Source organism: Sus scrofa, chromosome 2 (genome assembly GCF_000003025.6).
Source record: "Sus scrofa isolate TJ Tabasco breed Duroc chromosome 2, Sscrofa11.1, whole genome shotgun sequence".
NCBI classification, from domain to species: domain Eukaryota; kingdom Metazoa; phylum Chordata; class Mammalia; order Artiodactyla; family Suidae; genus Sus; species Sus scrofa.
In genome coordinates, this window is record NC_010444.4 from 55,942,525 (window position 1) to 56,014,613 (window position 72,089).

General features: G+C 32.9%; 3 protein-coding genes and 1 pseudogene across 3 annotated transcripts; 1 reads left to right on the top strand and 3 right to left on the bottom strand.

The window, feature by feature from the left end:
* LOC100519471 overlaps positions 1-946 on the bottom strand; it is a 1,143-nt pseudogene extending 197 nt beyond the window's left edge.
* On the top strand, positions 13,702-14,664 carry LOC110259603 (olfactory receptor 6M1-like). The gene has a single exon (XM_021085079.1). It carries the CDS (start codon positions 13,702-13,704, stop codon positions 14,662-14,664), a length of 963 nt encoding a protein of 320 aa, XP_020940738.1.
* LOC100518773 (olfactory receptor 6J1-like) lies at positions 38,492-39,247 on the bottom strand. The gene has a single exon (XM_005661172.1). The coding sequence runs from the start codon at positions 39,245-39,247 to the stop codon at positions 38,492-38,494; it is 756 nt and encodes a 251-aa protein (XP_005661229.1).
* LOC100518957 (olfactory receptor 6M1-like) lies at positions 63,567-64,406 on the bottom strand. The gene has a single exon (XM_003123574.2). It carries the CDS (start codon positions 64,404-64,406, stop codon positions 63,567-63,569), a length of 840 nt encoding a protein of 279 aa, XP_003123622.2.

The following is a 72,089-nucleotide window of genomic DNA, read 5'->3' on the forward strand; positions in this document are numbered from 1 at the left end:
AACTCTCTTCACCAAGCTGTATTTCTTTGAGGAAGAATTTCTGAACAGCTTCAGCATCTTTAAGGTCAGGTAATTAATTAACTTACACATGACACGTAACATTTTAAATCAAGTAGATAAATCTATGTCATTAAAAATAATCATGAACACAGAATCTTGGAACATCCAGCTCTCCCCTTAGCAAGCTTTTGTTTCTTTCTTTGTTCTTGCACGCTTTCTTGAAGTTGGGATTACTCCATCTCTTGCAGGTCGAAATAAATGCAGTACCTGATAAAAAGAGTCCCACATAGGCCAGTGGCGATGACACTGTTCAGGCCCACTATCTTCTCTCCACTGAGGAGCAGTGGTGGTGGGGGAACTGCCACACGTTAAATTTTGATATTAACCTGGGAAAGTACTATGTGGTACAATACTCTGTCATAATGCTGGGCTGTGGCAACAAGCCATAGCTCCCAATTAATCATGTTAATGAGGATACCCAAGCTATATACTTATAATCTTTCTGTACCCATGCAACCATTGTCTTTCACCAGTACAGTATTCAATACTTTGAATAAAATGTCCAACACATTATAAGACAGGCTTTATGTTAGAAGATTTTTCCCAATTGTAGGCTAATATAAATGTTCTGGGCACATTGGTAGGTTGGGTTAAGATGTGATTCCTAAGACAGTAGGCCAAAACACTCCTGACAACAGATTGTACTGAATATCTCATTTCAACCAAAGTAACCTGCTGGATTCTGAGTCCAGTTTACACATTCTTTGGGTTTTACCTAGCCATCTTCATGTGTTTCATTGACTTGGACCATGTTATTCAGGCCCTACAAGACCACATTTGTGTTCTGTTGGATGTGCTGTGTACATTAAATCTAATGATAGCCTCAGATTCAGACCCAAGTAAACATTAGTGGGCCCAACCATAGGGCATATAGTTTACTCTCCATGCTCCATTTCATCCACAAGCCACATGAATGATAAAGCATTTTACTGAAAAATTAAAAGACACACTTAAGTGGTTCATGGGAGGAGAAGAGACTACACATCTTAGCCATGCAGACTGTGGTCAAAATGCAAACTATCCTGAAAGGGAATTTCTTATTTGTGCTATATATTTGATCATGCTATGCATCTGCTTCTTTAATAATGCATCCTTTTTTGAGTTCCTATGTCCCTCATCAGGTTAGAGATCTAGCTTGTCACTGCAGTAGCTAACCCTTTCAACCATACCTGAGTTTATGTTTATGATGTGACTTTTTGAAAGTCTGATTGCCAAGGAACCCAACCAGATGATATAAGGTTTGAAATTTCACCCTTTGACCACTGGGTAGAGGAGGGATGCTGGGTGTTGAATTAGTCACTAGAGGCCAGTGATTTAATCAATCACTTCTATACAGAAAAAAAATCTCTAAAATGTAAGGTTCAGAGAGCTGCTGGGTATGTAAATAGGTAGAGATGTTGGGAGGGTAGCATTCTTAAAGAGGGCATGGGGATAGTTTGCCCCTTCACACTTAATATGTCTCTTTCATCTGACTATTCTTGTGTGTATATATATATATATATATATATATATATATATATAAGAGAGAGAGAGAGAGAGAGAGAGAGAGAGAGAGTGTGCAGCGTGCTAAACCAATATATGTAAACACCTTGTGAAATGATTAGCACAATCAAGATAACACATGGTTACAATTGTATTGTATTGATTTTTTGTGTGTGTGTGAGAGTGCTTGAGATCTATTTTCCCAGAAAATCCCAATTATGCAAGTATTATTAATTATATTAATGGTGATATACATTAGACCTTTGTAATTTATTCATAATTGTGCTTTTGACCAACATCTCTCCATCACCCCCACCCCCAGCCCTTGAATTCTATTACACTATTTCAATAACCACTATTCTATTTGCAGTTTCTATGAAATTTATTTTTTGTTTTTGTTTCTTTTTTTTTTAGTTTCCACTTGTTGAGCAATAATATGCATTATTTATCTTTCTTCCTTTGGCTTGTTTTATGTAGTATGATGTCCTCCAAATTCATCTATGTTGTCCAAATGCCATCATTTTCTATTTTTAAAGCTAAATAATATTCCTTTGCATATATGCTATGTTTTATTTATCTATTCTTGTGCTGACAAATAGGTCGTTGTCTTTATTCTGAATAATACCACAATGGATAAGTGAGTAAAGATATTTCATATGTGTATGTCAATCCCCAAACTCCCAATTTATCCCTTTCCTTCATGTTTCTTCCTTGGCAAACATAAGTTTTATTTTGAAATGTGTCTTTTTCTGTTCTGTAAATAATTTCATTTATATCATTTTTTAAGTAAGATTCTACATATAAGTGATATAACATTTATCTCCCTCTCTCAGATTTACTTCACATACGATGACATTTTCTAGGTCCATTCATGGCACTGTCAGTAGTATTATTTCCTTCTTTTTCTATGGTGAATAATATTTTATTGTATATATGTACCATATCTTCTTTATCCATTCTTTGTTGATGGCTATCTAGATTGCCCAATGCCTTGGCCATTGTAAACAGTGCTGCATTGAGGTGTGTGTATCTTTTTGAATTGTAGTTTTCTCCAGATGTATGCCCAGGAGTGGTATAGCTAGATCAGAGGTTAGTTCTATACTTAGTTTTTAAAGTAAGTTTCATACTGTTCCCCACAGTGGTTGTACCAATTTACATTCCCACCAACAGTGTAGGAGGGTTCCCTTTTCTCTTTGTCCTCTCTAGCATTTATTGTTTGTAGACATTTTGATAATGGCCATTCTGACTGTGTGAGGTGATAACCTCATTTTAGTTTTGATTTGCATTTCTCTAATAATTAGTGATGTTGAACATCTTTTCATGTGCTTTATTTTGGCCATCTGTCTATCTTCTTTGGATAATGTCTATATAGATCTTCAGCATATTTTTGACCAATTTTCTTTTTTGATATTGGAGTGAACAAGCTGTTTTCTATATTTTTGAGATTAAAATTTTATTGGTCACTTCATTTGCAAATATTTTCTCCTGTTCTGTGGGTTTTCATGTCCTTTACTATGGTTTCATTTGTTATGCAAAAGATTTTAACTTTAATTAGGTCCCATTTGTTTATTTTTGTTTTAATTTTTATTACTGTAGGAAGTAAATCCAAAAAAAGTCATTGTGTTTTATGTCAACGTATGCTCTTCCTATGTTATTCACTAAGAGCTTTATAGTATCAGGCCTTATGTTTAGGTATTCAAGCCATTTTAAGTTTACTTTTGTGTATGTTGTTAGATAATTTTCTCATTTCTTTTTTTTTATATGCAGCTGAAGATTTTGCCCAGAACCACTTATTGAAGAGACTGTCCTTTCTCCATGGTATATTCTTGTTTCCTTTGTCATAGATTAGTTTACCATAGGTGTGTTGGTTTATTGCTGGACTGTCTATTCTTTTATATTGAGTTATATTTCTGGTTTTGTGTCAGAAACATACTCTTTTGATGACTGTTGCTTTGTAGTATAGTCTGAAGTAAGGGACTATGATTCCCCCAACTCCATTTTTCTTTCTCAAGATCACTTTGGCTATTTGGAGTCTTTTGTATTTCTAAACAAATTTAAAAAATTGTTCTAGTTCTGTGAAAAATGCCATTGGTAAGTTACTAGGGATTGTACTCAGTCTGTTGTTCACCTTGGGTAGTATAATCATTTTGATTCTTCCAATCCAAGAACACAGTATATTTTGCCATTTGTTCATATCATCTTCAATTTCCTTCATCAGCAATTGCAGTTTCCAGTATACAGATTTTTGCCTCTTTTGGTAGGTTTATTCTTAGGTATTTTATTCCCTTTGATTCAGTGTTGAATGGGATTTTTTCCTTAATTTTTCCTCCTAAACTTTCATTGTTAATGTGTAGAAATGCAAGAAATTTCTATGCATGGATTTTTATCCTATGATTTTGATGAATTCTCTGATAAGCTCTGGTAATTTTCTGGTAGCATCTTTAGGATTTTCTATGTATAGTATTAGGTCGTCTGCAAACATGACACTTTTACTCTCCATTTTACAATTTTGATTCCTTTTATTTCATTTTCTTCTCTGATTGTCATGGCTAGAACTTCCAAAACTATGTTGAATAAAAATGGTGAGAGTGGACATACTTGTCTTGTTTTTGATCCTAGAGGAAATCTTTCAGTTTTTCACTAAAGTTTCCTTTCTTATTTTTGCAAAAAAAAGGTGTCATTGAGATTTTGATTGCTCTGAATCTGTAGATATCTTTGAGTAATATGGAACTTTATACAGTAGAAATTCTCCCAATTAAAGAGTATGGAATCATTTATATGTGGAACCTAAAATATGTCACAGATGAACTTATTTATAGATCAGAAAGAGACTCACAGATATGCACAGCAGACTTGTGGTTGCCAAGGGGCTGGGAGGAAGGAGTGGGATAGACTGGAGTTCAGGGTTAATAGATGCAAACTGTTACATTTAGAATGGATAGACAATGAGGTCCTGCTGTATAGCACAGGAACTATTTCAATCACTTGTCATGGAACATGAAATATGAGAAAAAGAATGTATATATATATGTATGACTGGGTCACTTTGCTGTACAGCAGAAACTGACAGAACATAAATCAACTATAATAAAAAAATAAAAAAATAAAAAATAAGGAGTATGGAATATCTTTTCCAGTTATTTCTTTCATGTTTTTTTTTTTTTTTTTTTTTTTGTTAGTATCTAACAGTTTTCAATGTAGAAGCCTTTCACTTCCTTGGTTAAATTTAGTCCTAAGTATTTTATTTTTGATGCTATACAAAAGGGATTGCTTTCTTAATTACATTATCTAAGAGTTCTATGTTATTTCTTTCCATAATTTGGATGAGTTTTATATTTCTTGTTTGGTTGCTCTGACTTGGATGGCCAATAATATGTTGAATAGGAGTGGTGGGAGTAGCCACCATTCCATTGTTTCAAATTTTTCCTGAAAAAAAAATTAGATTCTCATTGTTGAGTATACTGTTAGCTGTAGACATCTCATATACATTGAGGTATATTCCTTCAAAATCTAATATATTGTAAGTTTAAATCATGAAAATGTTGCTAAATTTTGTCAAATGTATTTTCTTCATCTATTGACATGAATATATGATATGTATCTTTCATTCTGTTTATGTGTTGTATCACCCTGTAAATACTGAACAATTCTTGCTTCACAGGAATAAATCACAATTGATCCTGGTGTGTAATTCTTTTAATATGCTGTAGAATCTCATTTACTAGAAATTGGGTACATTGCACCTAATTTCATCACAAATATTTATTTTCTTATAATGTCTTTACTGGCTTTGACATGGTCAAATAAGGTTCTAAATCTTCTTTCTGTGTTAATATTTTGGAAGAGTTGAAAAATAATTTCTGTTGAATATTATTTAAATATTTCATAGTATTTGTAAGTGAATCCATCTGTTCTTTGACATTTTGTTGAGACATTTTGATTATAGATTCCATCTTTTTTACCAGTCATCTCAGTTTGTCTGTTTCTTGTGATTCAACCTTGATAGTTATATGTTATTTGGGGTTTATCCTTTTCTTTTACGTTATCCAAGCTGTTGATATACGTAACTGTTCATGACAGTCTTTCATGATGTATTATATTTTTGATCCTCTTTCCTCTTTGATTTTATTTTCATCTTACTTCCCTTTTATTTTAGTCTAGGATTTTGTCAATATTGATTATTTTTTCTATTATTTTACTCAGTCTCTGGTTTACTTTTTTCCCTTATATTTGTTATTTTGTCCCTTGTGCTAACTTTGAGCTTAGATTACTCATTTTCTAGTTCTTTGAGTTGTAAAGTTAAGTCACGTATTTGAGATCTTTTCTTTTTCTTATTTAGGTGTTTATCACTATAAACTTCCCATCACTTAGAACTGCTTTGTTGCATGCCATAAGTTTTGGATTGACATATTTCCATTTTCATTTACCTCAATATTTTCAAAATTTCCATCCTGATTTATTTTTTAATCAATGTTTACTCAGAACTGTGTTGTTCAATCTCTACATATTTGTGGAATTTCCAGTTTCCCTCTATTATCAATTCGTGATTTCATACCATTATATAAGAAAAGATATTTGGCATGATTTCACATTTCTTAACCTTGCTACAACTTTTTGTTATATAATACCTTTTTGTTATATAATGTATCTTGGAGAACCATTCATACAAAAGAAAAAGGTTTTGGTTCATTTGCTGTTGGATGGACTATTATATATATGTTTTTTAAGTCTATTTCATCCAAAAGATCAAATCCAAGATTCCTTGTTGATTTTCTGCCTGAATGATCTATCTGTTGTGGAAAATGAAGTATTAAAGTCCTTTAATATTATTGTAGTTCTGTCTTGTTCTCACGTCAGAATTGTTAGTATGTATTTTTAAATTTTTTGGGGGGATCTTTTTTTTTGACTTTTCTGGGCCCACACCCACGGCAATGGAGGTTCCCAGGCTAGGGGTCTAATTGGATCTGTAGCCACCAGCCCATGCCACAGCCACACCAATGAAGGATCAGAGTCGTGTCTGTGAACTACACCACAGCTTATGGCAACACTAGATCCTTAACCCACTGAGCAAGGCCAGGGATCAAATCCACAACCTCATGGTTCCTAGTCAGATTCGTTAATCACTGAGCCATAACAGAAACTCCAAATTGGTTATTTATTTTCTTAATATATTTAGGTTCCGATATTAGGTGCATACACACTTAAAATTGTTATATCATCTTAATGGATTAACTCCTTTATTATTTACCATTGTATAATGATCTTTATTATCTTGTTACAGTTTTTTAAAGTCTTTTATCTGATATAAGTGGTGCTACCTTCACTTTCTTTCTTTTTGTTTTCACTTACACTGAATATGTTTTTCCATCCCTACAATTTGAGTCTATTTTTGTCCTGAAAGCTGAAATGAGTCTCTTGTAGGCAACATATAGTTGAGTCTTGTTTATAAATCCAGTCAGACACTCTATAATTTCTGTTGGATAATTTAATCAGTTTGCATATAAGTAATTACTGATAGGTAAGCACTTATTGTCATCTTGTTAACTGCTGTCTGGCTCTTTCGTAATTCCTTTTTTCATCTCCTCCTTTCTTGCTGGCTTCCTCTGTGACCTGATAATTTTTCATAAAGATATGCATTGATAACTTTTAACTTTCATGTATCAATTACATACTTTTTTGTTTCTTTTTGTTTTTTGTTTGTTTTTTTACAGCTGCACCTGCAGCATATGGAAGTTCCTGGGCCAGGGGTCAAATCAGAGCTACAGTTGAGGCTTGTGCCACAGCATCAGCAACATCAGATCTTAGCTGCATCTGCAGCCTATGCCACAGTTTGCACCAATGCCATATCATTAGCCCACTGAGCAAGGCCAGGGAGTGAACCCATATCCTCATATTGACACTGTTGGATTCTTAACCTACTGAGACACTACAGGAACTCCTATTACTGTTTCGTTTTTGTTTTTTTAGTTTAGTTCTTATTTTGGAGTTGTCATGAAGTATATATAAAATACTATTATTCTATTTTTGATAGTCTAAAGTTATTTATTTCCATATTTTCATATATTAAAAAGCCTTTATTTTTGCTCTTAAATTGTCATGACGTTATAATATCTCAAAATCATTCTCCCAAAGAACTTTTTTTTATTCCTTTCTACGTCTGCCAGCCAATTGTCCTTTTATAAGCACCTATTTTATACTTAACGTTATTTTTTTCCTTGCATGGTAACATAAGATTCATCTCTATGCCATTATTGTAAGGTAATAGAAACATGAATAAATTTTAAAATATAGAATAGACACATAGACTATAAATTCATAATGTCAGGTCATGAGGAAAAGCAAATGATAAAATACATAATTAGCCCTGCTAAAATTTAGGTGCAATCATTTAGAAATTAATTTGATTACAACTACAATAAAATAAATGTATTTGCCTTTTCAAGTTTTGGATAAATTTTCTTTCTTTAAAATTTTATTTCATGCATCTTCATTGCTTCAACAAATTAAGTATTTAAAGAAATTCATTACTTTCTAATTGTGTGAGATTTGTGTGACAACTGAGTGAGAACTGATAATAGCAATCATTATGGAAGGTGTTAATCACCCAGTTGTGTACTAGAGTAGCAGATATTAGGTAGGAGCCCTTCCCTTAGATGCAAAATATTTTTTGGACAAATAAAAGTATTACATATGAAAACTGAAACCTGTGTGGCAGCCCAAATTAATTGTCATATGATGGGGTTCTGGAATAAGAATAGCAGTGAACTCTCTTTCAAGAGGATTATATGAAGTTACATCTTGAAGAAGGCATAGAAAGAAGCCAGGAAGTCATGCTTGTTCCAGTGGAGAACTACCAGAGGACTATAGAGGTAATGAAAGGTAACTAGCCTTGTAGTCAATAAGAACTTAAAAATGGTGGAAATCAACATTAGACCTTGAAAAGTTATTTTCATTTTATCTAAAGGAGAAAGAGACAGCCATTTGAGGGAGAAGAAATTATATTTACAAATGCAATATTATTTTTAAGCCACAGAAAATAATTCCTGCCAGAACAGAATGCAATATATATTTGGAAAAATTGGAAATTAAATTTGAAAAATGTATAAATAAAACCATGCAATGACCTATATGCACATTAACATGGCTACAGAGAGTGTAAAGTAATATAAGACAAATGAAAAAGTGGTTCCAGAGTTCCCATGATGACACAGTTGAAAGAATCCAACTAGTATCCATGAGGATGTGGGTTCAATCCCTGGCCTCACTCAGTGGGTTAGGGATCTGGTTAGGGAGCTGTGGTGTAGGTCACAGCCGAAGCTCAGATCTTGCATTGCTGTGGTTGTGGCATAGGTGGCAGCTCCAGCTCCAATTTGACCCCTAGCCTGGGAAATTCCATATGCCAATGGTGTGGCCCTAAAAAAAAAAAAAGTGATTCCTCCAAGGAAAAACTGAAAGTAAAATGGATTTGGAATTTTAGGACCTCGTCTCTACACACACACACAAACATTTTGAGAGTTCAGTAGATCTTATGCCTATCCAGGGCTCTTTGTGCTGTGAACAATCTGCTCATCATGACTGCTGGCTCTGCTTGTGTAGGTAGCTTCAAGTCAAGTACTTTGATTCTGTTTTGTGAATAAATCTCTCATAATTATTAGATAAAAAATTATGGTGAAATCACTTTTGCATTTAAACCAGAGTAATCCACTGGAAATAAATAAAAGCAAAATAATGGAGTGCATGTTTATGGCATCATAGGACAGTTAGCTTATTTATAAACAAATTTTTTACCTAAAAAGTTTTAGTTAAGTTTATATACAGAAAAATAATTAATTATGTTATTTGAAATCCATCATCCTTTTAGTCTTAAAACTTCTCCTGGGAAAGCAAAATTTACTGTTTATATTGGAATCTCAGAGGAACAGACTCATTAAAAAGCATCCTAAACACTTTCAGAGAGTGAAAACTTGGACTTTCCCCAAGCCCTAGTCAAGCTCCCTGTGGGCAAGTAGCCTGAAGAGCTTTAAAGATTTGTTTTGCTCTGAAAGCTGTTCTTCCTAGAATACTGTGTGCTATTGAATTGCCCTGTGATAATTTGTATGTCATCACAAGATATCTGGACTAAAGAATTCCTATGGCAACCCCATCTTCTGGGGCCCAAAGCTCAGTTTTAAACAGAAAAGATGGTGCAAGAATGGAAATTTCTTCTGCCTTTTCTTTATCTAAAACATTTTCACAGGACAGGAATTACTTCTTATAAGACATTACTACGGGTAACAGAGGAAGAATTTTTCTGTGCCTGGAAAGAAGATGAGATTTACTATAGGTATGTATGTAATAGCATGTAAGAAAAATTAATGTGCATCAGTTAACTTTATCTAGTTAATTAACCCATCTTCTGATAAGAAAATATGCACTTATTGTTAATACTTTACATTTATTTGAAAGTAATATGCTAAGGCAGTTAGACAAATAATATATGGCTTGATCTTTATTTAAAATTTTACTCTAAGCAAGTCAGAATTGATTATTTTTAATGAGAAATAAATTTGCGAATTCACATGTTTTCTTGGGATTTCAAACATTGTTTTGTTTATGCAATGCCCATTTTTTCCTATTACTTTCCTTAACTCTAACCTAAACACTCAATATCTACGTTTAATTCAAAGCACATTTATTGAAGAGTTGTTCAAAGTTCTATAGCAATTATATTTTTCATCTGTTCTGAAATAGATTATCTTCCTTTGTCTCTCTCCATCTGTCTCTCCCCACCCCCAACTTCTAGTCTCTCATCCAGATATTGAGGCGTGTTAGCATTAGAATTAGATCATCAAGAATACTGTCTCACTTGCTCCTATCATAAAAAATATTAAACATATATTTGAATGCTGGGACTTCTCTCTAGTTAATATTCCTTGCAATGCTTCTGTGATTTATATCTCCCGACAATGAGATCTTAAAGAAAATTTATGGACTATAAACCATGTCCCATTTTAATATCTTTTAATGGCAGTTAAATTTCTTATCTTATAGCTACTTCAAAGGATTAAATATTTACATATGCTTTTATAAAATTTGGAATAGTTATTTTAAATTGTTTTAGTCTGTCTAATAAGTTATATAGCTAATAGTGTGGAAATCATATTTATTGCTTTGCTTTAAAAAGGACTTTTAAAATTAGAATATTCAATTAAGTTTAAAAGATTTTGACAATTTCTTTTTTTTTTTTTTTTAGGGCCACACCCACAGCATATGGAGGTTCCCAGGCTAGGGGTCAAATCAGAGCTACAGCTGTTGGCCTATACCACAGCCACAGCAACATGGGATCTGAGCTGCATCTCTGACCTACACCACAGCTCACAACAATGCCAGCTCCCAACCTGCTAAGGAAGGCCAGGGATTGAATCCACATCCTCATGGATTTAGTGAGACTATTTCCACTGTGCGACAACTGGGACCTCCTTGATCATTTCTGAAATAAAAAAATAATTTTGTGTTTTGGTTTGAATAATATCCTATCAACAATTTTGCAGTGTTTGGCCTGTTATTCAGTTCATAATATTGTATCTATTACCTATTATTTATTTTTTATATTTTATTTTAATTGTGTTCACGTTATTATTTATTTTATTTTTTCTGAAACATAAATTACAGAAATATTTTGTCAAATTATCTTATAATCAAGTTATTTTCATCTCTGTATTTCTAAAAGTTGGCTGTGATGTATTGAATATGATCTTTCATGTAATATGGGAGTTTTAAGACAATTTGACATACTACTTCTTGTCTAATTTTGAGTTCTTTGCATTGTTCTTTCCTGAATTATTTATACCAGTGTGTAAATTTCTTAGGTTTTGAGTGAGATATCATATTTTGTGTGTATTTCCAACAAATTGCCTTGAGTTTTGTACTGCAAACTAGGACAAATATTAGTAAAAATAATATATTTATGTTTACTGATACAATTCGTGTAGTTGTATATTTATGATTAGATTTAATTAAAAATATTTATTTCACAGATATTATGTTTATTTCCTTATCCCTGTTTTCTTTTGCAGGGAAAATTACATTTGATACTTTATATTACTGCCAAAATCTCATAACCTCTTCATAGTTTACATTATTTATTTTTACATTGTTATTCTTCAAAATTAAGGATTTGTTGTGTCCTCCTTTTGCCGAATCATTGTAAATTTATACAAGATAAAGGCAATATTTTAACTGATGTTCATGAGGCAAAACCTTCTCTCAGAACTTTCTTACTTATGACTAATTCAGATATAAACGTATTCCCTTGTCCCCATCAAAGAAAACATTTTCAAGATATGATTGAAAAATTATCAACACTTTTGATAATATTACTTTATGTAATCTTTTTTATATTGGCTGCAAAATTTTCAAAAACAGCTCAACTTCATTAGAATTCAACATAATGTAGGTGGAAACAAAAGCTAGAAAGAAGAATATGTATAAATCTGTAGAGATAATTCTATTAAATATATGAAGGAGTATATGCTAATTGAGTTATTTTAGTTACAGTGTTAATGTTCTATTAAAACAGAAAATAAAGATACCAAACTCAGATATTGAGTGTAAAACATATAAAATATTCCATCAGTTAACATTAAAACAAGATTCCGAAGTAAATTCTTTGGGTATAATGGTGCATGTCTAAATTTAATTCTGTCAATACAGGATGAGGCACTTGCACACTTGAACTCCAAGCCCTCCACCCAGGATGGGCCCTGTGTCCTGCCACACCAGTATACTTATGCCCCACAATACACATCTGCTCCAACACACTAGACTTTATTTCAAATATTGAAGGAATTGATCTTTGGCTGATTCCTTTGTAAGGATAAATAAAAGTTAATGGTAGTCTCCATTTTATAATAAAAGTCCCCTTTATGCCCTTAATGAACGTTGTTGATGATCATCATATTTAGATAAGAGGTGGAGTCAGGTAAGTGCATCATGCACAGCAAAATCTTTATATGGTTCTACCAAACTTCCTGGACTCTGTGGCTGCTTCCCTCCATGCTGATCTTTTAAAAAACATATTTTATTGGTGTACAGTTGACTTAGTAAGTTGTGTTAGTTTCAGATGTAAAGCAAAGTAACTCAGTTATACATATACATATACTTTTTCCTTTTCAGATTCTTATCTCATATAGGTTATTACACAGTGTTAAGAATATTACCCTGTGCAATACAGTAGGTCTGTGTTACCTACATATTTTATATATATAGTAGTGTGTATATGTCCAACACAACCCCCTAATTTATACCCCCACATTTTCCTTTGGTAACTGTACACTTATTTTCAAAATCTTTGAGTCTGTTTCTGTTTTGTAAATTCTTTCATATGATTTTTATTAGAGTCCACATTTTTGATATAATATGACATTTGTCATTCTCCATCTGATGCACTTCACTTACTATGATAATCTCTAGGTCCGTTCATGTTGCTGCAAATGGCATGATTTCATTCTTTTTATGACTGAGTAATATTCCATTGTATGTATGTACCACATTCTTTATCCAGTCCTCTGTTGATGGACATTTAGCTTACTTCCATATCTTGTGAGCTAAGTAATTTTTATTCTTCCATCTTTACCGGCAGCTGGGTTGAAGGATCCTGTGTAGGAAAACCTGGCTGTAATGTGTGACTGTTACATACTGTGGCTCTTGAAGACACAGATACATCATTGACTTGGAACTAGGGAATGTCAAATGTGTGTCCTTTCAACCTCTAGACAGTCTTGTCCCTCCAAAGTAAGCACTGGAAGGAAACTACTATTATATTTACAAGTGCTAACTAAATCTTTTGTTGGTGATTTATCAAACCATTTGACAAATTTCCCATTGAGAAAACATGTAGGTGGTATTTATATATTTAACACATTTCCCCCAACTCCAAGATATAGAAAATATGAAATGAAATTATAGACTCACACATATTAATGTTTATATATCTTCATCTGTCTGTATTTTGGTAGGAAATATTGCACTCAACCTTAAAATCAATTGTGTTGCTTAATTTTGCTAGAAATAAAAGAATAACTAAAATAATTTATTGTCAAAATTTTCCTTAATATAATGTAATGAGTGATTAATTTAACTATTTCCTCTGCTCTATCTTACAGTAAAAAGACATAAAATATGGAAAGAGGAAATTGGACATTGGTGACTGAGTTTATTCTTGTGGGGATACCAACGACCAGAGCCCTTGGAGTCCTCCTGTTCTTGATTTTCTCATTGGTCTATCTGGTGACTGTCCTTGGAAATACCCTAATCATTACTCTAATTTTTGTGGATTGCAGGCTTCACTCACCCATGTATTTCTTCCTCAGCAATCTCTCTTTCAGTGAAATATTAACCACGACCTGTGCTGTTCCCAAGATGTTGTCAGGCTTCCTTTCAGAGAGAAAGATCATCTCAGTTGGAGAATGCTCTGCCCAGTCCTATTTCTACTTCCTTTCTGGATGCACTGAGTTTATCCTTTTTGCTGTCATGTCCTATGACCGCTATGTGGCCATTTGCAACCCCCTTCAGTACCCTATGATTATGACTAGCTCACTCTGTGTTCATCTTGTCATCCTCTCCTGGGTGGGTGGCTTTCTCCTGATCCTCCCATCCACTGTCCTTAAGGCAGGACTACCATACTGTGGCCCCAATGTGATTGATCACTTTTTCTGTGACAGTGCCCCTCTCCTCCACTTGGCTTGTGCTGACATACATTTCATAGAGCTGTTGGACTTCCTCAGCTCCCTGGTCCTGCTCATCAGCTCCCTCTCCCTCACAGTGGTCTCCTATGTTTACATCATCTCCACCATTCTGAAGATACCCTCAGGCCAAGGTCAACGCAAAGCCTTTGCTACCTGTGCCTCTCACTTCACTGTGGTCTCTATGGGCTATGGAATCTCCATCTTTGTCTATGTCCGCCCCTCACAGAAGAGCAGCCTGCACCTCAACAAGATCCTCTTCATCCTCTCCAGTGTCGTCACACCACTCCTGAATCCCTTCATCTTCAGTTTACGAAATGAAACCATGAAAGACGCTCTGAAGGACAACTTGGCCAAGTGTCAGAAATTTCTCAAGGGAATGAGATTCAAATTACTTTGAAAATAATTTGAATCTTAGGGATCCTCATTATCACCACCTATTTCAGAAATACCCATGGTACTTGTAAATCAACAGGTAGTGTAAGTTATGAAAGTATCTCAAATTTTGCTAACAAAATATACTGGTTTTATGTATGTTAGGCTTTGAAAATGGTGTTACAATAATTAAATTTATCATTTGTTTTTGGTATTATGAAATATTGATGTGTAAGAGTTACAGAAAAATAGTATAACTTTTAGTAAAAATTTCAATTTCATATATCACTTGGTCAAAAAATATATAATATATATATATTCTCTATGGAGCACAGAAATATTTCAGAGCATTCTTCTGCTCAACATACACACTTACTCACACACACACAAAGAGATTCCTGCTTAGAATAGAATTTGGGATTTCATAATATGCGTTAAATAATATCTTACTTTGGAATCACATATAGGTCATAATTTTACTTTACTTTTCATTTCAGCTCAATTTTACTTTTGACATTGCTATTTTAGATGAAAAGTTTCTAAGAACATTCAAGGATATTTCTGTACATTGATTTTAGTTCTATACTCCACAATTTCTTTATATACAAGTGTTTTATAATATAGCATAGGAATAGAATTGGGATTATTCAACAAAATTGAATACCAATATGTATAATGAAGGGGGTAGTGAAGCCATAGATTATAATTATAAAGCAAATAAAAAAGGAAAAAAAAATTGAGAATGTGGATTAATCAAGGAACAAGAAGGAACCATTTTTGTAAAAGCCAAACAAGCAACAGTGATATAAGCTCCAGAAAGCTTAATGTACATATAAACTCCTGATTATAAATAGCAAATAAATGTAAAACTGATCATGAAAACAGATTAATATAAATGAAGGAAAGTAAAAGCAATTTAAAAAGCATACCATAATAGGAAGATCTGTTGCAATATAAAATACTTAAATTTATTTGTATTTATTGTCCCAGAGTGAAAAAGGGTGAAATATGAAAGAAGAAATATGAAGGAATAAAGATTGAATACTTCTGTATTTAGATTTTTAAAATGACAGATTTTCAGAAAAAAAGAGGAGTTAGGAAACAAAAAAATTAAAGTTAAAATCTATGCTTATTATAGCCAAATACTGTGTTTAAAAAATAAACTAAAAATACAGTTTGCAATTAACCTTAGTGGGGAAAGGGCACACTCAGTGATGTAAGAAAAAAATAAAAATCATCACTGAGTTTTCATTAAAAGCAGTGGTTGACAAATGCAAAGAAAGATGTGTTCTATAGCAGAAACAAAAGAAACCCCAAACTGTGGAACACAAATACATATCTATGTCCTTCAAAATTGTGATGTAATAAGAACTTTTTTATTAAATTAAAACAAGAAAGAAGAAATAATTTTTCACCAATGCATGTACATGACAGAAAATATTAGAGCATGTCTTCAGGCTGATGGTAAATAATTCCCAGTGAAAACTTGGATTAATTAAATTGAACAAAATGGAACAGAAATGTTTGATAAGTTACAAATATGAAATGTTTTGCTTTCTTTTTATCATGTCATTAAAAATGTTTAAGTAAAACTTTGATAATATAAAAATTATCTACTGTGGAATTATAAAAGTAGTGTATATGACAAAATTTGACTACTGATTATTATATTTGTGAAATAGGTACTAGAAATAGGAAGCAGGAAATAGGAGACAAGAAATCTTCCTTTATTCCTTTCATTTTTAAAAATTCTTATTTCCCCAATACTTTTTTTTCTACTGATGACCCAGTTAAACATACATGCATACATTCTTTTTTCTCACATTATCATGCTCCATCATAAGTGACAAAACATTGTTTCCAGTGCTACACAGCAGGATCTCATTGCTAATCCATTCCAAAGGCAATCATTTGCGTCTATTAACCCCAAGCTCCCAGTCCATCCCACTCCCTCCCCCTCCCCCTTGGCAACCACAAGTCTGTTCTCCAAGTCCATGATTTTCTTTTCTGTGGAAAGGTTCATTTGTGTCATATATTAGATTCCAGATATAAGTGATATCATATGGTATTTGTCTTTCTCTTTCTGACTTACTTCACTTAGTGTGAGAGTCTCTAGGTTCATCCTTGTTGCAGCAAATGACATTATTTTGTTCTTTTTTATGGCTGAGTAGTCTTCGGTTGCATATATATATATATATATATATTACATTATTATACATATATACATATATTACATTATTTTTTATATATACACACACATACCACATCATCTTAATCCCATCCTCTGTTGATGGACATTTGGGTTGTTTCCATGTCTTGGTTATTGTGAATAGTGCTGCAATGAACATGCAGGTACATGTGTCATTTTTAAGGAAAGTTTTGTCTGGATACATGCCCAAGAGTGGGATTGTTGGGTCGTATGGTAGCTCTATGTATAGATTTCTAAGGAACCTCCATACTGTTCTCCATAGTGGTTGTACCAGCTTACGTTCCCACCAACAGTGCAGGAGGGTTCCCTTTTCTCCACACTCTATCCAGCATTTGATATTAGTGGACTTATTAATGATGGCCATTCTGACTGGTGTGAGGTGGTATATCATGGTAGTTTTGATTTGCATTTCTCTAATAATCAGGGGTGTTTAGCATTGTTTCATGTGCTTGTTGGCCATATGTATGTCTTCCTTGGAGAAATGTCTATTCAGGCCTTTTGCCCATTTTTCCATTGGGTTGTTGGCTTTTTTTTGCTGTTGAATTGTGTAAGTTGCTTGTATATTTTAGAGGAAAAAAAGCAAAAATTTAATTTAATTTTTGACTTAAGAAAAAAAGCATTTAAGAAAGGTTAATGCCTCCAACATAAACCATAGCAATATCTTCTCAGATCCACCTCCTAGAGTAATGACATTAAAAACAAAAATAATCAAATGGAGCTTAAGTAAACATAAAAGTTTCTGCACAGCAATGGAAACTCTAAACCAAACAAAAAGATGCCCCACAGAATGGGAGAAAATATTTTCAAATGAAGTGACTGACAAGGGATTAATCTCCAAAATTAATAAACAGCTCATGCAGCTCAATACCAAAAAAACAAACAACCCCCTCAAAAAATGGGCATAAGATGTGAACAGACAATTCTCCAAAGAAGACATACTTAGATGGCCAAAAAAAAAACAGAAAAGATATTCAAAATCACTAATTACTAGAGAAATGCAAATCAAAACCACTATGTGGTACCTACCACATTACACCAGCCAGAATGGTCAACATTAAAAAGTCTAGAAACAGGAATGCTCATCATGTCTCAGAGGTTAGTGAATTCAACTGGCATCCATGAGGATGTGGACTCAATCCCTGGCCTTGCTGCATGGGTTAAGGATCTGGCATTTCCCTGAGCTGTGTGTAGGTTACAGACACAGCTCAGATCCTGCTTTGCTATGGTATAGGCCGGTGGCTACAGTTCTGATAGGACCCCTAGCCTGGGAACCTCCATGTGCCATGGGTGTGGCCCTAAAAAAGGCAAAAAGTCCCTGAAAAATGTTTATAAGCAATAAATACTGTAGAGGGTGTGGAGAAAATGGAACCCTACTACACTGTTGGTGGGAATGTAAATTGCTGCAACCACTGTGGAAAACAGTATGGAGATACCTCACAAAACTAAAAAGAGAATTACCATTTGATCCAGCAGTCCCTCTCCTGGGCATCTATCCAGAGAAAACCATGACTTGAAAATATACGTGTATTCCAATGATCATTGCAGCACTGCATACAATAGCTAAGACATGGAAGCAACCTAAATGTCCATCGACAGAGGAGTGGATAAAGAAGAAGTGGTACATATACACAATGGAATTTTATTCAGCAATTAAAAGGAAAGAAATAATGATGACATTTGCAGCAACATGGATGGACATAAACATTATCATGCTAAGTGAAGTTAGTCAGACAGTGAGACAGCAAAATCATATACTATCACTGACATGTGGAATCTAAAAAAAATTACATAATGAACGTCTCTGGAGAATGTAGACTGACTCATGGACTTTGGAAAATTTATGGTTTCCAAAGAAGACAGTTTGGGTGTGGGGGTATGGAATGCTATAAAATTGGGTTGTGATGATCATTGTACAATTATAAATTAATAAAATTCATTGAGTAATAAAAAATAAGTTAATAGAGTTCATGTGGGGAAAAAAAAAGAAAAGCAAATGCAAGATGGGCATTCAAACCCTCTCGTTTATTCTTGAAAGCAGAAGACAAAACTCTCATGTGATGGGTGCCCTCTGGTGCCACGAGGAAGGAAGAAATTCTCATCAACAGAGAAAAAGAACTGTGGCTTCACAATTTACTGTCTTTAGCTCAAACCTCTTTGATTAATTTATTCTTAAAAACTGATTTATTTTTTTGACTAAAAGACATAATATTTTTCTGCTCTGATAATACCTTTGGGTCTTCAATCACTTGTGACATCTCCTATGTACACAAAAAAATATAAAAACTTCTACTATTTTCCTTATAATCTCTCTCTTTTTCTTTTTTGGGCCAGACTAGGGATGGAATCCTAGCTGTAGCCTCTGGCCTATACCACAACCACAGCAATACCACTGAGCAAGGTCAGAAATTGAATCTGCATCCTCATGGATCTAGTCAGATTCATTTCTGCTGCACCACGATGGGGACTCCTGATAATCTGTCTTATGTCAGGTTAAGTCTTAGGTCCAACCAGTGACCCCATGTGGGTAGAATTATATGCTGATGATAGTGTGTTTTCTAATAGTTAATTTGGTCAAAATGTTAGTGTTCAGAAATTCTGTGTCTTTACTGGTACTTTAACCAATAATTACACAGTGGTTATTAGTTACTGAGAGAGAGGATGTTAAAAATTTCTGCCCATGGCTGTGGATTCATGTTCTTCCTTGAAGTTCTATAAATTATTGCTTCATGACATTTGATGCTCAGTTATATATTTGCATAATTTGGAATGATATGTTTTCCTGACAATGTCTCCATTTTCTGTTATGTAATATTATTATTATTATTTTTTAGTATTCACATTTAATTACTTTAAACAAACTTCCCCAAGACTGGCAAGTACAAAAAAGGTTCTTGGAGAATTAGGTCAAAGATGGGGTGAATCGTTCCCATTGCTCCAAAAGAAAATTGGCCTGTATTTTAGTTTCACATTTAAGACATATTTCCTGTACCAAAATATGCCAGCATCTGAATTTTAAGGGATTGGGAGAAATCCATTTCAAAATGCCTAAAACATGTGTAAATACATCATTTGACAATTAGCAGAATTTTCATTTTCAGAAGTTATCAAAACTATTTAAAGTTGTCACAGCATACTCAGAAATGGCCCCACCCTTTGGGAAAGCTCCTGGTCTTATCTTGACCAGCCTGCCTTCTGTCCCTACCTAATGAAAACAGGAATGTCTGAAGTAAAAACTAAATTTACAGTCTTAAAGGAAAAGTGAAATAAACCTGGAAACTCTATAATCCATAGAGAATAAAGGTTTCCATGAACATTGTTGTTTCAATAGCGCTGAATATAATGTGGTCAACTGGTCAGGAACAAATGTCCAAATTTGCATGAACTCAATACCAGAGCCCTTCAGTTGTGACCAATCAGACAACCAATGTGCAGTACAGACAACCAATATGCAGAAGCATATCCATCAGCAGAAGGTAAAAAACTTTGTTTTGATTATATGAGGGATTTCCTCATATAATATTGATTATATAAGGGATTTCTATATTCAGTAAGCAAATCAGAAACTCAATACCTGAACTATTCTGAAGTACAATTGTCAACTTTAGAGTTTTACCTCATAAAACCAATTCATATTAGAGTTTAATTCTATTAAATTAGGACTTAGAAATAAAATTTGTTTTAGAATAAATGCATCATTAGTTTAAAAATGAAATATAATAAAAGTCTAAAAGTGTTGCATTGCAGTTTGAAGAATAAATGAGTAAAGGTGGCATCTAATGCTCTTCTCCGTAAATATATTTGCCAGTTGAAAAAGTAATATATATAATAATGTATAATATGTATAATAATGTAATATATATATATGCAACCGAAGACTACTCAGCCATAAAAAAGAACAAAATAATGTCATTTGCTGCAACAAGGATGAACCTAGAGACTCTCACACTAAGTGAAGTAAGTCAGAAAGAGAAAGACAAATACCATATGATATCACTTATATCTGGAATCTAATATATGACACAAATGAACCTTTCCACAGAAAAGAAAATCATGGACTTGGAGAACAGACTTGTGGTTGCCAAGGGGGAGGGGGAGGGAGTGGGATGGACTGGGAGCTTGGGGTTAATAGACGCAAATGATTGCCTTTGGAATGGATTAGCAATGAGATCCTGCTGTGTAGCACTGGAAACAATGTTTTGTCACTTATGATGGAGCATGATAATGTGAGAAAAAAGAATGTATGCATGTATGTTTAACTGGGTCATCATGCTGTATAGTAGAAAAAAAATTATTGGGGAAATAAAAATATACATATATGTATATAAAATAAATAAAAATACAAAAATCTTTTTTTCTTAAGCTACAACAGTCCATATGCCAAAATAACATACATTATAGTGACATATAGAACTTTCATATTTAGATAGGTTAGATAAATGCCCTGCTTCAATACTTCAAAGGACAGACTGACTCTCTTGTTAGAGGCTAATGCAGCCCCTAACTTCAATGTAAAGTCTTTAAGTTGAAGCCAATGGTAATTTATCATTCCAAAAAATCTTAGCTGTCCTTAAGAATTATATTAATTCTATTCTACCTGTGCTCTATAAATGGAACAACAAAGCATGGATGACAACACATCTGTTTACAACACAGTTTACTGAATAATTTAAGCTCACCATTGAGACGTATTGTTTGGGGAAAAAGATATTTTTCTCAATATATTACTGTTCATTGATAATGTACCTTGTCACCCAAGTGCTCTATTGGAGACGTATAATGAGGTTAATGTTATTCTCATGCTCAGTATCACAACTTTCAGTCTTCAGCTCATGGATCAAGGGGTAATTTTGACTTTCAAGTCCTGTTTTTTAAAAAATGTATTTTGTAAGGTTATATCTGACTTGGACCTTGTTTTTTCCTCCGATGGTTCTATGCAAAGTATATTGAAAATCATATGGAAAATATTCACCATTCTAAACGCCATTAAGGACATTTGTGATTCATGGGGAGAGTTCAAAATATTAACATTAACATAACTTTGGAAGAAGTTAATTCCAATCTTCATGGATGTCTTTGCAGTATCTAAGAATTGAGTGGATGAAGTAATTGTGGATGTGTTGAAAATAACAGGATAAAGAGTAGAGCCCAAAAATATGACTGAATTTCTATAGTCTCATGATAATATTTGAATTCGTGAAGACTTGCTAGTTATGGATGAATTATAGATAATCCAAGAAAGTGCTTTAAAATGTAATTGTAATGTATACATGTAAGGATAACTTGATCCCCTTGCAGTACAGTGGGAAAATTAAAAAAATAAATAAATAAATAAAAAATAAACTCTAAGAAAACCAAAAAAAAAAAAAAAAAAAAGAAAGTGCTTTACTGAGTAGATTTCTTCCTGTCAAACATGATGTAAAATCATGGCAATGACAGCAAAGGATTTAGAATATATAAACTGTCTTAATAAAGCAGCAGGTGAGTTTAAAAGGATTGACAATGATTTTGAAAGAAATTCTCTTGTGGATTAAATCAGATTGTGTTGGCTCCTACAGAAAAGCCATTTGCGAATGGAAGAATTTGATGTGAAAAACTGCCTTATTTTTTATTTTAAGAAATTGTCACAGAAACAACAAATTTCAGCAACAACCACTATGATGAGTCAGCAGCATTCAACATTTAGGCAAGACCCTAAAATAAATTGCTGAAGGTTTAGATGATAGTTATAACATTTAAGAAATAAAGTATTTTAAGTTAAAGTATATACATTATTTTTAGACATAGTTATATTGCACAGTTAATAGAGTTTAGTATAGTGTAAACATACCTTTATTTTTCATTTGGTTTGTTTTTTCCATTGATTTACAATGATGTGCCAATTTCTGCTATAGAGCAATGACACAGTGACACACACACACACACACACACACACACACACATATTAATTTTCTGTATTCTTTTCCATCATGGTCTATTCCAGAAGATTAGGTGTAATTCCCTGTGTTACACAGTAGGACCTTTTAGTTTATCCATTCTAAGTGTAATAGTTTTCATCTATTAATCCCAAACCCCTAGTTGGTCCCACCTCCACCTCCTTGGCAACCACAAGCCTATTTTTCATATCTGTGAGCCTATTCCTTTTTTGTAGATAGGTCCATCTGTGCCATGTTTTAGATTCCACCTGTAAGTGATAGCATGTTGTACTTGCCTTCCTCTTTCTGACTTCATCTAGTAGGAGAAACTCTAATTGCATCAATGTTGCTGAAAATGACATTATTGTGTCCTTTTGTGTGAATAATACTCTATTTTATATATGAATCACATCTTAATTCTTTCATCTGTCAATGGACTTTTTAGATAGTTTTCATGTGTGAACTATTATGAATAGTGCTACAATGAGCAGGGTGTACATGTATTTTTGTGAATTATAGTTTTTTTTCCAGAAATTTGCCTGGGGACAGGATTGCTGGATTATGTGGTAGTTCTACATTTAGTTTTCTAAGGAAACTACATAGTGTTTTCCATAGTGGTTCTGCAAATTTACATTTACATCACGTGTCAGGGTGTTCTCTTTTCTCCATACCCTTTCTAGTTTCTATTGTAGACATTTTGGTGATGGCCATTCTAACTCATTTTTCTAGTTTTGATTTGTATTTATCTAATAATTAGCAATATTGAACATTATTTCATGGGCATACTAGCCATCCATATGTCTTCTTCGGAGAAATGGCTATTTAGGTCTTTTGACCATTTGTCAGTTGGGTTGTTTGTTTGTTTTTGTTGTTGTTGTTGCTGTTGAATTGTACATGTTGTTTGTATATTTTGGAAATTAAGGCTTTGTTGGTTGCATCATTTGCAACTATTTTCTCCCATTCCATAGGTTGTCTTTTCATTTTTTATGGTTTCTTTGCTGTGATTTTTTGTAAATTTGATTAGTACATTACTGTTTTAATTTCTTTGGCCTCGGGAAACTGACCTAGGTCAACATTTGTATGGTTTATATCAGAAAATGTTTTGCCTGTGTTCTTCTCTAGGAGTTTCCTGGTGCCATGTCTTATGTTTAAGCCATTTTGAGCTTATTTTTGTGCATGATGTAAAGATATAGTCTAGATTCATTGATTTACATGCAGCTTTCCAATTTTGACAGAAGCACTCTCTGAAGAGACGATATTCAGATAGACTATCTTTTATTTTATGTCCTTAACTCCTTTAATGAAGATTAATTGACGAAATGTGTCTGGGTTTATTTCTGGGCTATCTATTCTGTTCAATTTATCCATATGTCTGTTTTGTACTAATATTACATTTTGTCATGATAATTGTAGCTGTGTAGTATTGTTTGAAGTCTGGGAGAGTTATGTCTCCTGCCTTATTTTTGTTTGTTTTTGTGTTTTTCTTTTCCCTAAGAATGGCTTTGGTGATTCTGGGTCTTCAATGGTCCCATAAAAATTTTTGGATTATTTGTTATGGCTCTGTGAAAAATGTCATGGGTAATTCAATGGGGATCATATTAAATCTGTAGATTTCTTTAGGTAGTATGGCCATCTTATTTTTAATTTTTTAATTTTTTCCCCACTGTACAGCATAGGGACCCAGTTACACATACATGTATACATAATTTTTTCTCCCATTGTTGTGCTGCGAAGTAATTATTTTAAAAATAATAATTGTTTCAATACAAGAGAATGATGTAGCTTTCCATTTGAATCCTTTTTAATTTCCTTTATTAGTGTTCTATAGTTCTCAGCTTAAAAATATTTTACCTGAGCCTGGTATATGTTTCCTTCATTTGTTTCATCTTTGACTTTTCATCAGTGTCTTTTAATTCTCACAAGAAAGTTCTTTCATCTACATAGATAAACAGGTAGGTTTATTCCTAGGTAATTTATTTATTTTTTGTGTGATGGTAAATGAGATTGTTTCCCTAAATTCTTTTAGATATTTCATTCTTAGTATATAGAAACAAGTGACTTCTGTGTATTAATTTTGTAATGTACAACTTTGCCAAATTCATTGAGGACCTCTAACAGTTTTCCTATAGCATCATTAAAATTTTCTGTATAGGCCGGTGGCTACAGCTCCGATTAGACCCCTAGCCTGGGAATCTCCATATGCCGTGGGAGCGGCCCAAGAAATAGCAAAAAGACAAAAAAAAAAAACAAAACAAAACTCTGTATATACTATCATGTCACTTATAAACAGCAATAGTTTTACTTCTCCTTTCCACTTTGGAATACATTCTATTATATTTTGTTCTTTGACTGTCATAGATTGAATACACAAAACTATTATGAATAAAAGTGGTTGAGAGTGGACATCCTTGTCCTGTCCTTGATTTTAGTGGGGATTCTTTCAGCTTGTAGAATGACATTAACTGTGGGTTTGCCATATATGGATCTTATTATGTTGTGGTAGGTTCCCTCCAGGCCCAATACCAGGAGAGTGTTTATAAGAAATGTGTGTTAGATTTTGTCAAACGCTTTATCTTCATCTTTTGAGATGATCATATTATTTTTATTCTTCAGTTTTTTAAATGTGGTATATCACACTGTTTGATTTGTGGATACTGAAAACTCCTTGTATCCCTGGGATAAATAAAACCTGATAATGGAACATAATCCTTTAAAGGTATTGCTGTTTTTGGTTTGCTAACATTTTGTTGAGAATATTTTTTAATCTACAGTGATATTAGCCTGTAATTGTATTTATTTTTTGTGGTATCTTTGGTTTTGGTATCAGGGAGATGGTGGCCTCATAGAATGAGCTTTGGAGTACTCCTTCCTCTGAAATTTTTGGAATAGTTTCAGAAGGATAGGTATTAATTCTTCTCTAAATGTTTGATAAAATTCATCTGTGAAGCCATATAGTCCTGGACTTTTGTTTTGTGGAAGTATTTTAATCACAGTTTTATTTTTTTTTATTTTTTATTTTTTTTGTCTCTTTGTCTTTTTGTTGTTGTTGCTATTTCTTGGGCCGCTCCCGCGGCATATGGAGGTTCCCAGGCTAGGGGTCGAATCGGAGCTGTAGCCACCGGCCTACGCCAGAGCCACAGCAACGCGGGATCCGAGCCGCGTCTGCAACCTACACCACAGCTCACGGCAACGCCGGATCTTTAACCCACTGAGCAAGGGCAGGGACCGAACCCGCAACCTCATGGTTCCTAGTCGGATTCGTTAACCACTGCGCCACAACGGGAACTCCTATCACAGTTTTAATGTAAGTATTTGTTATTGATGCAACCATCTTTTCTATTTATTCCTGGTATTGAAAGATTTTAACTTTGTAAAAATTTGTCCACTTCTTTTAGGTTGTCCATTTTATCGGCATGTAGCTTCTTGTACTAGTCTCTTAGGATCTTTTGTATTTCTGTAATATCCATTGTAAATTTTTCATTTTTCATTTCTAATTTTGTTGACTTGATCCCCCCCTTTTTTTCATGATAAGTCTGGCTAAGGGTTTATCAAATTTGTTGATCTTTTCAAAGAACCAGCTGTTAGTTTCATTAATCTTTCCTATGGTTTTCTTCACTTCTATTTCATTTATTTCTGCTCTATTCTTTAGGATTTTTTTCTTTCTACTAACCTTGGGTTTTGTTTTCCTTTCTCTAGTTGCATTAGTGTAAAGTTAGATTGTTTGTTTGAGATTTTTATTGTTTCTAGAGGTAAGCTTGTATTGCTATAAACTTCCCTCTTAGAACTGCTTTTGCTGAAACTCATGTTTTGGATTGTCGTGTCTTCATTATCTTTTGTTTCTAGATTTTTTTTAAAATTTCTCTTTGATTTCTTCAGTTATCTGTTGGTTGTTTAGTAGCATTTTGGGTTTTTTTTTTTTCGTCTCTACTTTTTTATAGTTTTTTTTTCTTATTGTTATTTCTAGTCTTATAGTATTGTGGTTGAAAAACATGCTATAGATGATTTCAATTTCCTTAAATTTACTGATCCTGGATTCATTGCCCAGAATATGATCTATTCTAGAGAATGTTCCATTTATACTTGAGAAGAATGTGTATTTACTGCTTTTAGGTGGAATGTTCTATAAATATCATTAAGTACATCTGGTCTAATGGATCATTTAAAGCCTGTGATTCCCTGTTGATTTTCTGTCTGGATGATCAGCCCATTGCTATAATTGGAATGTTAAAATTCCTAAGTGTTATTATGTGATTGTCAATTTCTCCTTTTATATCTTTTAGAAGTAGCCTTATATACTGATGTTCTTTCTTGGGTGCATATATACTTCAAATTCTTATATCTTCTTGGTTTGATCCTTTAATCATTATGACTCTTCAACTTATTTTGTTCTTGAATCATCTTCATTTTAAACTCTCTTTTATCTGATATGAGTATTGATAGTCTAGCTTTCTTTGGATTTCCGTTTGCATGGAATATATTTTTGCATCTTCTCATTTTCAGTTTTTAATGTGCTTTTAGGTTTAAAGTGGGTCTCTTATAGACAGGATATATATGAATCTTGTTTGTATATCCATTCAACCAATCTATACATTTTTGGATGAAGAAATTTAGTCCATTTACATTTAAGGTATTTACTGAATTGTATGTTCTTATTGTCATTTTGTTAGTTATTTTGGATTTATTTTTGTTGGTCTTTTTTATTCCATTTTATTATCTTATCTTGTGGTTTGAACTATAAAATATAATGACATATAAATTTATGTACTTTCAAATGAACACACCACTAAAACTAGTTGTCAAACCACAAGGGAACCCCCATAAGGTTATCAGATGATTTTCCAGCAAAAACCCTAAAGGGAAGAAAGCAGTGACATGATATACTTAAAGTGATGATAGGAAGAAAAATTACAAACAAGAACACTCTACACAGCAAAGATTTCACTAAGATTGAAAGGATATCTTTATCTTTTGCCCTTTTATTATAACATGTCTTGGTATAGCTCTGTTTGGGTTCATCTTATTTGGAACCCTCTGTGTTTCCTGCTTCTGGATATTTGTTTCCTTCATTTGTTTGGGAAATTTTCAGCCATATTTTCTGCAAATACATTTTCAATCCCCTTTTCTCTTTCTCGCTCTCTCTTTTCCTGTGATTCCTATTATGTGTAGATTGTCAAGCTTTATATTTTACCACAAATATCTTATATTGCATTCAGGATTTTTATTTGTTTGTTTGTTTTCTGCCTTCTGTCCTGATTGGGTGATTTCCATTATTCTGTTTTTCAAGTCACTTAGCCATTCCTCTGCATTATCCATTCTACTATTTATTGCTTTAGCTCAGCTTTTGCCTCAGTAAATCATTTTTCTAAATTTTCTTGGGTCCTTCTTATAGTTTTTATTTCCTTTTTACATTATTCTACATTACTGTTAATATCCATTATTAAGTATTTTCAGTATTTTCATTACCTTTTTTTCAACTATAATAGTTAATTTTATTTGTCAACTCGGCAAGGCTACAGCACCCAGATGTTTGTTCAAACACAGTTCTAGATGTTTCCATGAAGGTATATTTGTGGATTAGAGTAACAGTATAATCCTATAACTCTCAATGAAGTAGACTGTCTTCCATAATGATGGTGGGCCTCACCCAATTAGATAAGGACATTAAGAACAAGAATGACCTCCCACAGAGAAGAGACACTTCTGTCAGCAACTGGCCTTCAGACTCAAAGTGCAACTTCTCACTAGATTTCCCACCTGCCAACCTACACTGCAGATTTTACAATTGCTAGGCTCGAAAATTATATTAGTCATTTCTTTAAAATCATCACTCTCTCTCTATTTTTTTCTTCTTTTTTAGATATCTCATGGCATATGGAAGTTCCAAGGCCAGGGATCAGATCAGAGGTGCCATTGCACACTATGCCACAGCTGTGGAAACTGCATCTTTTTTTAAATTTTTAATTTTAAAATTTTTTTATCATTTATTTATATATATATATTTTATACTGTACAGAATGGTGACCCAGTTACACATACATGTATACATTCTTTTTTCTCACTTTATGTGTTCCATCATAATTGACTAGACAGAGTTCCCAGTGCTACACAGCAGGATCCCATTGCTAATCCATCCTGAAGGCAACATTCTGAATCTGTTTGAATTTGCTGCCTGCTACAATGCAGAGGTTTGTTTCTCATTCAGGGGTTCTTTTAACTGGGGATGGTTCCTATGCTTATTTATTTTCTTATATTTTTCTTACTCTGTTTGTTTACAGGAAACAATTTCCTATTGTAATCTAGGAGGGATATTTAAATGAGGGAGCATCCCTGGGTAGCTTGTGTGGGTTTACTAATTTTTGGTGTAAGGACTGCATTTGGTTTGGATGCTTGCTGTCTCTTCAGTGTGTGCATGCCATTATCTCTTTTGTAGGGGGTGTACAGGTGTAAGGAAAGAAGGTGGAGGAGGCACTCAATCATAGGACCTTTAGCAGTGGCAACAAGGAGGGCTTGTGTTCCCAGGGAGGTGGGGGTGAAGGGCAGTGCCTTATTGCAGGACCCTCTGCAGAAGTGTTAGTCCTTGGGGTGGTGGGTGCAACAGGCTGTGGCAGTGACCCCCAGGGAGGTGGGGTAGTGCCTGTGGACCTTGGCAACAGCAGCAGTGGGGTGTATGTGTTCCCAGTGGTATGCAAGCTATGAGTGACACTCAGTTGCAGAGCCCTCTGTGGCAGTGACCCCTGGGTTGTCTGGGGTAGCAGACAGTACATGGTCTTGAGATCATCATTGGTAATGGCTGTACCCACCTCTGGAATGTGAGATAGCTGGGGCAGCTTGCACCCACCTCCAAAGCCTTTGCAAGATGTACCCTGCTGTCTGAGAGTCCGTCTCCATGCACAGAAAATTAAATACATATGGCAGTTTCATCTCTCCCTTTTCCACACATCCCCTTGCTTCTCAGGCAGGCCCAGACATCCTCCAGTACCACTTTATCTGTGGCACATCAATCTTTGGCCCCCTCACGCTGTTTCTACACAGCAAACACTAGTTATCTCCCCAGGACAGACATCCAAAGCTCAAGCCTTAGCATCTCGACCCCGCCCAAGAGTTTCAGGCTGGGGTGTGCCAGGCAGTGGTACCGATGCTCTCTGCAGTTCTCTCTCTGCTTTGCCTTCCTTGTTCTGGCTGTTTTTCTTTTCCCCAGTACTTTAAGACTCCCCCTCCATCTTGGCTGATCTCCCATCCAGTTGGGGAACCTCTCAGTGTGTGGATTTCTTTCATCTTTCATAGCTCCCTTACAGGAGTGGAGTTTCATCTTGTCCTGACTCCTTTTTTTTTCCTCTTCTCTCTCTCCTCCCTTTTTTCTCCTTTTATCCTAAGAATTTATGTGGAGGTTTTCTTTCCATTTTTGGAAGTCTGAGGTCTTCTGGCAGAATTCAGTAAATTTTTAATGATAACCATTGTACATGTAGATCTTTTTTTAAGTATTTGTGGGAGAATGTGAGCTCCATGTCCTACTCTTGCACCATCTTGATCTGGATCCAATACAACTTTAATATCCACTAGGTAATAAAAAAAATATTTGACTCACTCTATTGTAATATTTGTTTTTTTAATGCTCTGAATTGAACTTTCAGTATCTCCAAGTTATGCCTGTATATTTTCATATGCTGAATGCATGGTATTTGTATATACTTTTTTTCTAAGAGTAATATTGTACTATTTGATAAATATATATACATATATACATATGCGAATTTCAAACAAGACATTAAGCTTTTCCATCACCTAGAAAATTTACTTATATCCCTTTACTTAACCCTCACTATTGATGACTAATCCACATTTTATATTATTTTATTGTTTTAATTTTTTTTGCTTTTTAGGGCAGCACTTGCAGCATATGGAAGTTCCCAGGCTAGGAGCTGAATCAGGCTGGCTTATACCACAGCCATAGAAAAGTGGGATCTATGACACATCTATGACATACACCACTGCCCAAGACAACACCAGATCCTTAACATACTGAGCGAGGCAAGGGATCAAATTTGCCTCCTCATGGATACTAGTTTGGCTCACTGAGATAGAATGGGAACTTCCTTAATATGTTTTAGCATAGGTAAATTTTGTCTGATTGTTTTTGGACTTCATAAAAATGAAATCATTAGTAAATTTTCTGTATTGGTTATTCCTTTCAATATTACATTTTTGAGATTTATTTATATTATTATGAATGTCAAGTTTATTTTTTATTGATGAATTTTTTTATTACATGATCTAACATAGTACGCTTTTCCTGTATTTTTCTTTATGATGATTTGGATAGTTCTGACCTGTGGTTTGTGGAAAGGAAAACTATGATAAACATTTATGTGAAATTTTTGTAGTCATATGTTTCAAGTAAAATTGTAAATGTCTAGCATACAATCACTGTCTCATATGATAGACATAGATTTTGTAAGAAACTGACAAATAGTATCTTCAAATTTTTATACTATTTTATACTGCTACTTGATAAAAATTCCTTTTATTTCATGTGCTTGTCAACGTTTGGTGTTACACATTTTTAAACCATTTGAAAGTACATAACTTTATATGTCATTATAGTTTAAATTTGCATTTGAAAAGTAAAGATGCTGAGTATATATTATATTTTTTCTTCCTATAAGCACACCTGCAGCATATGGAAATTCCCAGGCTAGCGATAAGATCAGCACTCTAGCCACTTGCTTACACTATAACCACAGCAACAGTGGATCTGATATGCACCTATGACCTATGCCATTTTTAGTGGCAATGTGGGACCCTTAACCCACTGAACAAGGCCAGGGATTGAATCTGCATCCTCATGGACACTATGTCAGGTTCTTAGCCCTCTGAGCCACAATGCAAACTCCATGAGTATGTTTTAGTTTACTAATATGCCATAAGCAGGATACTTTTTGTGAAAGCTGTTATTTAATGTTTATCTATAAAGTATCTTTGCCTAGCCTAGGTTCATAAAAAATATTATGCTGTCTTTTATTCTATAATCTCTATAATTTTGGCTTTTATATTCATGTATGTGATCCATGTTAATATTTGTAAATGATGTGAGGCAGGGTTAAAGTATTCTTTAATAGGTTTGCTTATATAGTTGTTACTGTTAGATATTTTTTCTGTTTCTCTTCCACACCACCCCAGATTTATTGAAGTATTAATAATGTATAACATATGTAAGTTTAAGTTGTCCATGCAATTATTAGATAAAATTATATATTAAAAATGATTATCATGATAAAGTTGGATAACATCTCTATCCCCTCACATAGTTTCTGCTTTTTTTTTTTCTTTGTGTCAATAATGTTTATGATCAAATATCTTAACTTTCAAGCAAATCATATAGTTTTTTTAGTTATGGTCACCTTGCTCTACATTAGATCCCCAGAACTTATGCATTTTGTAGGTTGATGTTTGTATCATATGGCCAACATCTCTATTTTCCCCATCCCAAGGCCCTGACAACTAACATTGTAACCTCTATTTTATCCCATTTATCTACTTATTTTCATACCAATCAACATTTTCATTGTTATTGCTAATTTAGAGTAACATCTTAATACCTTAATATCATATAGTGTAAATATATATGATAATCTACATATGAGTGATTTAAAAAAAATCTGAAGAGTGTTTTTACTATTTTTCTCCCTTCTGTTTTTTCATGTACATTTTAATATTTATTAGTTCATCAATTTCTCCAAAATTCATGGAGAATTTATGGATTTGAATAATGCTAAGGTAAATTTATCCACTGAGGTTCTTTTTTTTTATTTGTTTGTTTTTGTCTTTTTAGGGCCACACTGCTGCATATGGAGGTGTCAAATCAGAGCTATAGCCCCTGGCCTACACCACAGCCACAGCAATGCAGGATCTGAGCCATGTCTGCATGGCTATACCACAGCTCATGGCAGCACCAGATCCTGAACCCATTAAGGGAGGCCGGGGATTGAACCTGCATCCTCATGGATGCTAGCCAGATTTGCTTCCATGAAGCCATGGTGAGAACTCCCCATTGGGTTTTTATTTTAATACTGTTATTATTGACCTCTAGACTTTTATTTTCTTTTTAATGGTTTTTAGTTTGCTCACTATCTCAAAATTGTCCTCTAATTTTTCAAAACTATTTACCATAGCCATTTTATTTTTAATTTATTTTACTCTAGTATAGTGGTTTTACATTGCATGAATTACTGTTCTACAGCAAAGTGATTCAGTTTTATGTATATGGAAGTATACACAGGCATTATTTTTCATATAATTTTCCTTTGTGTTGTATTACAAGACACTGAACATAATTCCCTGTTTGATGCAGTAGGACCTTGTTTCTTACCCATTATTTATATATATATATATATATATATATATATAATAGTTTTCATCTTCTAATCCCAAATTCCAAATCCATCCCTCACTGACCATCCTTGGAAACCACAAGTCTCTACTCTACCATAGCTCTTTTAAATCTATTTTTAACAATATTATTCTTCATTGTAAAGTTTATACTTCCATTAGAAGGTAAAGTTACTGTTTATTTCTTGTAGATTCCTTTTAGTCTATCCCCACTTTATAAATGATGTTAATTTTTAAAATATATGAATACAAATGAGAAAAAATTATTTTTAAGTTGAATACTATGAACTAGCCTTTTGAAATAAAATTTACTTTAATATTATCATGATGACATTAATTTCTCTAATGAAATTGAAACATAAGCCAAAACATTTGAAATCCGCCACTGAATTGACTTTAGTTTGGGGAAAACTTTCAAGTAAGTAACCTTTGCTCGTGAATGAAAATAGTGGTACTAAGTGTTCTTTTTGAAAATTTCCTCTCTGAGATTTTTGTCTTGTTCAGGAGTTAACACATTCATCATAGAAAACAGATTATAGTTCTCATTTATGAGAAGACTTTTCTTTTAACATGAGAAAAACATATTTGTTTGACTTTATTAATATCAAGATAATTGCCTCCTCTCAGCATCATTTTTGAAGGTTTCTTTCCACATGTTAATATATTTCACTGTGCAAATGCTTTCACTTGGATTTTGCCATTCCTGACAAAAGACTCATAATTCTATTTTACCTTTGTTTTTCGTTCTGCATGTTGCAGTGAAAGCTGGATAATTAATGAGGGAAAAAGGAAAATGTGGTAGAAGAAGACAAACTTAGATGATATCTAAACCAATGATTGTGCACAAATGATGATTATGTACAGACTAGTTTTATACAACACTAGCTTAGGTAGTTTTATCGTTATTAAAGCAGGCTCTGTGTGGCTGAGGAGAACACTGCCAAACAAAAAATTCTCCTGTTGAAAAGAATAATAAGTTCAGTAATTGAGGAGGAGAAGTCACACTGCAGTTAAGAAATGCACACTTTTACACAATATGGGTAATTTGCTTGAAAGCTGCCAGCACCAAGTGTGGACAAAAAGAAGTTTGCTTACTAGCAAGAAAAATGGAAAGGCAGTGATTCTATTCACCCTGAACTTACTCCTTTCTTACAACAATGTGCAAACCACACACATAATGTGCAAATGTGTATCTGATTTTGTGACTTTCATAGAGATTGCGGATACAGACACAGAAAAGCACTATAGTACAAAGAAAATGTTCATGGGTTGGATCATGTTTAAGGTAAGCCTTTCTTAGTTAAGTCAGTGAATATGACATGAACGAAAAAGTGTAAATCTGTAACCAATGAAAATACGAATGAAAAGAGAAATGAGTGTGTTTGTTATGTTCCAAATTAGATTATCATGTAATTTCTGCCTTGCCTATACCAATATCACCTTATTTTTGAAGGCAACAGAGTGTATTCTTCTTGCAGTGATGACTCTGGAAAACTATGTGGCATTTGGTTACCCATCAAGATACCTCTTCATTACAAACTTGTTTATGTGTGTGGCAATGGTTCTGGGAAACTAGACCCTAAACTTTTTGCCTCAGTGCTGCCTCTCTGATTAACAGTCATCCCATTCTGCAGTTCATATGTTGTTGACTATATTTTCTGTTATCTACCACTTCTACATGTATTCTGTGCTGATTCACCCTTGCAGGAGATCATGATGTGTTGTGGAAGGAGTTGGAGCAGTGTTATTCCTATTTTTCCTCATATTTTCTACTTTGCAACTTGGTGACTGTGATGAAAATAGACTCAATTGAGGGCAGAAATAAAAGTCTTCTGCACATGTACTTCCCACCTAATTGTGGTGACCATGTATTATGGAACAAGCTTGTTCAGGAATATGATGCCCAAGTTCCTCTATTAGAAGAGGGAGACAAACTTATTCTTGTTCTATGCAGTTATCAAGACCCTGCTTTCTCTTTGATCTGAGGAAAAAGGAAGTGAAGGTAGCTGTGAGAAAAGTCTTGGTGGTAAAGGAAATTATATAAACTTTTATTAAATTATAAAAACTTTTATTTATGTGGATTACCTGAGCCTTAGAATCACACAAATATAATTATAATTATTGGTACAATTTAATTTAATTCTGTATCATACTAAGCAGAACTTGAAACTTTAGAAATTTGAGGCTATAAATATGGATTATGCTAATATTATTTCTAAATGTACATTTATCTGTTTGTTTTCCATTAGAATACTTATTGCAGAACCCAAGTATTGCAGAAAGAAATTTTGAAGTTCTCATTCTCAGTTGTACCTTGTTTCTCATGTAAATGCCAAAAAATTTATGTATATCTCTGCTTATTTTTAAGTTGTTAGAATCAATACTTACCTTTTTTCTAAATTGTGTTTTGAATAATCACAATTTGCTAAAATACCAAAATTGATTATTTCTGACTATCTATTAATTAAACAACTCAATATTTTCAGATAATTTTGTACTCAAAATAAGTTAAATTTAAATAATTGGTTTAAAATTATAGCATTGTAGGATATTTTTAAAATTTTGCATAATATTTCTTTAGATTTGCGTGGATGTCTAAGATGATAGGGAACAAACTGAAAATAACATGTATGCTGATCACAGTAAAGAGTAATAAGGTCCTACTGTTCAGGACAAGGAGTTATAGCCTATCTCTTGGGATGGAACATGATGGAAGATAGCATATAAAAAAATGTATATATATATATGTCACCCATGTATGACTGGGTCTATACGTGCACAGAAGAAATTGTTGCAACACTGTAAATCAACTATACTTTAATAGAAATTTTTACTTTTTCTTTCTACCATAAAATTTATAGAAAATTTTAAATTTAAGTTGCTCTAGGTATGTGTGTATGTGTGCATTGAATGATATTTGTCAAAAAAATATTTTCTGTAAAAAATTATAGCTTTAATGACAACTGTAATTTTTATGTACCAGAAATAGTTCTATGAATTTAGCTTCATATGTTTCTTAATTTATTAAGAATATTTTAAAAGGACACTGTTCTCCACCAGAATTTGTATTCACATGATCGAGCCTAAGAAAAATGGTTATAAATTCAGTGATTAACTCTAAGTAATGTTGAAAGTCACAATAATTTTAGATATTTTATTTTCAATAGAATGAGCCTCTTTTAGTTTTATTACATTCATTGGATGAAAATGTAAAGAAGCATTATAGAAAGTAATTTAACTGATTTTCTTATAGATGAAAATCAATATATTATTTAATTGCTCAGAATTACTTCTTATGAAATTTAAGCTGTGCATAAATAAAATAGAGTAAAAATGAGATAAATGAATAAAAGAGTAATTAAATCTAAATGAAGTGTCATACTTCTTTCTTTTTTTTTTTTCTTTAGGGCCACACCTGCAGCATATGGAGATTCCCAGGCTAGGGGTCCAGAGCTTTAGCCACCAGCCCATGCCAGAGCCACAGCAACATGAGATCTGAGCCACTTCTGTGGCCTACACCACAGCTCAAGGCAATGCTGGATCCTTAACCCACTGAGTAGGCCAGTGATCAAACCTGCAACCTCATGGTTCCTAGTCAGATTTGTTAACCACTGATCCATGATGGGAACTCCATGAAGTGTCATACTTAACAGAGTGGCAGGTAAACCTTTACACACCTGGAAAAAATATCATCTTCAAAGCATAGTGGCTTCATTTGAAAAATCTGTCTTATTTTCATAGATTCAATCACATGATTATGGACATAAATATCAATCAATATTTTTATAAGTTTTTAAATTCTACAACACCTTGAAAATCAAAAATTGATTATATATTCATTAAAATGTATGTCTTGACCTATTGTTAATGGAAATATTGATTGCCAAAATACCCATTTTACAAAATAAATGAATAATTGTATGATTTCAGTACAAAATAATTATCTAAACTCTAAACCAGCTTAATGGAATCATATGTATTATTCAATTTATAACATATACCATAGTAGGCAATAGTGTTCAGTCTTTATAAATATGAACATATTTCTTAAACTCCTTGTCTACATTTTCTTACATTTTCTACCAATTCTCCCAACCAGCATCTGGGTAGCTTCTGAAATCTTGCAGGTGTGGCATTACCAATGTCATTACTAGTTGGAGCCCAGTGGGTTTGGGACTATGATTTGGGGTACCTTATCTAAATAGTCTGTATTAGAAAAGAGTTATATATTTTTAGATTTGTGTGTCAGAACACATTGTTAAAAATAACTGCATGTTATCATCAAATATTGATTGATATGTAAGCCCTCTCTTACATATGTTCCATCAATAAAGGATCAAGAATAGAGAGGATTAGTACATATTACTTTTTAAAAATTTGACTAATATGTAGAGATGTATATACTGTTCCTCCATATGCATGTAACATGCTAATCGACTAGTCTATAACTGAAGTAAGAAGTATTAGGTAGATATCTAGAATATGAGACCCTGCTTACTGCAACATTCACTTAAATGTGCTATTTACATTTCAGGTATCTACCATTAAACGTCCTTCTTGCAGTCATTTTTCTTCATCTTAAAGAATATTCTCAAGTATGTATTTTTGCCGTGGCAACAGATTATCTCAATATTTGTGTTTCTAAAAATGCCATTACTATTTTTTTTCCTGCAAATTTGAAAATACATTTCAGACATCAAGAAATTTTACCTTCACATACTATAGAATATACTTCATAAATACCAGGATGTTTTCCAATAAAACTATAGTACAAATATCACCACTATCAAATTTGATATTTATAAAATTAAAAAAATACATAATCCATAATGAAATTTCCCATGTGGGAGAAATATCTCATAATATAGTTATATTGTTTTTCATTCCTATGAGCAATGAATGACAATTCCTGTTGTTTCACAGCCTCCCCATCATATGGTATTGTCAGTGTTCTAGATTTTTGCAATTCTAATAGATGTGTAGTGGTATTTCATTTTTGTTTTAATTTGCATTTCCCTGAAGACATATGATGTGGAACATTTTTTTCCCATGCTCATTTGACATCTGTATATATTCTTTGGTGAGACATTTATTCATGTTTTTGCCCATGTTTTCATAGGGTTGTTTATTTTCTTACTGTTGAGTTTCATGAGGTCTTTATGTATTTTACATCATAATTATTATTTATGTCTTCTGTGAACATTTTATTTGTGTAACTTGCAAACAACAATGCAAGCACACAATTCCAAAGATAAATATAATTTTATTGTTAAAGTTTTTATCAAATATACATTTATTTATACTCTTAAGAAACTTTTCAATTTGACAACTGTATGTTTTAGAGACTATAAAACTATCTGATTTCTCAAAGTATAGATAAATGTATTTAACAAGGGTGTCACTATTGTACTCAAAATAGTGCCCAACTTATTAAATGATAAGACATTTCCTTTAGAAGGTTGAGCATAGAGGAATATGGAAACACCATAAAACATAGTGACAACAATCATGTGAGAAGCACAAGTGGAGAAAGCCTTCCACTTTCCCTGGGCAGAGGGCATTCTGACATGGTAAACACAATGAAGACATAAGGGGTCAGGGTAAAGAAGAGAGAGCTCAGAAGAGAGCTCAGAAGGAGAACTGCTTTCTACCAGGTGGAGATCACCACAGAACAGTTTTAACATGGGGGCAGTGTCACAGAAAAAGTGGTCCATGACATTGGGACCACAGAATGGCAATTTTATGGTTACAATAGAAGGAAGTAGATCATACAACAACCTTCCCACCCAAGAGTCCATGATCATCTTCAGGCAAACCTGGATCCTCATAATAGTGGGGTATCTGAAAGGGATACAGATAGCAACATAGTAGTCAAATGACATAATTGCCAAGATGAGGAACTCTATGGTCACAAAAAGAAAATAGAAGAATGATTGAGTGATGCAGTCTTCAAAGGATATAGTGTTTATTTGTGAAATTGTAACGGCCAACATCTTAGGTGTCACAGAAGTGAGCATGATTTCTAAAAGGGAGAGATTTGCCAAAAACAAATACATGGGTGAGTGAAGGCAGTTATAACTACACACAAGTAGGATGATCATAGTGTTACCTAAAATTGTAAGCTCATATACACTTAGGAATATAAAGAAGAGTAATATCTTCATTCCCTAGGTAGTGTGAAAAACAAGAAGAATGAATTCTGTCACAGTTGTTGAAGTGTCATTGTTAAAGGCCATCACACAGTGAAAGCATTATCTGCAGTAAAGGAAAACCAAATCACCTCCAAATCATTTTCTTCCATATTTAGAAATATTAATTGATGCTGAAACAACATTATCAAACATTTGAAAAATATGCTAATTATATGCTTTTTATATAAAATAATGTATGGCCTTAACCTCCTTTTAAAATAGGAAATAATACATTCTATCCTCATTGTTTGCTTTATGGTTTCATCTCCTCTCAAGGTTTCAAATTTTAATCTGAGTTCTACTTCAATATCTGGATATCCAGACCTAGATCCAATCTCTCTTTCAATAATTTGACTTAGTACATTTAAACGAACACAATGTGTCTTGAATAGCCTGTCTTTTTATTCTAAATTTATATTTCTGTCTTATTGAATATTTCATCATGATCCTAAATTTTTTGTTAGATATCTTCAGTCATTATTATTATTATTTTTTGTCTTTTTAGGGCAGCACCCATGGCATATAGAAGTTCCCGGGCTAGTGGTTGTATCAGAGGTGTAGCTGCTGCCTACATCAGAGCATATGGCAATGCCAGATCCTTAACCCAATGAGTGAAGCCAGGGATTAAACCTGTGTCCTCATGGATATTAGTCAGGTTTGTTATCACTGAGCCATGATGAGAACTCCTAATTGTTATTTATTAAGTTAAATCTTTACTTCTACACTTAATCAATAGGCATTTCTTAATAAAATTACTTAAAAAATGTTTATCAAACCTAATCTACTCTGTCCACATATACTATTTTTGTTTTAATGTTCCAATCATCTTTTTAAATTGTAATGGCTTCAGGCACTCAATTCTCTCCAAGTCAATTATGAATTTTGCTACCTCCTTTTTTTCTTTAATAGACACTAGCTGGGGAGTCTTCTTACACAGAAATGTCTTTCTTGTGCTTTATTTGTGGTAGATGAGTCTGCATACCTTCATGCTCACAGGCAAACATCATAATAGGAGATTGATGTAGGAATAGGGAAACCTGGATCAATGAAGGATCAGATTCACTGAGTCACTTGACCTCTGGAATAAAATCAGCCACAATCATCCTGGCCAAGGGTAACTACACTTGTCTCATATCGACAATGTCTCCATAGCATCCTGGTCCTGGTGACAATGCAGCTTTCCTTTTGACTATGGAAGGCACCATATCTAGAACAGTATTTCTGTTATTCAATTTACTAAAATAATTAATGCATCATTATACATTACTCTTACCTGAAGCAGTAGGAAGCTTAGATAAAATATAAATTCCCTGACATCTACTATACATCCCCGGTGATATCAGGAAATTATTCTAAACATCTGGTTATGATATTCTTTCCTGGACATGCACAACAAAGTCTAACCTTTAATTCTGTGCCTCAAACAAATAATCCCATAGTTTTTCTCAAAGACAAGAGTCCTTTAGAAATCACTTCTCAATACACACTTTGTCTACTGTTTTAATATCCTTTATCTCTATCAAGTAAGACTGCATAATCCTTAAAATGTCAGACTAATAATTTCTGTACATCTGGGTACTTTCTTCATAATCCCACTCAAAATTAGCCATAAATCTCCTTTGGCTTCCAAATGTTTATAAATCTGTACTATTGGAAATACCACATTATTTTGTTAAACTATATTGCATTTATTTTGTAGTTCCTTGAGTAAGAATGCTTGATGTTAGTCAAAGTCATACAACTTCCTTTATGACTAAACTCAAAATTCATATCATATTGACATTTCTAAGACTAAAATATTTTTTCATAATACATTTTTGAAAGAATAGTATTACTGGTAGAATAAAATGAGCTGCAAAACCATACAGAAGAATAAAGCTTTAATTACCGCAGAAAATATATAGATCAAAATTTGAAAATTAATTTATAGCTTTACTGAATAAAGTATAATTTTGATAGTAATATGTTAACTTAAAAATTGCCTCAAATATTATATCTTTATGTGGTATAAATGCTAGGGTTAATATTTTCTTGTTTGATGGATTCATGAATCTTTACAATATAATTAGCAATCAGAATGTAAATAAAGCCTGTCTAGCCACTAATTATATTCAAGCACTAACAACTTTAAGCACTGCAGGTACAAAGTGTTTTGCTTTCTTGGGAGTTCCTGTCATGGCTCAGTGGTTAATGAATCTGACTAGGAACCATGAGGTTGTGGGCTCGATCCCTGGCCTTGCTCAGTGGGTTAAGGAACCAGTGTTGCTGTGAGCTATGGTGCAGGTTGCGGATGCGGCCCCGATCCCTCTTTGCTGTGGCTCCAGTGTAGGCCTGGGAACCTCCATATTCAGTGAGAGCGGCCCAAGAAAAGGCAAAAAGAGAAAAAAAAATTTAAAAAGTTTTGCTTTCTCTTATTTTTCTTAACAGTGGAGAAGAGCAATGGAATTATTAAAATATGTTTTAAAAATAGATGACGAAATGAATATATAAAAAACTGAGGTGTTATATAACATGTATCTAAAACTCTTACCTTCCATTAAGTATATTTTGCATAAACTGTATAATAAATATCTCTGAGCTTGAGAAGCATTGCTAAGACAAATACACAAAAATGCTCTTTTATGTTTCCAATAATATAAAGTCTATAAATCAATAATATATATTTTCAAAAATCTCAGTTATATAATTATGATGTTGATTTATGGAATTAACCTAAAACATGTATGCTTTATTCAGGAAATACTGGGTTGTATTCCTCAGAGTTTAAAATATAATGTGTTATTTCTGAACAATTGTGATATGTCTGCCATAAACTTTGAAAATTTTGTTATCTAACTCTGAAGCAGAATCACTCAATTACATTAATATTCCAAAGCAACAAACATCAAGCCATTCAATAAAATAACAAATGAGTTAGCTAAGATTTTTGTGCAGGTCAGGTTATTTAGCTTCACTGTATATTTTGTTATTATTGTTGTTCACAGAAGGCTCCTATTTAAACTTGGGTACACAGTTTAAACTTATCCTTTAATTTCAAAAGATCCACACATCTGAGGAAAGAACAGACACATATAACATAAATTGTACTTACCTGTGTCTTCCATTATTGATACATATAATTTGTAGGGTGGATAACTCCTTTAGAAACCCCTTTTTTGATGATACCTAGTTCCATATGGCTTATCAAAAACTTTAAAGGAAAAGAATACACTTAAATTTTCACTTTTGCCATAACATATGAATTAAAGTAACTCCTCCCACAAGAGCAAAAACTCTCATAATGCATTGTCTGCTTTCCATCTAAAGGAAATTTTTTTCCTGCTTCCAATCAATAGAAATAGAAATTTGGACAAGTTATGTAGGATCAAAATGTTATAAGAAGAGTAAAGTTAATATGAAAAACAATGGGTCATGATAAAAACTGGAGGCATATATGTATCTATTGTAAGGAAATTATGAAACCAAAATAAATCAGTATAACATAAAAGAACCTGAGTAGAAATTGCCAATAAATTCTTATTCCAGTGGGAGAATCAATAATATTACATATTTCTAAATATTTTGATTTTTAATTAACACACTTTGCTTTTCAGAAACATCGTCAATATTAAGTTGGTTAAATGTGGTCTATCTTACATGTACATTCTGTAAAGATCTGTGATGTGATGTGTGTGTTTGTGTACTTTCTGAGATCAAAACTAATACTTATTTAGAGCACACCATCATTCACTTGGTGATTCTCTTTAAATTCTGAAATGTAAAATGGACTTTCCAAGTATGTTGATGGTGTGGTAATTCCTTTACAGATATATGATTTCTGACAAGGCTAATAGAATGAGTTGATAAACCACAAATTTACCCTCTTAGTGATCTGAAATAAAGAGAAGGTATGAATAAAAGTTATCCTTATTGTTTGAGATAAAAAAAATCACTAGGAGAAATAAGTATTCTGAGTTATTTCAAGACCTCTTGGGGAGAATTCCTAGAAGAAGAACAGAATCTTCAGGGAAGTATTTTCATGTAGGGCTGTTAACACAAAGAATTTTTGTTATAACTATGCTACATAAATATGATCAAAGTAATTAGCTAGAAAAAAACCTTTGCCTATATTTGGGGTAATATTGTTCACAGCGACATGACTAATGATGTTGATTGTTTTTAAATCTATCTTTGGCTGCCATGTTCCTATATTTCTATGAAGTTAGATGTTGTGAAAATAGTTTTAACTGATGAATTTTCATGCAGAATATTTCAACTAAAGTATTTACATAAACTCTTATGAGAAACAATAGCAACTAGCTGTTCATTCCCTTTAGAAAACACTTCAAAAATTTAATTAATTTTAACTTTATAAACTCTGAAATTAAAATTTTTCCAAAATATACACATATCTCTTCAATACTCAAATTAAGGACAACTTTGAGGTTGGAAAATATTTGCCTTTCCTTGGGTTTTATATGCTATACTAAATGGGAAATCAATTTGATATCCATTAAAACACATTTTATTAATAATACAGTTGGATTGGGAATGTGCATTGTATACACATTCTTAATGAGTCTTTCAGGCAATTCTATGTCCATCATGCCCCTCTGTCCTATCGAGAGTTACCTGGAAGAAGGCTCTGTTTCTAATTTACCATCCTTCAGATGATACTTGGTCCGACCTGATCAGTAGTCATTGCTATAACAATGAGGTAGCATTCCTTCTGCTGTGGACAAGTTAATAGCAGAGGTGGAGAAAGGCTCAAGACATTCTCCCCAGTAAATCTAAAAGAGGAAGGTTTAAAAGTGGACATTTAGTATTTATTCAAGGTGGCAGAAATGTGTCAGTTGTTTCTATTAATATGTACAAAATTGTGTGATGTGGGAGAAGAATCTCTCCAACCATGAAAATGGCCAGTGAATGCATATTAATGGATACAAATATATCATTACTTTGATGAAATATAGAAATAAATATAATGAAAGAACACATGAAAGGGATTGCTAAATTTTTTTTAAAAATTGTTGAATGATTTAAAAATTAAAATTTAAGAAATTAATATATATGTTCCCAATATATTATTTTTTATTACTTCTAATTTTGCATTAAACTTACAAATTTACACTTAGGTCTGTCACCAATATTGGAAACTTAATTTGGTAAAGCAACATAAAAAAGTTGGAATGTGACTCATAAGCTGTTTTCAGAAACTATGGAATACGACAGCAGTATATTTTTTCTTTAGTTAAATTACAGAGAGAGATATTTTATATTTCTCACTGGTTTGATGGGTGCATTTGAACATTCAAGGTGACTTTAGAAATGAAAAGACTTTAGGAGTTCCCGTCGTGGCGCAGTGGTTAACGAATCCGACTAGGAACCATGAGGTTGCGGGTTCGGTCCCTGCCCCTGCTCAGTGGGTTAACGATCCCGCATTGCCGTGAGCTGTGGTGTAGGTTGCAGATGCAGCTCGGATCCTGCGTTGCTGTGGCTCTGGCGTAGGCCGGTGGCTACAGCTCTGATTAGACCCCTAGCCTGGAAACCTCCATATGCCGCGGGAGCAGCCCAAAGAAATAGCAAAAAGACAAAAAAAAAAAAAAAATGAAACGACTTTAGAAATGCTTTGTATTGTATAATTACATCTCATACTATTATTTATCCAGGTACCCTGCTACATGAGAGCTAGGTCTTTTTTAAGGTTTATTGAGCTATAATTGGCAAATAAAAATTATACATATATTAAGGTGTATAAGGTGATGATTTGACATACATATACATTGTAAAATAATTACCACAGTCAAGCTAATTAACACATCCATTGCTTAAAATAGAATCATTTTTTCTTTATGTTTTTTGTGATAATATTTAAGACCTAGTTCCTTCACAAATTTCAAATACAATACAGTAGTATTACTAACTATAGTATGTTGTACATAAGATCCTCAGAACTTATTCATTTTATAGATGAAAATTTATAGCTTTTAACCAAAATCTCTCCATCTTCCCCTTTCTCCAGCACCTTGGAACCAACATTCTCTTCTCTGCTTCTATGAGTTTATCTTTTTTGATTACACATATAATTTAAATCATTCATTATTTGTCCTTCTATTTCAGACTGATTTTACATACTGTCCTCAGGCAACATTTGGAATATGAGAAAATATTTGCAAACCACATATCTGTTAGAGTTAATGACTAAAATAAATAGTTAACTCAAAAAGCTCAATATTTAAAAATATCACAGTTTTTAAATGGATACATAACTTGAATATTCATTTCTCCAAATAAGATAAACAGATGCCCAACAGGTTTATGAACAATGTACTCAACAACCTAATCAATGGGGAAATGTAAATCAAAACCACAATTAGATATCAACTCACACCTATTAAAATGGCTAACACCCCCCCAAAAAAAACCAACAAAACAAAACAAGAAATAGCAAAAGCTGACAAAAGTGTGGAGTAAAGGGAACCCTTGTACACTCTTGGTAGGAAAGTGAGTTGGTACAGAAATTATGAAAAACAGTGTGGAGTTTCTTCAAAAATTAAAAGTAGAACTACTGTATGATCCAGCCACTTTACTTTTAAAGGAAATAAATATCTAAAGAAAATTTATCCAAAAGAAATGAAATCAATATCTTAAAATACCTCTATTCCCATGTTTATTACAGCATTATTCATAATAACCAATGTATGGAAACATAAATAGATTTGTTGTTAAAGAATTTTGGTTTGTGGAATTTATCTGTTCTACCAACCGCACTAAACCAGAGAATTATGTCATGACTAATTAGAAGCTGGTGTGCTCCAGAAGTGTATTTCCATTTCTTCACCCATCCAGTAGTCATTAATTTTTTTCTGTTACTATAGATAAGATCCTATTTTTAGAATTTTATATAAAATAAATTGTAAAATATCCAGCCTTTTTTTGTCTGTTTTCCTGCATTCAGCATAATTTTACTGTGATTTATCTCTGTTGTGTGTGTGCTGAGTAGCATTGTAGTGTACAGATGTCTCACAAATTTTTCCATTATTCCTTTTTCTAGAATACAATAAACCCGTACTAAGCATTGTAGTATACAACTTGAGATGAAATAAATGCTATTTTTTTTCTTCTTCTGTAAATGCCTAGGAGTGGAATAGTTGGATCATATGGTATATACATGTACTGTATGTGTATGTGTGTTTTAAGAAACTGCTGAATAATTTCCACAGTGGTTTCATTAGTTTACATTACTCCCAGCAATTTATATGGTATTTTTATTTTTTCTATTCTAAATTTGAACATTTTTATGAGTTTATTTGCATTTGTATAGGTTTAAAGTGAAATTCATATTCACATCTATAGCCCCATTTTATTTGTGGATTTATTATCCATTTTTTAGGTTAATTTATATATTCTTAACAAAATAATTTATCAGACATTGGTTTCCAAATAGTTTTAGCAGTCCATGACATATTTTTCATTCCATTAATAATATCTTTAGATAACAGATGTTTAAAGAACACCAATTTATATAGATCAAATCATTCTATAGCCAAAGTCACAAAGGTTGCCTTGCATTTTGTTCTTTAGGATTTTTATAGATCAAAACATTGTCATTTAAATCCAAAACCCATTTTAGCTCACTTTTGTATGTGGTATGAAGTATGGATGGAAATATATTTTTTTAACATACAGATATCAAATTTTCCTAGTACTTTCTTTGCAGAAAACTCCTTTATAAAATACCCTTGAATTTTTTTTCAAAAAGTTGTTCACATATGTATGAGTTTAATTCTTGACTTTTTTTTTAAATTATTTTGTCCATTTTTGTCAGTACCACAGTGTTTCCATTTCTGTGGCTTTATAATTGTTCTTAGAAGGAGATAATTTTTGCTCCTAATTTTTCTGTTTTTTTTTAAACTTATTTTAACTCCAAGTTTCTTAGCATTTACATGTTAATTTCCATATAAATGTATCAGCTTACAAATTTTTATTATAAAAAAAGACTTCCAAATTTTCAAAGTGATTGTGTTAAAGAGAGAGATGAAATTGAGGGCAATTGATATCTTAAAAATACTAATTCTTCTGACCAATAATATATATATATATATATATGTATTTATGCCTTTTTCTCATCAATGATTTGTGTTGTCACTGCACAAATTTTACAAGTTTTTTTAATCACCGAAGTATTTCATGTTTTTTATACTATTGTAAGTGGAATATTTTTAAGGTTTTATTGAAACATAGCTGATACACAATGTTGTGATAATTTCTGTTGCACAACAAATTGATACATGATATATTATTTTTCAGATTTTTTTCCCCTGTAGATTATTACAGAATATTGGGTAGAATTCTCTGTTGGCCAACCATTCCATATATCACAGAGAGTATATGTCAATCTCAAACCCCAAATCCTCCTCTACTCCCAATCCTCCTCTACTCCCAACCTTGTCCATTTTGGTAACCATAAGTTTGTTTTCAATGTCTATGAGTATATTTATATTCTTAAATATAAGTTTATTTGTATCCTTCTTTTAGATTGCACATATAGGTGATAGCATGTGATAATTATCTTTGTCTGACTTACTTAATCTAGTATGAAAATTTTTAGGTTGATCCATGTTCTGAAAATGGCATTATTTCATTCTTTTTTAGGGCTGAATAATATTCCATTGTATATATGTAACACATATTTATCCATTTTTATGTTCATAGACATTTATTTTGCTTCCATGTCTTAGTTATTGAAAATAATGAATTTATTATAGAGAGAATATAGTTGGATCATGTTTATTTTCATGTAATTTGACAATTTTGTCTTTATATTTATTTCCTGTTAATTTGTATTTAATTTACTAATGATATATTCACATTTAAATATACCATGTATCTAAATTTTAATTTTTTCTTTTTTTAAGGGCCACAAAAGGGACATATGGAAGTTCCTGGGCTAGGGATCGAATCAGAGCTGTAGCTGTCAGGCTATGCCACAGGCACAGCAATGCCAAATTCAGTCTGTGTCCATGACCCACACCACAGCTCACAGCAATGCTGGATTCCCAACCCACTGATCAAGGCCATGGACTGAACCTGCATCCTCATGGACACTAGTTGTGTTCTCAACCCACTGAGCCTCAATGAGAACTCCTATATTTTCTTTTTTTTTAATTTTTTAAAGTTTTATTCAATTATAGTTGATTTACAATATTGTGTTAATTTCTGCTATACTAAAAATGGTTAAGTTATACATACATACATATTTTTGTCAGAATTTTTTCCTATGCAGGTTGTTAAATAATATTTTGTAGATTTTCCTGTGCTATACAGCAGATCCCCACTGATGATCTATTCCATATACAATAATGTGTATATGACAATTGCAAACTCCCAATCCATCCCTCCTCTTACTAGTCCTCTTTGGTAACCATAAGTTTGTTTTTGAAGTCTGAGTCAGTTTCTCTTTTGTAAATAATTTAATTTGCATCATTTTTTCAGAGTCCATGCATAATATGATATGATATAATATAATATTTTTTCTCTGATACTTCACTTAGTAAAGTTCCCAACCATGTTGCTGCAATGGAATTATATTATTCTTTTTTTATGGCTGAGTAATATCCCATTGTGTGTGTGTATATGTATATATATATATATATACCTCATATTTTTATCTATTCCCTGTCAATGGACATTTATGTTGCTTCCATGTCTTGGCCATTGGTAAATAGTGCTGCAATGAATGTTGGGGTGCATGTATCTTTTCTAATTAGGGTTTTCTCAAAATGTATGCACAGAAGTGGAACTGCTGGATCATATGGTAGTTCAATTTTTAGTTTTAAAGAAATGGGACTTAATTTAAAGCTTTTTCACATCAAAGAAATCACAAACAAAATGAAAAGACAACACACAGAATGAAGAACATATTTGCAAGTGAAGTGACTGACAAGGGATTAATTTCCAAAATGTACTACAATTCATTCAACTCAATATCAAAAAAGCAAACAACCGAATTATAAACAGACAGAAGATCTAAATAGAAATTTCTCCAAAGAAGACATTCAGATGGCAAAAACCATACATGAAAATATGCTAAAAGTCACTAATTATTAGTGAAATATGAATCAAATATATGACAAGGGATCACCTTACATCAGCCAGAGTGGCTATCACTATCTACAAAAAGTAAATCCTGGAGAGATTATGGATAAAATGGAACCCTCCTACACTGTAAGTAAGTGGCATAAATTTTAAATCATAATTATAAAGAACCAAAGAAGGAGGAACAAGAACAACAAAACACTACACGAATAAGTGGAAAAAATTAACAAAATGGCAATAAATACATATCAATAATTTAATTAAATGTAAATTAACTGAATGATCCAATCAAAAGAGATATGAAGGAGTATAAAATAAGAGCCATATATATTCTGTCCATAAGAGATTTACTTCAAAAGACACATACAGACTGAAAATAAGGAAATGGACAAAGCTAGTCCATGTAAATGGAAATGAAAAGAAAGTTGGTGTAGTGATGTTTATATCAGTAATATTTATATCAAACTGAAATTTAATACAAAGTTTGTTTTAAGAGACAAAGAAAGATATTATATAATGATTGAGGGATAAATTTAAGAGGATACAACAATTATAAATATATATATATGTATATATATATGTGTATATATATATATGTATATATATATGTGTGTGTGTATATATATATATATGTATATATATCCAACATAGGAACACCTAAATCCATAAAGCAAATATTAACAGACAAAAGAGAGAAAGTGACATTAACACAATAATATTATTGGACTTTAATACACCACTTAAGACAATGGGCAGATCATCCAACAGAAAAATAATAAGAAAACACATCTTAAATGACAATTCAGTCAGATAACCTTAATAGATACATATAGAACATTGCATCCAAAAACAACAGCATGTGCATTCTTTTCAAGTGCATGTGAAACATCTCCAGGATAGATCACATGCTAGGTCACAAAACAAGCCCTGGTTAATTGAAAAGAAAATAAAATCACATTAAGCTTTTTTTCTGACCACAAATCTATGAAAGTAGAAATCAACTATAAGGGAAAAAAACTGCAAAATCACAAACACTTGTATGCTAAACAATATGCTATTAACATGCCAATGTACCACTGAAGAAATCAAAGAGGAAATAAAGAACAATTTGAAGGCAAATAACAATGAAAACAATAACACAAAATCTATGAGACACTGCAAAAGAAGTACCAAATGGAAAATTTATAGCAGTACAATATGACCTCAGAATTCTTTCAAGAAAAATCTCAATTAAATAACCTAAACCTACATCTAAAAGGAACTAAAGAGAGAACAAAACCCAAAGTTAGTAGAAAAAAATAAATCATAAATCTCATAGCATAAATAAATGAAATAGAGATTTAAAAAACAATAGAAAATACCAATGAAAGTAAGAGCTCATTATTTGAAAAGTAAGAGCTCATTCTTTGATAAACCTTTAGCCAGAACCACCAAGAAAAAAATGGGAGAAGGCACAAGTCAATAGAATAAATGAAAAAGGAGAAGTTACAAGCAGCATCACAGGATTACACAGGATCAAAAGAGAGTATTCTTAACAGATATACCAGTTAAATAAACAACCTAGAGAAAATATGAATTCCTAGAAATGTACAATCTCCTAAGACTGAATCATAAAGAATTAGAAAACATGAATAGACTGTTTATCAGTAATTAAACAATCAGAAATTAGAAAAAAAACTCCCACATAACAAAAGTCCAAGACCCAATGGCTTCACCAGTGAATTCTACTAAACAATTAGAGAAGAGTTAACATCTATCCTCTTCAAGAATTTCCCAAATATTGCAGAGGAAAAAAATGTTCTGAACTCATTCTATTAAGACAGAACCAGCCAGATAGCAAAGGCAGACAAAAATATCACACAAAAATTACAGAACAGCATCACTGATGAACGTGGGTGCAAAAATCCTCACTAAAATAATAATAAAGTGAATCTAACCATACATCAATAGGACCATATACCATGATCAAGTGGATTTATCCCAGTGATGCAACAATGATTCAATATCCACAAATCAATGTGATACACCATATTAACAAATCAAAGAATAAAAATCACATTAGCATCACATTATATGTTGAGAACCTACAAAATTATACACCCATTTGTGATTAAAAAAAATCTTCACAAAGTCAGTATAGAGGGAGCATAACTCAATATAATAGAGTCCATACATAAGTCCACAGCTTACAACATACTCAATGACTAAAAGCTGAAAGTTTCCTCTAAAAGCATGAAGAAGACAAGGATGCTCACTCTCAACCCTTTAATTCAACATTAGTTTTTGAAGTCCTAGCTCACAGCCAACAGATAAACAAATAAATGAAAATAATCAAAATTCAAAAGGAAAAAGGAAAACAGTTACTGTTTGCAAATGATATTAAATAGGTAGAAAACCTAAAGCCACAAGCAAAAATAATCTAGAACTCATCAATGAATTCAGTAAAGTTGCAGGATACTAAATTAATATAGAAAATAAGTTACATTTATATACACTAACAATGAACTATCTGAGGAATTTTGGAAATGATGCCATTTACCATTGCATCATAAATAATAAAATACATAGGAATAAACCTACCTAAGGAAATAAAATACCTGTACTCAGAAAACTATAAGACACTGATGAAAGAAACTGAAGACAACACAAACAGATGTAAACATATACTGTGTTTATGGACTAGAAGAACTAATAGTGTTAGAATGACCATACTACCCAAGACAATCTGCAGATTCTATGCAACCCCTATAAAAATACTAATGCCATTTTTCACAGAACTACACAAATTTGAAATTTGTATGGAAACATAAAACCTTGAGTTAACAAAATAAATCTGAGAAAGGATAGTGTTGAATTGTCATGATCCCTGACTTCAGACTGTACAACAAATTTATAGTAATCAAATCGGTATGTTGCTGGCACAAAAAACAGACTAGAAGATCAATGAAACTTGATAGAAAACTTAGAAATAAACCTAATACATACAGTTACTATAGAAAAAAGAGGCAACAATCACAATGGGGAAATAACAAACTCTTCAATAAGTAGGGCTGGGAAGACTAGAAAACTACATGTAAAACAATGCAATTGAGTTCTCTGAGGCACAGTATGTTAAAGATCAAGTGTTGTTATTGCAGCAGCTCAGGTCCATGCTGTGACATGAGTTTGATCCCTGCTATAGATTCGGTCAAATAAAAAGATTATTTTCTCACAACAAATATACACATATATATTCAAAATAGATTAAAGATCTAAACATAACAGAAGACCAAATACTGTAAGAAAGATACATAAGACAGAAAATCATAGGAAGCATTTTTGAAAAAAATGCAACAATATATCCTGGGGCAAAGGAAAGGAAAGTAAAATTTTAAAACTGGTACCTAATTAAACTTAAAAAATTTTGCACAGCAAAGGAAACCCTAATATAATATAAAGAAAATTTTTTGAATGGAAGAAAATAGTTGCAGATGATTTTACAGCTAAGGGTTTAAAATCCAAAATGTAGGAGTTCCCATCATGGCACAGTGGAAATGAATCCAACTGCGAGCCATGGGGTTGTGGGTTTGATCCCTGGGCTCACTCAGTGGGTTGAGTATCTGGGGTTGCCGTGAGCTGTGGTGTAGGTTGCCGACGTGGCTCTGATCTGCTACAGCTCCAATGGACTCCTAGCCTGGGAACCTCCATATGCCATAAGTGGGGCCCTAAAATGGACAAAAAGACAAAACAAATCCAAAGTATAAAAATAGCATATACAAAAAAAATTTTTAAAAATCTTACTGAAAAACAGGCAGAAGTCCTAAATCAGCATTTTTCCAAAGAAGATATGGAAATGGCAATTATGCACAGGAAAAATTGCTCAACATAACTAATCATCAGAGAAAATGCAAATCAAAATCAAATTGATATCACCTCACACCTGTCTGAATGGCTATTATCAGGATGTTTATGAGTAACAAATATTGGCAAGGATGTGGAAAAAAGGAAACACTTGTACAATGCTGGTGGAATTGTAAATTAGTGACACCACTGTGGGAAAGAATATGGAGGTTCCTATCTGAAGAAAAATAAAACAGCAACTAGAAAAGATACATGGCCTCCAGTTTTCATAGTAGCTTTACTTACAATAGCCAAGATGGGGAAGAAACTATGGTGTCCATTAACAGATGAATTGATAAAGAATATCTGCATACACACACATATGTGTATATATGAATTATATGAATTATATATGTATATATTTACATGAATATAAATGTAATTATCTATGAATTATATACATATATATTTACATATATATATTTTACTAGGCCATTAAAGAGTGATATTTTGCCATTTTCAACAACATGGATAGAACAGAGGGATATAATACTTTGTGAAATATGTCAGACTGAAATAGACAAATACTTTGTTATCACTGCTACGTGAAATATAAAAAGTAAGATACACTAGTGAATATAACAAAACAGAAACAGCTTCATAGATGCAGAGAAAAAATTTAGTGATTGCTGGTGGGGAGAGAGAAATGGGGTAAGATAGTGGTAGAGAAATAAAAGATACAAATAAATACAAATAAAATGAATAAGCTACAAGGATATACTGTCCAGGACAGGGAATATACCCACATTTTTTTCTTTTTTATCTGCACTTGTGATATGTGGAATTTCCCAGGCCAGGAATCAAATCCAAGCCACAAAAATGACCTATGCCACAGCTGTGGCAACACTGGTTCCTTAAATACTGTGCCATTTGGCTGGGGATTGAACTTTCACATCTGAAGCTACCCAAGCTGCTGCAATAGTATCTTTAACCCATGGTACCATATTGGGAGCTCCATATCCAAAATTTAATGATAACTATAAATATGCATAATTTGTAAAAACTTTGAATCACTCTGTTATACACCTAAAACTAGTAAATTATTGTAAATGAACTATACTTCAATAAAAATAAACAGATACACAAGTCAATTTACTGTCTTCTTTATTACTAGTATAAAAATTCAACAATTTTTCCTATATTGATGTATGTCCTTCAACTTTGGTATACTCAATCATTAGTTCTGGTACATTTTGTGGTTTTTGAAGAATTTTCTGTGTAAATGGTTATGTAATAGTGATTAAAGACACTTTGTTTTACGAAATGGAGAGTTGATATTTCTTTGCTTTTTTTTTTAATTGCACTGGCCAAAACCTCCCATGCTGTGGGAAATAAAATATGTTGGATTTAATAGAGAAGAGGAAGGCAATTTTTTAGATGAGAGGATATTAGTAGGAAGCACTTTTACTATATTTCACAATAGTGGACTTATTTTTGAGCAAATGATAAGTATCTTCAGCATCCTAGCAGAGTGGCTAGGAACTAAAAGAAAGGTAAAATTTGAAACATCAAGTAAAGTCCCCAAAAGACCTATATTATTAACTATTTTTTTCCTAATGTTGGAATTAAATGAAAATAAGAGAATAAAGAACAAGATGCAATAATATCAATGGAGAGGATGGGAATAAAATAAGTGGCAATGAATACATCATTTATGAGAAAGGAATATTGATGGAAAATGACTAAGGGAAAGAAGAAGAAAGGATAGAATTAAGAGGAAAATCAAAATAAATTAATGTTAGATAACAACATTTTAAAAATCTCAATGTCATGAAAATTAAATATTTAGAATTGAAAAAATTAAATAATATGTCAGGATTCAACTTAACAGGGAGATACTCCATGAAATAATTGATGATTTCAAAGAATTATAATGAAAGGGATGCTGAAATGAATAAACTACAAATATTTATAATGTGAGGGAAGGCTATAAGAAACAGGAATTAAATAACTAGAAAACTATGCATAACAATCCATATTTCTATTTGTATTTTTAAAAATATATCCATACCACAACATAATCAGCTATGAGTTTTTTGTTTTTGTGTTTTTTGTGTTTTTATGATTTTAATTATTTTCCATTATAGTTGGTTTACATACAGTGTTCTGTCAATTTTCTATTGTACAGCAAAGAGACCCATAGATACATACATTCTTTTTCTCACATTATCCTCCATCATGTTCCATTGAAGTGACTAGAAAATTGTTGCTTATGTTGAGCATTTTGTTGTTGTTGCTGAGCATTTTTTTATGTGCTCATTGGCCAACTGTGTATCTTCTTGGAGAAACATCTATTCAGGTCTTTTGCCCATTTTTCAATTTGTGTTTTTTTTTTGTTTGTTTGTTTGGTTTTGTTTTGGTTTCTTTTGCTGTTGAGTTGTATAAGTTGTTTGTATATTTTAGAGATTAAGCCCTTGTCAGTTGCATCTTTTGAAACTATTTTCTCCCATTCCATAAATTGTTTTTTTATGGTTTCCTTTGCTGTGCAAATATTTTCAGCTTGATTAGATCCCATTTTAGTTTGGCTTTTATTTCTGTTGCTTTGGGAGACTGACCTAAGAAAACATTTGTAAGGTTTTGCCTAATATGTTTTGTTCTCTTCTAAGAGTTTGATGATGTCTTGTCTTATGTTTAAGTCTTTAATCCATTTTGCATTTATTTTTGTGCATGGTGGAGGGCATGTTCCAGTTTCATTGATTTATATACAGCTGTCTAGCATTCCCAGCACCACTTAGTGAAAAGATTTTTTTCCATTTTAAAATATTGCATCCTTTGTTGAAGATTAATTGACCATGGGTTTCTGGATTTATTTCTGGGTTCTCTATTGCATTCCTTTTGTCTGTATGTCTATCTTGGTACCAGTACCACACAGTCTTTATTACTGAGGCTTTGTAATACTGCCTGAAGTCTGAGAGTGTTATGCCTCCTGGTTGATTTTTGTTCTCAGGATTGCTTTAGCAATTCTGGGTCTTTTAGGGTTCCATATTAATTTTTAGACTGTTTGGTCTAGTTTTATGAAAAATGCATGGGTAATCTGATATGGATTTCATTGAATCTGTAGATTGCTTTGGGTAGTATGGCCATTTTTACAATATTATTTTTTTTGTAATCCAGGAGCATGGAATATCTTTCCATTTCTTTACATCTTCTTTAATTTCCTTGATTAATGTTTTATAGTTCTCAGCATATGTCTTTTACCTCCTTGGTCAGGTTTATTCCTAGGTATTTAATTTTTGGGGGTGCAATGTTAAAGCTATTTTATTTTTGTATTCTCTTGTAATACTTCATTGTTAGTATACAGAAATACAACTGATTTCTGAATGTTAATCTTGTATCCTGCTACTTTGCTGAATTCATTGATCAGTTCAAGTAGTTTTTGTGTGGGGTTCTTAGAGTTTTCTATATATAGTATCATGTCATCTCCATACAGCCACAGTTGTTACCTCTTCTCTTCCAATTTGGATAGCTTTTATTTATTTTGTTTGTCTGATTGCTATGGCTGGGACTTCCAATACTATGTTAAGTAAAAATGGTGAGAATGGGCATCCTTGTCTTGTCCCAGATTTTGGCAGGAAGATTTTCAGCTTTTCTCCTTTGAGTATTATATTTACTGTGGGTTTTTCATAAATGGCTTTTATTATGTTAAGGAATGTTTCCTCTATACCCACTTTGGTAAGTTTTTATAATGAATTGATGTTGGACTTTGTTAAATGCTTTTTCTGCATCTATTGAAAGTCAGGGGATGGGAAAAGATATTTCATGCCAATGGAAAGACAGGAAAGCAGGAGTTGCAATATTCATATTAGACACAATAGACTTTAAAATAAAGGCCATTAGAGTTCCTGTCATGGCTCAGCAGTTAATGAACCTGTATAGCATGCATGAAGACACAAGTTCAACCCCTGGCCTCATTCAGTGGGTTAAGGATCCAGCATTGCCATGAGCTATGGTGTAGTCCACAGACTCAGCTCACATTCTTATTTGCTGTGGCTCTGGCATAGGCCAGCAGCTAGAGCTCCATTTGGACTCATAGCCTGAGAACCTGCATATGCTCCAGTATAGCCCTAAAAAGACAAAACTAAATTAATAAATAAAATAAAATTAAGGCCATAAATAAAGACAAATAGTACACTATTTAGTGACAAAGGATCCATTCCAGAAGAACATATTAAGTTGTCAATATGTATGCCTCTAATATGGGAACACCCAGATACAGACAATAAATACTAAGAGACATAAAAAGAGAAATTTATGGGAATACAATAATAGTATGAAACTTTAACACCACAATCACATCAAAGACAGATACTCTAGATAGAATATCTATAAGGCAAGAGAGATCCTAAATTAAACAGTAGAAATGTTAGACTTAATTGACATCTCAGGACATTACATCCAAAAAATTCAGAACATATATTCTTTTCAAGGGCACATAGAACATTCTCAAGGATTGACCACATCCTGCAGCACAAAACTAAACTCAACAAATTTAAGAGTATTGAAATTTTTTCAAGTGTCTTCTCTGATTACAGTGATATGAAACTAGAGATCAACCACAGGAAAATAAATGAGAAAAATATGACTATGAAGACTAAACAATATGTTACTAAAAAACCAATAGGTCAATGAGGATATCAAATAGAAACTAAAAATTACCTCAAGACAATGATAACGAAGACACAACCATTCAAAATCTATGGGATTCCAAAAAAGCAGGGCTTAGAGGGAAATTCATTGCAATACAGGCCTTCCTCAAAAATGAAGAAAGATCTCAAATTGACAACTTAACCCACCACCTAAATGAATTAGAAAAGGAGAACAAACAAAATGTAAAGTCAGCAGAAGGAAGAAATCAAAGATCAGAGAGGAAATCAATAAAACAGAGATTCAAAAACAATAGAAAAAATTAATAAAACCAAGAGTTAGTTCTTTGAGAAGGTAAAAGATGTCGACAAATCTCTGGCCAGACTCACCAAGAAGAGGAGAGAAAAAACCCAAATAAACAAAATCAGAAATGAAAAAGGAGAAGTCACAAAGGACACTGTAGAAATACAAAAAAATCTTAAGGGAACATTATGAACAATTATATGCCAACAAATTTGACAATCTAGAAGTAATGGACAACTTTCTAGAGACTTGCAGCCTGCCAAAACTTAATCAAGAAGAAATAGATCAACTGAACAGATAGATCACTAGAAACAAAATTGAATATGTAATAAAAACACACCGTACAAACAAAAATCCAGGACCAGATGGCTTCACAGGTGAATTCCACCTAATATACAAAAAGCAACTTATTACCCATCCTTCTTAAACTTTTCCAAAAGGTCGAAGAAGAAACACTCCCAAGAACATTCTATGAAGCCACCATCACCCTAATATAAAAACCAGACAATGATACTACCAAAAAGAAAAATTATAGGCCAATATCTCTGATGAATATAAACTCAAAAATTCTCAACCAAATTTTAACCAACTGAATCCAGCAACATATAAAAATGATCACACACCATGACCAAGTGGGATTTATCCCAGGTTTTTTTTTTTTTTTCTTTTTTGTCATGGCAGCAGCATGTGGAAGTTTCCTAGTCTGGTATCAATCATATCCAAGCTTCTGCTATGACAATGCCAGATCCTTAACCCACTACACCATAAGACAACTATTTTTTTATTGAAATACAGATAATCTGTAAATTAAATTGCAAAATATTGACCTGTGTGTGTGTGTATATATATTTTGATTTTGTTTTGTATATCCAATCTTATCATTGGCTACAATCTCTACTATATTGTTGAATAAAAAAGGATGATAATAGATAACCTTAATTTTTTCTAGTCTCTGTGTTTCACAATCAAGGGTAGAGTTTTCTTTTTCTTTTATTTCATCAAATTCAATTTTTTCCTTTGTTTCTATTTTTACTGAGTCTATAATCATCACAAAAAATATTTTATCAAATATTTCATTTTTTGAGATTATCAAGGCTGCTTTTAGGTATATTATTAATGTTGGAAATAATGTGATTTTAGTTATAATGTGAGTCCCATGACGAACTATATTTCTCAGTTGAAACCTATATGTTGTCATTTCACATTATTCATTTTACATTTTGCTATATTAGTTTATAACACTTTAAAATTTTTCATCTATATTCCTTTTATTAATATTCTCTTTATATGATTTTTGCATGAGGCTCATGCCAGTTTCCTCTGACTAGTAAGGTGTATGCCTTACATTTCATTCAATAAGAGATATTATGGAAGATTTGGATATTTATTTGTTCATAAAACTTGTTATTAAAGTCATTTTGGCCTAGAAATCCAATTTAACTCTTTAATTTACTTTATAACCATAATTTTTATTATTAATGTATTTATAATTTAAATAATTTGTTTATTTTTCCAAAATTTTATTTTTAAAATAATATTGCCATCATAACATCATGAATTATACACTCATGTTGTATGCTGCCTATTTCTCAGAAATTCATAAATGTCCTCATTAATTTTAAACATTAGAAGCACACTTCTATTATTTTCTTATGATTTTTTCTTATATAATATTAATATTTGCATATCAGTTTTGGGCTTGTCTTTGGTAATACATATTTTATAATCATTTTTCAGACTTTCTGCTTCTTAATTTTTATATGTAGTTAATTTTAATCACATCATATTAGAATTTCTTGTCAGATATTGCAATATATGTGCATTTCATAAATGTGACTTTTTCATTAACTATTACATAAAATATATAAGTAATATGTAAATGAAGTTATAAATTTAGATTAATATTTTCCCTCTTTCTGTCTCATATGTACTCTTTTACTGAATTTAACTTTTTATTTTACCTTTCATCTGCTATAAGACAGAGTCTATCAATTCACATTCACAAAAAGCAGATCTCTCATTCAGTATCAAGTGTGTAAATAGTTTCTAGAATGAAACAAATTAAGAATAATTAGTGAAGTAGGGAGATGGCCATGATCTCTGATGTTGCTTTATGGTTATTTCCTGCCACATCAGGGCATGCTCTCTGTTCACTTTAATGAATTAGGTATTGGTATGTTATGTGTAAATAAATGGTTTTCAGAGATTGCAGTGCTTTGGTTGAGAACATAAATAATTATAGCCTTAATGCTAATAACATTACATATCCTATAAATACATAGATTCCTGTGTTGCATACTGTGCAAAATCCTAGACAACTAGATATATTCTACCAAGACACTCCATAGTTAACTTAGCTAGCAGATGCAAGTGTTTTGTTTTCAAAAAGTTATACCATTAGTATGTTTCACAAGGTTGAGAAAATTAACTTCTATTCCTTCTTCATTATGGTTTTAATTTTAACAGAATTGAATTTTTTTCATATATTTTTTGCATCTGATTGATAATATAATGATCCCATCCAATAAATAAGTAGTATATTAATTGGTCAGTTTTTTTAGATATTAACAGTATTGTATTTCTATAATGAAACCTATTAAAATATGATATATCCTTCTAACATAAAGTTTGAAAATAAATTGCTAATATTATAAGGACATCTTATTTTATATTCATTAAGAATATTTTGAGATTTTTTTCATATTATCAGTTATTATTATCATTATTATTATTATTATTATTATTATTATATGGCCTTTTGAGATTATATAATCAGTTTTAAAGGGTTTTTCTGTTTTATCTAAATTGTTTTGATATTAATTTATTCCTAAATATCTATGGGTTTATTTAGGAAGTCATAAGGATGTGAATTGTTTTTCGGTATTTTTTTAAAGATCTGAAGTAAATTAATTTTTTTGCCTATATTTGATTTTCTCATTTAAACACTGACTGCAATAGCTAGCAACTTTCCTTTTTTATTTTAAAGACTCTTTGTAGTAAATATTGTTTGGGATATACTGACTGCTTTGTTTTCTTCTGAGATGATGATACATTTTATTTTCTCCTTGCATATTAAAGCAATAAACTACATATCTTATTAATAAACATTAAAACAAATTATACTCATTATATACATCCATCTAAATTTTATGTGATCTTTTTACATGCTCCAATTTTTACTCTACAACTTATGTTTTTTAATTGTTATTGTGTAACAGGGTCACCATGCTGTACAGTGCATGCTCCAATTTTTAATTTTATAAATTTGTATTGTAAATATTTGCATTTATATTAATGAGTACAGTTATTCTCTAACAGTCTCTTGAATTATTCTTATTTGATTTAGATTACAAATATATATTAATCCAAAATAATGAGATCAAAAAGTATTTTGCCTTTTCCTATTCACTGAAGAATTAGTTCTAAGATGATAATTACCCTTTCTTTGGGTGATTGGAAGAATACCAATTAGAAATGTCTGGTTTCTGTTTTGGAAATTTGTAAATTTCCTTTTCAACATATGTCATGGGTACAGAATATAGTATAAACCATTGAAAAATTATTAATATGCATTAGTTCTTACTAGTTCAGTATATACAATAGCCTTCAAATACCTGTATTTCTTGCCTGAATGCTCTTACTGGCTTCTAGTTCCCAACTGTGTATCAGACTAAACACACCAAAGGTCTAATATATTCTGTACCCAGCTCTTCATCAATGACTGGCACAACTTGGTATACTATGTTGTCTCACTAAAGGGATAGCCCCAAGTTCATGTTTTTTAGTGGCTTTAAGAGTTTTCTTCTGGATTCAGCTCCACTTTCTCTAAATAGCACTTTGAAATTGGGATTACTTACAGCAAGGTGGCAACTAAGATATCACTGCTGAAAAAAGGTATAGTGGTGGCAACCACTGACATTCTGTAGCATGAACATCACTAAAAGTTTCAGTGCAATGAATTGGTACAGGATGGAGGTAGAATGTGAGAGCTTCATAATATTTATCTATCATTTGAGAAAAGTTAAGATAATGGTATCTTTAATATACAAAAATTTATTGAAAACATGATATATACCAGGTGCTAAGTAACAAGTGAATTTTGAGTTATTATTTTAATGTAAATAAAAACATTACTATGGATCATTAAAAGAGGGACAGTCAAGATGTTCAAGTTAGAGAAATAGACTGTACATAATATCTAGGAATTAGAAAAAAATAGATTGGAAAGGAGCTGAGAATAATTGACAAAAGTTGCAGATCATTGTAGTACTTTATATCTGAGTTTTTAAATCACAGACTAAAGACATGTTTCAATCATGTACAGAGTAATTAATGTCAAAAATTAGGTTATAAATGAGAATAGTATCTTCATGATTTGTACATTTAAAAAACCTTGTTAGGTCAATACAGTACTTTTGTAATTACTTGTTTCTTACAAGAGACAATTTGGCTCTTGCAAAAAGTATAGTAACATTGGTGGATTGTACTTCAACTAAGCTCTTTCTTTGGAGTAATTTCCTTACATCTATTTAAGTTATGCTCTTTCAAATAATGAGAAGGTAATACAATCTGAGTAAATTAAGTTGAAATTCTCAGATTATTATTAGTATTAGCCATTTAAAATCTCTTCCTATAAACAATTTTACATGAAATTTTAGTGGCTGAAGTAATTTCCTACCATTCAAAAAGTAAATAAATAAAGAGAGAAAGAACGTTTTGGGCAGGCCAACATAGTATATTTCTGTTACTTTTCCATTCCTTCTCTGAATAATTAGCAGAGGCTTCTAAGCTCTGGTGAATTCCTTTGCCACAAGTAGATTTACCATCACATCCTGTGGCATAGATGTGGGAGAATAATAACTATACATTATAACAGATAGGGAGCCATGAGTAGATGTCTACAATTAAATACAATTTAAATAACAAATAACCTATATAAAAAGATTCAAAGTAAAAATCAAAGAATGTTTTAGTATTTTATTGTGAAGGCAATTCATATGCATCAAATGAAAATATATATTAATAGATTAATATTTTAAAAAGAAAAATACATAGGAGAAAATTTTTCCATAAGTTGAGAAAAAAAACTTAAAACAGAGACATCCAGCACTGGCATTGTTTGAGTTTAAATCTCTATAGTGGATAAGAATTTTATTTTTAAAATACTGGAGACAAAGGAAAATAGAAATAATAATCACACATTCACATTAGTCTACTTGTCAGTCTGTGTGTATGTATCATGAATGTATATATATATGTATGTAATACATGAATGTATGTAATATATGTTCTCCTAATTTCTTCTTTATGTGAGAGAATTAATTTTGGGGTAGTTATATGATAAATTAATTTTATTGTTAGACATAGATATATCTTTGTAAATATATCACTTTTGAGATCTTAAAGATCTTAAATTTGTTAGCATGCTCACATATTTATTCAAGCTATCTTTCAGAGAATCTTTAACTTTTTTATTTCGAAGACTATAGATAAAAGGATTCAACACTGGTGTCACAATGGTATTTAGGACCGTGGCGAATTTGTTGGCATCCATCACAGTGACCTTTTTTGGCTGGACATAGATGAAGATGGAGCTTCCATAGTAAAGTGTTACCACAGTGATATGTGAAACACAGGTGGAGAAAGCTTTCTGCCGCCCTTGGACAGAGGGAATTTTAAGGATAGCAATGACAATGCATGTATAAGACACTCCTGTCAGTAGCAAGGAACCCAACAGTAACACAGCAGAGGAGACAAAGTCAGCCAGCTCAGCCAGAGAGATATCTGCACAGACCAGCTTCAGCATAGGGGCACTGTCACAGAAGAAGTGATTGATAACATTTGGCCCACAAAATGGCAGAGGGGCAGTTAATATTGATGATGCCAAAATTGACAAAAATGCACCCACATAAGATCCAAGAAGCAACAGTATACATGTTTGTTTGTTCATAATGATGGTATACCTCAGTGGGTTGCAAATAGCAACATATCGATCAAAAGACATGACAGCCAAGATGAAGAATTCTGTAGATCCCAAGAGAAAGTAGAAGAAAGACTGAGTAAGACAATCCACGAAGGATATTGTTTTGGTGAGGGAAAATGTGTTAGCTAGCATTTTAGGTACCACTGTGGAAGTGATGGCAACCTCAAGAAAAGAAAGATTGGCTACAAAGAAATACATGGGTGAATGCAGGCGATAGTCACCCCACACCAAAAGGACAATCATGGTGTTTCCAATCAGAGATGTCATATACATAAGCAGAAATGCAAAAAAAAGAAGGATTTCTACTTTTTTCTCACCCTGAAATCCTAGAAGAATGAACTCAGTGACTATGGTCTTGTTTCTGTGATCCATAATATTTCCAGTTCCACCTGTCAGAATAAAAAAGAGAAGGTAAATGTTGGACCTTGAATCTGTACCTTGGAAATACCACCTATTGCAATTAGAAATATTTTCATTTTATGGGAGAATAGCAAAAACAAATTGCTTTTTTTCCAGTGTATAAACAGCTCATGAGATTAACTGTGCAAGATGTAAGAGCTCAAGTTTGAGTGTGCTCACAATAGTTGATTCAGTTCCACAATAAGATTGTGACAACTGTATTTTTGAAAGACATGTGAGCCTCTCCTCAGTATAAGGAATTTAACAGTGAATCCAGCTCTTCACAAGTCATATGAACAGATACATAGACTGCCCTTTTGGATAAACACATCAAAGTGTCATTTATCCATTCAGATGTAAAGTAATTCAGAGGGCTGGCAGACAGACTTGCAATAAAGTTTAATTTATAATTATTACACATGTACACAAATACATTTTAAATTTGAGTTTTCATCATTGAGAATAAAAAGTATTTTTTTAAAAAAGTAAACATGATTACATAACAGGATCATGACTCTTCACAGGTTCCTGCCTCTACATTGTAAAATTGGCTATATAAACCTTTGTCATGTAATGGCCATACAGAATCACATCTCAGTGTAAATGAGATATTCACAGGTCTTTTAATAGTGATGGAAAGTTAAATATCTATGACTTTGTCATTGTTGTTCAGACAGAGCAAAAACTCAGCTGGAGAGATTGAAAAGTTGAATTTTTGAATATTGACTACTCCAAAATGAAGCAGCAAAACCATGATTTCATACAGTTCATACTAGAAATCAAGGGCCAAATGCTCAGAGAAAACTTTTTAACTTGACCTTTTGAACTCAGGGAAGGTCATGGAGGCTGAGGCTTATTTCCTGAAAACAAGAAATGGAGGACACAGAAAGACTTGTATACCTAGCAGCCCCTCAGGGCACTAGCTCAGTTATACTATTATAGCAAATTATCAAAACTGAGGAGAGGGTCTTAGGAATTACTGGTTTATAGCCATGAAACAGAAGTGTGGGTAACCTGGGAACCCACTATTTTCAACTGACATCTGAGATAGGTGGCAGTCTTGTGGGACTGAGCCCTTAACTTGTGGGTTCTGTGCTAACTCCAGATAGTGTCAGAATTGAATTGAAATGCAGGAAACCAAAGTGGTGTCTGAAGGGAACGGGAGAATTGCTTGGTGTGGAAAGCCCTTACATGTGGTGTTGAGGGCAGTCGCCAGTTGTCTGGAGTAGAAGGTGGTGAAAGAATCCACTCAAATCAGGTCTGAGTAGAGAAAGACAGGTTTATTAAGTACACTGCAAGGAGCAGCAGGCAGGGCAGCATAATGAGAGCTGTCTGCTCCCTTTGGGGTTGTCTTTCAGAGTGTCCTCTCCCGGTTCCTGCCATGAAAATAAAGGATGGCAACATGGTGATTTTGGAGTTCCCATTGTGGCTCAGCAGGTTCAGAATGTGACTAACATCCATGAAGATGCAGGTTCGATCCCTGGCCTTGCTCAGTGGGTTGAGGATCTGGTGTTGCTATGAGCTGTGGTATAGGTCACAGATGCATCTCGGATCCCATGTTGCTGTGGCTGTGGCATAGACTGGCAGTTATAGCTCCGATTTGACCCCTAGTGTGGGAAATTCCACATGCCTTGGGTGCAGACCTAAAAAGTGTGGGGGAAAAAAGCAAAAAACAAAACCAAAAAAACCAAACACCCCGCTCCTAAAACATAGCAGTTTTGGTTGGCTGGGATGTTTGAGGTTGTTCACTGGTCAGTTGGAGGTTAACACAAAATGGCTTTTGTCATATAAGATGGATTCCACATTTCCTGCTAATGATGTGGCTTGTTTCTGGGGTGTTGCTGGTTTGACCCCTGGCCCTGGAATTTTCAATGTGCTGTGGGTGTGGCTGAAAATGGAAAACAAATATTTTGGAGTTCACTCTATAGTGCAAAAGGATTGGTGGCATCTGCAGGTTCAATCCCTGCCTGGCTCAGTGTGTTAAGGATCCAGCTGCAAAATAGGTTGCAACTGAGGCTCAGATCTGATCCCTGGCCTGGGAACTCTAAATGACTTGGAAATGCTGGGGAAAAAAAAAAAAGATAGCCATCATGTTTGGTGTTAGAAGTGTTGTGAGTAGAAATGGATCATAGTAGTAACAGTATAGTCCACTACCCCAGCTGTGTGATTTAAGGAAAATCATTTAATACCTCTAATTCCCAATTTTCTTGAGAAAATTAATATTTTTCTCATATGAGGATTAAATGACATAATAATTGAAATGAGAAAGTGTATATAAGTCACTCAGGACAGTCCAAGGCACATAGTATTGCACTAGTTCAATAGTTCTCAAACTATGGTCTCTGGACCAACAGTTTCAGCATCAGCATCACCTCATGTTATGAATTATCTCTCTCTCCCTACACCCCCAATTCATATGTTGAAATCCTTATCCCGGTAGGAAAACAAACAAACAAACAAACAAAAACACAGAGAAAACAAGAAACCTGTCGAAAGAATGAGTTTACTACTTGCTGGCTATGCTGTTATTTTGGATGGGCAAAAATAAAGATTTGGATCAGGGACAAATTTCAAATTCCAAATTATAAAGCACATAAAATGCTGATGTTTACAAGTGTTGGAAGGACTAGCTCTATATAATTGGGAATTTTAATTGCTACTTTTCAATAGACATAATGGATGAGTGTGGTAAGGGAGAACTAAAATTTATGTAACAGAAGTTTAGAAATAAGACATTAGCTTGCGTCTTTTTTTTTTTTTTTTTTTTTGCTTTTTATGGCCAAACTTGAGGCATATGGAAATTCCCAGGCTAGAGGTCAAATCTGCTGGCTTACACCAAAGCCACAGCAATGCAGGATATGGGATGCATCTTTGACCTACACCACAGTTCAGAGCAATGCCGCATCCTTAACCCACTGAGTGAAGCCAGGGATCAAACCCACATCCTCATGAATACTACTTGGGTTCATAACCCACTGATCCACAAAGGGAACACCAAAATCTTGTGTATTTTATCTCCTTCCTTCCTTCCTTCCTTCCTTTCTTTCATTCTCTTTCTGTCTTTCTGTCTTTTTGCCTTTTCTAGGGCTGCTCCTGTGGCATATGGAGGTTCCCGGGCTAGGGGTCTAATTGGAGCTGTAGCCACTGGCCTACGCCAGAGCCACAGCAACACAGGATCTGAGCTGCATCTGTGACCTACACCACAGCTCACAGCAACACTGGATCCTTAACCCACTGAGCAAGGCCAGGGATCGAACCCACAACCTCATGGTTCCTAGTTAGATTTGTCAACCACTAAGCCACAACGAGAACTCCTCTTTTCTTTCTGATCCCAAATTTTTATTAGCTTATTTTTATTCGTGTTCATTATTACTTACTGCAAAATGAGATAGAAATTAAGAAGTGATATAAATTTATGACTCACTGTATAATATGAGTAAGAAATAATTTGGATCAAAGTTAAAGCACTGTGACTTTTTATAATGGTCATTCTGAATATAATAACACAATTTCAGTATTTAAGTTATTAAGAAATTAGATGTGTCAATATAGTGACATGAAGGATTACAATCAGTTTATTTCCTTGCAATTGTAAAAAGGAAAGGAAATGTTGATGGATCTGTTAGAGAAGGAAAAAGTAATTTTAGAGTAAGTTGTATTACTTGAAAAAACGCTTTCTTGTGGTTCATAAATGGTTGGTTTGAATATAAGAAATGGAGAGGAATCTTAAGGGTACTAGTGATGAAAATCTGAAGTTAAACACTCAATAAAATAAAACAATGATTTATTCAGCAAATGCCAAAATTGTCTGAGGTTGTCAATAGCTAAAGGAGAAAAAAAACAGAACATCATCGCGTTGGGGAAAACAAAACAAAACAAAAACCCAAAAAACAGTGTGAGCAAAGAAAATCAATTTAAAAGGCATATTGTAAATTCTCTTCTTACCTGCCAAAGCATCCCTTGAATATTTTATGAGTATTCAAGAGCAGGGTTTCCGTGAATTTCTTCTCTATAACTGCATTATCTGTTTATTGTTCATGGTTGAAATCACATTTATGGATTACTTTCTTCTTACAGATTCAGAATATTTACAAACAAAGTCATGGAGAATATAACCATGCTTACAGGAGAGTTAATAAGCAATTTGTGTGGAAGTAAGTGAGTCAAAACTATGAAGTGCCAGTGCACATCTGTAAATTATTAGAACTTGGAAAAAGAAGGGAAGACTGAGTATATTATTGCTGCTTCCCTGGGGGCAGGGCTGCTAGTAGAACCTCCAGAGAATAATTTATTTTAAAAATTCCAATTAAGATAAATGTTAAAATATCCCATATTAGAAAAGTTAAACACAACTCTAAATAAACCAAACTTCCATAAAAAATACATCAAGCCAAAAAAAAAAAAAAACTCCCAAAACAGAAAAATCATTAGTGTTACTTTGATCAAGAATCAATCACTTGAAAAAAGCAATATATTAATTGTGTATAATGTCATTTATAGGCATCAAGTCTTGAGAAAGGCTTTGATTTTTATCAACAGCAGCAGTAGGATAATAACCACCTACATTTACTGAATATTTACAATGTACTTAGTACCCTTTTAAAAACTGCTCAGATATTATTTTAATCTTAGAAAAACTGTAAGAGATAGACTGTATTATTACATTGACTTTCAACTATTTCACATAATTAATACATAAAGCATAGAGGTCAGACAACCATAAAATATAAAATTATATATATAATATACCTAATACATATATAATTATGTGTGTATATATATATATATATACACTTATATGTATATATTTGTGCTTGTATATATAACTTTTCTAATATGGGATATTTTAACATTTATTTTAATTGGAATTTTTTAAATAAATTATTCTCTGGAGGTTCTACTAGAAGCCCTGCCTCCGGTAAGCAGCAATAATATACATGCATATACATCTATACATATATACACACAGGCCAGAAAGTAATCACATGACAGATTCAGAGTGATTAAAGATAAAACTGTCAGCCAAGAAAACACTTCCCAGAAAGTCTCTTATTCAGATAAGACTGAGAAATCTAAAAATTTACAGAAAACCAAAACTAAAGTAATTCAGAAGCACTAAACCAGCCCTATAACAAATACTAATGGAACTACTCTAGGTTTAAATAAAAAGCAAAAAAAAAAAAAAAAAACAAAAACAAACAAAAAAAAAACAAAAAACATTCCACAATTAGAAACAATATGATTACAAATGGGAAAGCTCACCAGTTAAATGCAAATATAAAATAAAAGTAGGAAATCATCCACAGACAAATCTGATATCAAAACCAGTAATTATGAGAAGAGAGAACAAAATTAGAATTGAAAATGCTTTTGAAATTAAGAGACTAGCAACCTAAAATAATTTTTTATATACATAAATGATACATCAAAATATCATGGGAACCCCAAAATAAAAAACTACAGTAGACTCAGAAAAAGCAGTCTCTTCCCCTGAATCATCCTAAACATATTTGACCACTCCCTTCTGGCTTGTAGGGTTTCTGCTGAAAAATCAGCTGATATCTTTATTATTTTTTTTGGATGTTATTTGTTGGTTTCCCCTCATGGCTTTTAATGGGTTTTTTTTGCATTTATTTTTTGTCACTATGATTACTATGCATCTTGGTATGTTTCTCCTTGGGTTTATCATGTGCATAATTCTCTGTGCTTCCTCAACTTGAGTGTGTGCTTTCTTTCCCACATTATAGGAGTTTGGGGCTATAATCTCTTCAAATATTTTCTGTGACCATTTCCCTCTCTCTTCTCTTTCTGGGACCCCCATAATGGGAATTTTTGTAGGTTTAATATTGTCCCAGAAGCCTCAAAGATGGTACTCAAGTCTTTTCATTCTTTTATGTTTCTTTTCCATTGCAGTGATTTATACCACTCTGCATTTCACCTCACTGGTTCATTTTTTTTGCCTCAGTTACCCTGCTATTGATTCCTTCTAAGTGTATTTTTCACTTCAGATGTCATGTTATTCATCTTTGTTTTCTTGCTATTTAAATGTTCCAGCTGTCTTTTAAACATTCCTTGTAATTTCTTGATCTGTACATCCATTCTTTCTTGGAAATCTTGGATCATCCTTACTATTATTACTCTGAATTCTTTTTCATGTAGATTTCCTATCTCCTCTTAAATCAGCTGTTTTTGTGGGGTTTTGTCTTCTTCCTTTGTCTGAAACATATTTCTCTGTTGTCTAATATTGTCTTCCTTTTATATTTGTGGTCCTCTTGAGAGCAGACATGACTGGTGCCTTGGTCCTGGTGTTCTCGGGGATGGTAGCAGCTCACATGCACCCATACATAGCACATGACTACAGCAACAATAATAGCTCACTATCTATCCTCTTACCAGGTGGCTGCTAGGGATGAGATCCATGATGCAGGTAGCAGCAGTCATGGGACAACTCCTGAAGCATGGGGATGGCAGTGACTCACATGACCCCTCCATTTGCCAGGTGACTTGCACAACCATTCCCTATAGTTATGGTGGTGGCTATTGCCAGGCAGCAGGTGCTCATACTAGGGCTCCTGAACCTGATGTAGAGGTTGTTCTGCCACTTGAGAGTGTTCACAGGGAAATAGTCTGCATTGGTTGATCCCACCTTTTCCATCCAGAAATAGTAAGAATATTCCAGGAAGAGGGAATTTTAAATAAGTCAACTCTAATTTGAAAAATAGCGTAGCCATAAAGAAGTAAAATCCAATAAAGCTGCCATGTGGAAAATAAGTAAAAGAAGACAGGGAATGTGGCAGAATACAGGGGGAAAAGACAGAAAAGATAAAATTCAGCAAAAAGATTATGGGGGTCTAAGTCCTTAACCTTAGATCCACAAGGTTACCTCACTTCCATCTCAAATGCCAATCACGAGTAGTATAAATGCTTAAATTACCCACACTTCTGTCTTATTTGGGTAAATTTAGGGATAATTTTTACTGCCTCTTTAGGTAGGCTTGATAGTTTGTTAGAATGGTTCACAATACTCAGGAAAGCACTTTATTTACTATTATTCATATTACAAAGAATATTTTAAAGGATACAAATACAGATGAAGAGATACATAAGATGAGGTCTAGAAGTGTCCTGAGTACAGTGGCTTCTGTCTTCAGAGTTTGGGATGTGCCACTCTCTCAGCACATGGATATGTTCATATTCATCAACCTAGAAATTTTCCAGACTGTTTGCTTTAAGGATTTATTTATGGAGACTTCATTAGGTGGGCATGAAGTACTTAATCATTGGCCATTGATTATTAATTCAGCCTTGAGCCCTCCTCCATAGGAAGGTTTGAGTGTGGCCTAAAATTTCTAACTTTTTCGTCATAAGGATGATTCTCCCAGCAACTAGGACATATCCTATTGTTATCTAGGAGCCTTCCAAAAATTACTCCATTAACAAAAACTCAGAGGACAAGATGGCGGAGGAGTAGGAGGACACGCTCGCCCTCTCCCACAAACACAACAAAAAAAGCACATCTACAGAATA

What these genes read in the sequence shown, in the direction of transcription:
- LOC100518957 (XM_003123574.2), bottom strand. Translation starts at nt 64,406, where the DNA reads ATGATTGTCCTTTTGGTGTGGGGTGACTATCGCCTGCATTCACCCATG.
- LOC110259603 (XM_021085079.1), top strand. Translation starts at nt 13,702, where the DNA reads ATGGAAAGAGGAAATTGGACATTGGTGACTGAGTTTATTCTTGTGGGG.
- LOC100518773 (XM_005661172.1), bottom strand. Translation starts at nt 39,247, where the DNA reads ATGATCATCCTACTTGTGTGTAGTTATAACTGCCTTCACTCACCCATG.